Genomic DNA, 72,089 nt, shown 5'->3' with positions numbered 1-72,089 from the left:
ATGATTAAAGCAAAAGTGCAAAACTGTATGCTGAAGATGGAAATTGATTCGGGGTCAGCTGTTTCTGTGATCAGTGAGGCCGACTGTAGGAAATTTTTCATCGCTATTCCAATACGCAGCGCTAGCAGACAGCTGATTGTTGTTGATGGAGCACGCTTGAGGATTACAGGAGAAATTTCTGTACAGGTTGAATTGAACGGATCAATAGCAAAGCAAAAGCTTGTAGTTTTGCAGTGTAGCAACAGTTTTGTTCCTTTGATTGGAAGATCATGGCTTGATTGTTTCTTCCCTGGATGGAGATCGGGTTTCACGAGCACAGCGATGGTGAATAGTCTGAACGAGAAGAAAGATTTTTCAGAACCTATCGTAGGCTATGAGGGGGAACTGATCCTGAAGCATGAACAACCGATTTTCAAGAAGGCGTATACGGTACCCTACAAGTTAAGAGAAAAACTGGCGGAGCATTTGGAGATGCTGGAACAACAGAAGGACGACGATCATGGCCCACAGGAACCAATTAAAGCTGGCTCACCTTCCGGTTCGAAGCTCGATGTTGTTACTCATAGAAGTCAGTCGGAAGCGCGGTCGAGCGGAGTCGGAGGATTACCAAGGCTGTGCGGATTCCGAGGCCGAGGAAGAGCCATTCCTAGGGTTCCCGGATGTGGCGAGTGATCAGATCCCCAACAGGACGAAACGACAGAAAACGAGCGGTAGCCTGATGATGACCAGGAGTTTATAAAGTAAAGCGTTACGCTACAGGTAGTTGAAATTCAACAATGAAATTAGAGACTGCCGAAATAATAATCAAATCAAAAATAAATCAACGACGCGGGAGCCACGGCCCTGGGTGTTGTGTCAGTCCAAATGACTATGTATTGGGTATTTGACAAATGCAGAAACTGTCCTTATTGTGCCAACCTCGTTTTGATGTAGGCAAACTATTACAGTATAAAGGACTCTGACGCTACTAATAGTATCATTACCGCCAATCACCCGCCACCCTATACATGACCAGCAGTGCCTTCGATTGCCGTATACCGTGACGCCCGTAGGAATCCTGAATAAATTGCACGGTACATACCTTTAAACTTTTTTATTTCTATTCCCCTCGTGGCTACTGGTGCATAATATTGATACTCCGTGCATTCTCCGATGAAATTGGCTTATCGTTTAGTTTTGCAACGGAGTTCTCGTCGAGATTCCCCACAGGTGGATCGCTTTCCCATCCCGAATGCTGTATCCAATAAATATAAATGTATCTGAATAATAAATCAACCCTTAATCTTCTTGCTTTCTGCTAGAGTAAACATCAGCCTCGGGAAAAAATAAAACAACCAAGGAGAGCAAACCATCCATTTTTGCCCGTCTCCGGTGGTTATTCAGCTCGGGTTTCCACCCTTATGTTTGAACGGCTAGGAGTTATGCACGTTTGTTCAGCGAGAGATACCTACCTACACTCCCGTTCAAAAGTTTGGGGTCACCCCCTCAAAAACATGTCATTTTTTAAGGCCCATATCTCCGCCAATTTGCGTCCGATTTCAAAACCCTAGGTTTCATTCAAAAGATAATAAGTCAAAGAAACTTTGAACATGATTTAAAAGAAACTTTTTCAAAAAATTTTGTATGTTAACTTAACCTAAAGTTGCCAAATTTTCTAAAAAATGAATATAAACTTACGGCAGTGTCGCTGGAAGTTGGGTCGACCAAATTTTAAGATGAGAGCGGTAATATGACCCATTTTCTATTAGCTTGCAACTGCTTTTTACAGAACTTAGCTAAAAAATCTAGAAAAAAAGTTATTAAGTAAATTAATTCTTGATGTCATCGACCAAAAGTTTGGGGTCACCCCTCAAAATGCTGTATCGGCCAAAAGTTTGGGGTCACTATCGTAAAACATGGAAAAGTGATTTGTTGATATCTTTGTCATCTTTCACTCAATTTTAATTCTTCTTGGCTTATTTGAAACAAAATGAATGATACTTACTGCATAAACATTGAACCACACATATTTGTTGAAATTTACATACTAAAACTTAACGTAAAGTTGCCTCATTTTTTTAGGCGTGGTAAAATGTGCTAACTTTACATAACATTTTTATATACAAAAATCGTTAAATACGTTAAGTTGAAGATATCACACGTAAATTTAGTTAATTATCTTTGAAATGAGCCAAAAATAATTAAAATTGAACTATAGATGACGAAGATATCACCAAATCACTTTTCCATGTTTTACGAAAGTGACCCCAAACTTTTGGCCGATACAGCATTTTGAGGGGTGACCCCAAACTTTTGGTCGATGACATCAAGGATTAATTTACTTAATAACTTTTTTTCTAGATTTTTTAGCTAAGTTCTGTAAAAAGCAGTTGAAAGCTAATAGAAAATGCGTCATATTACCGCTCTCATCTTAAAATTTGGTCGACCCAACTCCCAGCGACACTGCCGTAAGTTTATATTCATTTTTTAGAAAATTTGCAACTTTGGGTTAAGTTAACATACAAAATTTTTTGAGAAAGTTTCTTTTAAATCATGTTCAAAGTTTCTTTGACTTATTATCTTTTGAATGAAACCTAGGGTTTTGAAATCGGACGCAAATTGGCGGAGATATGGGCCTTAAAAAATGACATGTTTTTGAGGGGGTGACCCCAAACTTTTGAACGGGAGTGTACGTACAATCTCAAGTCAATTATAAACTGGTTGTGATTTTTTCGACAGCGAAATCGGCAGGATGATTGCATTCCACGAATCCTTGGCTGCTTTCTGCCGAAGGGAAAGTTATGCCAAATGTAAGCATCATGATCCAGTCAATTTAAGGAGATATATACGATATATACAACATCTCTCATGGTATCGCAAATCCAATGTCAGTTCAACGTTGAGCCAATCAATCACTTAAGAAACCCATAGCTATGAGTTGATTTGAATTAAGTTTATATGTGCAATGCATATATTACTTTAATAGTAGATATTACAGAATATACCTATAACTCAGCTCATACATACTGATTTTGAACTCTTGTCGTAGATTGACCAAACGATGACTTGTTGAGTATTATGCGGAAATTTAAAAATTTGGATTTTGATGCGGAATTAACCCGCGAAGGGTTATCACCGCATAGAAGAAAACAGGCATAGTATGCGTGTTTAAATTTGTTTGTTTGGTGGAGATCTCAGGTGAATATTCAACTGTCACTGTTGGACGTAATGGCTGACAGCTGAATAGATGCATAATGATGGTTTTGAACTGGATCAAGGGATATTCACGTTACCGGTGGTCGATTCCGTCGATCGTTATTGTGGTGTGTGTCTCTCTAGCCAGCGCTTGAGAGACACGCCCTGAAATCGTTGAAAATAAAGCGATGTCTTGGCATCTGCTGGGGTTCATCCCGATCCAGGCACGATGAACTTATTTCCCAGCGTTTTTGAGGCCATTTTCGGAGCAGGACACCGTTTTATCTCATCAAGCTCCAGTAAAACGCGTCAGTATTGTATAACCTTTTTCAAGTATGGAAGCTGAAGAACTTCAGAGAATCCAGATAATAACCCGATTTCTTTATAGACTACGATAGAGCATCTGTCTCAGAACAACTGGACTGGACATAATTGTATTATGCATATATTTCAAGGTCTACGCTCCTACAAAAATGTCACATTTACACATGATGTATGTATCAATTCATGGCCCAAAAACCACTACCCATCTGCAACCCCCTCGCTCAAATTTAGGTACCCCAAGGTTGAGCATTTGATCGTCCAGTTATGATTCTGTCAAAAGACAAAACAACATTTTTTGGACATAAGTACCTGTGGTGACGAGTGCCTCACTCATTCATGTGCTTATGCTGAAATAACATTCTTCACTGCACTCGTATCCATGCGCACCTGAGTAGTGGTACGATCGCCCACATGCACTCTGCAACGTGGCAGTATAGCGACGCGATTACCACAGTACCTATGATGGTTGTGAAGGAAAATATTCCTTCGTGCGGGTTTGAATTTTCCAGGAATCAAAATTTTTCTTGCAACGCGTAATAACTTGGATAAAAATATACATGTACCCGGCAAACTTTGTCTTGCCTACTGCGTTTTTTGAGGTTTCAAGTTTCTAGCCAAGCCCAAGTCCCCGGTGGAAGAGCTAAATATAGAAAATCGATTTTCGAAAATTCTCAATTTGTCCATGTTTTAGGCCTCATAAACCTTCCTTGGGTGAAAACTAACAGAACAAAACTAATACGACCAAAATCGGACCTTGCGTTCGCAAGTTATGCGCGGTCCCACGAATGCCACTGCATTTATATATATATATATATATATATATATATATATATATATATATATATATATATATATATATATATATATATATATATATATATATATATATATATATATATATATATATATATATATATATATATATATATATATATATATATATATATATATATATATATATATATATATATATAGATAGATAGATAGATATAGATAGATATTAAAAATATCGTAACGTAATCCGGGGTCAAATTGATCTCTTTAAAACAACTTTTGCGGATAACATTTAATAGTTGTATTTCAAAAATTGCCAAACGAATTTCTGTAAAATCAGTACCCAGTAGATCTCCATGAAACCTCGCGGAAGAATTTTGTTCAACAAATTTTAACTTTAAGTTAAACAACTGCAAAAATCAAAAAACGAAAATGCCATTTTGGGGCGAAATTGATTAGCATACAACTAAGCATCACACTAGTGACCGCTGCCTAAAAGATACTCTCTCAATTTTTTGCCGCCGTCTATAATCGATTGCAATAAAGTTCGTGGGGTAATATCAGGCTGGATTTATGGGTGAACTCGCTACAACGAACCAGATGTTTGCCTTCCGCCAGGTGTTGCAGAAATGCCGCGAATACAACGTGCCCACACATCACTTGTTCATCGATTTCAAATCGGCGTATGATACAATCGATCGAGAACAGCTATGGTAGATTATGCACGAATACGGATTCCCGGATAAACTAATACGATTGATCAAGGCGACGATGGATCGAGTGATGTGCGTAGTTCGAGTATCAGGGACACTCTCGAGTCCCTTCGAATCTCGCAGAGGGTTACGGCAAGGTGATGGTCTTTCGTACGTGCTGTTCAACATTGATTTAGTGGGTGTTATTAGGAGAGCGGGGATTAACACGAGTGGAACGACTTTCACGAAGTCCGTTCAGCTGCTTGGTTTCGCTGATGATATTGATATTATTGCTCGTAAATTTGAGACGATGGCGGAAACGTACATCCAACTAAAGAGTGAAGCCAGGTGAATTGGATTAGTCATTAATGTGTCGAAGACAAAGTACATGATGGCAAAGGGCTCCAGGGAGGAATCATCGCGCCCGCCACCCCGAATTCATATCGACATGAAATCGAGGCGGTTGAAGAATTCGTGTACTTGGGCTCACTGATGACCGCCGACAACGACAACATCAGAGAAATTCAGAGGCACATTGTGGCAGGAAGTCGTTCTTACTTTGGACTCCGCAGAACTCTACGATCGAATAAAGTTCGCCGTAACACAAAGTTAACTATCTACAAAACGCTGATTAGACCGGTCGTCCTCTATGGGCACGAAACATGGATCCTACGTACAGAGGACCAGCGCCCTTGGAATTTTTGAACGGAAGGTGTTGCGTACCATCTACGGCTGAGTGCAGATGGAAGACGGGACTTGGAGAAGGCGAATGAACCACGAGCTGCTTCAGCTGCTGAGAGAACCAACCATGGTCCATACCGCGAAAATCGGGAGGTTACGGTGGGCGGGTCACGTTATCAGGATGTCGGATTGCAACCCGACTAAAATGGATCTCGAGAGTCATCCGACCGGCACAAGACGACGTGGAGCGCAGCGAGCTAGGTAGGTCGATCAAGTGGAGGGCGATCTGCGGACCCTACGCAGAGTGCGGAACTGGGGACAAACAGCCATGGACCGAGTAGACTGGAGAAGACTCTTACTTACAGCAGAGGACACTTAGGCCTTAGTCTGGCGGGTAAGATAAGTAACCTCATACCTTGTTACTGACGATGACTCTTGTTGATCATCTTGTTCAGCAACTCAGATAAACATGTACAAAAAAAAAATTAAAAATCAAAAATATCGTTCTGAGATTCTATAACGGATCTGAGACATCGCACAGTGGAGCACCTAGTACATCAAAACTGATCAAAATTATTTTGACGCAATTTCGCAACCCAAATGCAATCCAAATTAGTAATGAAACGTATTTCATAGTTTTCGTATTTTTTTATTTCGTCATTAGGGTGACCAATTTTATGATTGAAAAAGTCAAAAATTTTCGAAACTAAAATTTTTCAAAAAATCACAACTTTTGAACCAGTTGACCGATTTTAAACTTCTTTTTTTTTTTTTTTGCTTGAAAGCTGTTGAATTCTAGTTTCCAGCAAAAATACGTTTAAGGGGGGTTGAGGGGCCAAACAGTGTTTTAAGGCGAATAATATCATATAGTAATATAATTATCATGTTTTTTTTCAAAGTGTTGCAACTTTTGAAACCGGAAACATCCGGAAGGTTTTCTTTCTGCATTTGAAAGAGGAACAATAGTTTTATCATACACTAAAAGCAGATTTCCCGGAAAAGCCGGAAAATCAACTTATTTAATTTTGAATATACGGTAAAGGATTCCATTGAATATTTTTTTCAATATTTTCATATTTTATTTGTAAATTTAACGTCAATTTGTTTGGGTTTCTAATTAACAGAATAACAACATCAACCTTCTTTAACAAACTGCATCGTTGAATTGATTGACTATCAATTTCAATCACTTTATACGGTCAAAACTAGCACGCGCTGTAAGTCATATCAAAGAAAACGGCTAAACTTCAGCTTCACTTAACTGATAAGCGTAAACAAAACATTTGTACACTGCTTAGCTGTCAAACGATTACACGATAACTACACTTGGCAAAAACACAACGGAAAATCCAATTACTTCATTTTGAGTTTTTTCACTTATGATCTGTTTTAGATGTGATTTACTCCAATGTGCATCGGTTCGTGCCGACCAACACAGAAACCCTTTCGCTCGTAGAGGTTCTCTTACCTTGCCCTCTTGCTTCAACGGGACTACGGTTATACCGATTCCTGCTTCGCTTCACTGTTCCACTTCGTCAAATTGCCGAGATCCAACGCCACTCTCTGTGCATCGTGAAACTTAGAATGTAATCAATTCAAAATACTATTATTGTTTTGTACCTTCGATGCTTCGAGTGGATCCACGAAATGACGATTATTGAGTTCGACTACACAAATCACTGCTTGACTTTTGTTCCTTGATGACCGCTTCCAGCAACCTTGCTCCGACCATCATCACACCATCAACAGCTCTCGCTCGCACGAAATAGAGATGATCTTCAACCTTCGATCTTAGCTACACTAACGATCACACTGACACACTGACTGGCTGTGAATACACGGAAATAATCTGCTACACCAAACGCATCGTAACCGACGTTGACCTGCAGACAGACGTTGAACCTTGGAAGTTGTTCTCACATCCTCACATTTTTTATCTACGGCAGTCGTTGCTTTCGTTGCTTTCGTCGTTGGTCAGTTGATCTCGGTCATTGCCGCTACGTCACAGATCCTGGATAACAGTTTTCCCGTGTATTACGTATCCCGTGTATTACGTCGACGCTCGTCTGAGAAATACGGCACTAGGTCTTATCGAATTTTAAACACGAACGTGAGCTTGTTGCTATCTGGCACTGGCACTGTTGTCTTTCTGACTTCAGCTAGATTGGAGAGGTACGTCCCGAACGTCTGTTCACCAAGAAGGTGCGACTCAAACAGCGCCTGTTCTGGCATCCGGTGACTGAGTATGAAATGCTGTATCGCGTCAACTATACCTAAGGATGCAGCCTCTTCAACGTGATGTAGGTAGCGCGGCCCCGGTAAGGTAGCTTGCTGAAAACCTTCAAACATGAAGAAAAGCTACTTTTGCTTTTCTTCGTGTAAACTGTAAACGGACAGTTAACGGACGGTGAATCGACTCAACGACAACAGACGCGGAAACAGAGGATCGTACAGTTATCCAAATGTAACTTTAACGGGTACCGTAGCACATTGGCTCCCTTCTCAACATTTCAGGACGCGCGCTTGTTTGATCCTAAAACTGTACCGCGCTCACTCAGTGTACGACGAGCGAGGTTTTTGTTTTGTAGTGGTTTACTTTTTACAACGACTCGCGTCCTGATGGTTTGAAAACCGAATAGCGCTTTAAGACTATATATTTGGCTCTTCGTGTTTTTGCTAGCTGAATTGCGGCCTTGTTTCTATATTTTACTTCAGGTGTCATTGCTATGTTCGCTCTTCAGCCGAATGGCAGTGCACTCAAAAACATAAATATAGATGGAGTGACTTTAGGTATAATCGGCAGGTTTGTTCTCTTCGTCATGATTTCCGTTATGGTTTTCGTCGACCAAATTACTTGGTCGTATATTCAGCTTGATTGAAGAACATTTGAGGCCATCTTTGAGTTCCATAAAACTCCTCATGACGAAGAGAACAAAGCTGTCGAAAATACATAAGGTCCCCTATATAGGAATGATGAAGATGCATGATAGAGTAAAGTGGGGCAAAAGTTCGAGTGGGGCAAGAGTTTCTTTTGAAGTTTTTGAGCTCAATTTAAATTATTTCTTTCGGGTGTCAAGGTTGTTCGAAGCCTTTTTGAAAAAGAGTCTTTCACTCCAAAAATTATGAAAATTGAATAATATTTCGAAAAGTTATGATAAAATGTTGGTTTTCGATCAAAAAATTGTAATATGCGATGAACCTTCCAACGCTTGGAATGGAATTGTAATGAAATCGAATTCGATGTTTTATTTTGGGGCGTTACTAGGTATATTCTGAAGATGCTTAAGCATGTATAACTTTTTGCAAAAAAGATTTGGAAATCATATTTTACCCATAGTGGGGCAAAAGTTCGAATTGTGGGGCAAGAGTTCGAGTCATGTGGCAACTTTAGGTAAAAAACTCAAATTCTGCAAAATGTCTATATTATCTCTAAAAATGATGGAATTAGTGAGAAAATTCGATCAGAGTTGAAAAGAAAGTTGCTTTATCTGAATTTAGCGGAAAACTACTAATTTTTGGTGTAGTAAATTTAACCCTGATTTGGGTAAAATCCAGATCAAACTTTAAAGTGTATTCCAGTTCCAGCATCAAATATTAATTGGGTTCAGGTATTCCTATTATCAAAGTGTCAAAATAGTGTGCTACGGTTAGCGAAATTCCACAAACACTAGATTCGAACTTTTGCCCCAGTGGTGGGGCAAGAGTTCGAATAAGAGACACTTATACAAAAAGTATTGTAACTTAAAATTGAAAAGACATTTGGCGTAAGTTTGTTCAGCAAAGTTTTAGCTCATGGATGGTAGAATCACCAGACGCTATTCGTTTATTTATGTCTGCTTTGGTTTTTTAAAAAATATTGAATTTTCAACTAGGGTCGAACTTTTGCCCCACCTTACTCTATTGACAAATACTTGACCCGTATACAAAAGCCCAAACGTGAATGAAGGTTTCTTCCTGAAATCGTACGAATCGGGTAAACAATCAGATCATAAGTTCATAATCGGCCACTGGTGCCAAATGATTATCTAACGCGAAAATGGATTATCCCCAATCCCTCATCGCAATAGTTTTCCAGTTGGAAATCGCTCACATGTGACATAAACTTCTCCTAACTGTTTTTCTTCTCTTATGAATTGGATTGAAAAACTTTGTCTCGCCCGGCAGTCCCTTAAGCGGTTGCGGAAAGTTTACTGGAAGGCGCTTCCAGAGTTTCACAATAAGGAAAACAAGAGAAAGTGGCACCATGCAATCGCAATTCATCTCCGCAGGTGACGGTCGGGAATCCCGGCACAAGTTTTCCTCAATTACCCTCGAGATATGGTGTTTCACCCTTTTCTGCGATTTTCCTTTCTGCTTCCAACACATTTTTGGGGCGATCCAACCCAGAAGAACGAGATAAAGCATCCATGTTGTGACATTCTCGGAAGCAATGTTTCTGTCCATTTTATGCCAAAGAAAATGCTCTCCATTTGACATCAACCCATCCACTCGGTGTCTGGAGGGGAGGAACTCCATTCGGCTATGGTGAAGAGGAGATGAGATATCTTTTATAGTTTTAAAATCTTCTATTTGAGTTTTTTCCTCAAACGAGTTTTCTGGTTTTCCGGAGACCACCGAGGGATTTTCCCTTTTTTTGTTTTTTTTTTTTATCATTGTCGTCCGCAGACCGCCCACTACTGAGTGAGAGGCGTCCTCATCAGAAGTGGATGCATCAAAAAGAGCACTGATTATATTTCCACAGAATACGCAAAGTATTGTTTGATGCTTTGCTTAGCCTTCAATGAGAAATTGAGAGCTCAGGCGTTTTTTTTTTCATAACTGCATTTTATTTACTACTGCTGTTTGACTTAAATGCTAAAGATAAGGATCATTGTGTTACATCTAGGATGATTTACAAATCCTCAATTCCAATTCGAATAGATTGCTCTGCTTGAATGTTTCATACCCAGCAGCCTCGTGAAGATCAATCATGTACCAACGGCAATTAAAAACGAGTTTAACGACGTTAGTAGCACCGAACCTGACGAGCCCAATTCGATCAAAGCTTTACGGCAACACGAGAAGAATGGAAATTTTACCCGACATGGTGGTTTGGTCAGTCAAGAAAAAAAAACTTAATCTGCACATTTCATTTCCATTTGGTGAGTGCTACCGACATCTGACACAAGGATGTTTATGGTCGAATCAAAAGTGGCACACGGTTTGGCTATAAAATGTCAGGTGCAACATTTTGAGTCGATTTAAATTCGGTACTGTGTACGATGGTCCTGAGGCTATTTGCAAAATCTGCAGACATTTTGAAGACAAGAGAAAACTTAATTATGCATCGCATCGCCTTTGGGAATTTCCATTAAAGTTTACCTATTTCGCCGAACCGAGTACTTATTTCCATGTACGTTCGGGTGAACTAAATAGTAAACCAGATTAGCGCGTTCACCATTGAATCCAGATTGATATAGTTGTCAAACGTTATAATATGTTCTGGACCGATCTCCAAAACTTCCGATGTTATATCTCGATATTCACATTCTCGAAGTTCCACCAGCATCTGTGCAAACTGTAAGGGTTTCTGACGAACTACTCAGTTTATTTGAATCTTGCCAGAGACTGCGACAAAGTGAAGGACATTCATTTATTTAGTTAACATCAAATTCATGATAATACTGAATCAACAATTTGCCGCCATAATACTGGATTTGCAGCTGCAGCTCTCCAATGCTCCACCTGGTCCGCCCATCGTGCTCTCTGCGCTCCACGCCTTCTTGTACCAACCGGATGGTTAGTAAATACCAACTTTGCAGGGTTGTTGTCCGGAATTCTTGCAACATGCCCTGCCCACCGTATTTTTACGGCTTTGGCCACCTTCTGGATGCTGGGTTCGCCGTAAAGTGCAGCGAACTCGTGGTTCATCCTTCTCCGCCACACACCGTTCTCCTGCACACCGTCAAAGATCGTCTTAGCACGCGTCGCTTGAAAACTCCGAGTGCTGGAAGGTCCTCCTCGAGCATCGTCCATGTCTCGGGTCCGTAGAGGACCACCGGCCTTATTAGCGTCTTGTACATGGTACATTTGGTGCGGGGGTGAATCTTTTTTGACCGCAGTTTCTTCTGGAGCCCATAGTAGGCAACTTCCACTGATGATGCGCCTTCGTATTTCACGGCTCACGTTGTTGTCAGTCTTTAGCAAGGAACCTAGGTAGACGAACTCTTCTACCACCTCGAAAGTATCCCCGTCTATCGTAACATTGCTGCCAAGGCTTGTCCTGTCTCGCTCAGTCCCACCTACCAGCATGTACTTTGTCTTAGCCGCATTCACCACCAGTCCGACCTTTGCTGCTTCACGTTTCAGGCGGGTGAACAGTTCTGCCACCGTTCCAAATGTTCTAGCCCGGCTCGTCGCATAACACCTTCCAAGGCGATGTTGAATAGTAGGCAGGAAAGTCCATCACCTTATCGTAGACCCCGTCGAGATTCGAATGAACAGGATAGTTCACCCGAAATCCTTACGCTGTTCTGCACACCGTCCATCGTTGCTCTTATCAGTCTGGTAAGCTTCCCGGGAAAGCTGCTCTCGTTCATGATTTTCCATAGCTCTGTGCGGTCGATACTGTCGTATGCCGCCTTGAAGTCGATGAACAGGTGGTGCGTTGGGACCTGGTATTCTCGGCATTTCTGGAGGATTTGCCGTACGGTGAAGATCTGGTCCGTTGTCGACCGGCCGTCGATGAAACCGGCCTGGTAACTTCCCACAAACTCATTTACTTTAGGTGAAAGACGACGGAAGATGATCTGGGATAGCACTTTGTAGGCGGCATTCAAAATGGTGATCGCTCGAAAGTTCTCACACATTAACTTGTCGCCTTTCTTGTGGATAGGACAGATTATCCCTTCCTTCCACTCCTTCGGTAGCTTTTCGGTTTCCCAGATCTTGACTACTTACTGGTGCAGACAGGTGGCCAACTTTTCCGGGGTCATCTTGATGAGTTCTGCTGCGATACCGTTCTTACCAGCCGCTTTGATGTTTTTGATCTGGTGGATAGCATCCTTAACTTCCCTCAACGCGGGAGTTGGTTCGTTCCCGTCCTCTGCTGCATCAACATAGTCATTCCCTCCGCTGCCTTGGTTCTCCGCGCCTACATTCTCTTAGCCGTTCAGGTGCTCGTCGAAGTGCTGCTTCCATCCTTCGATCACCTCACGTTTGTCCGTCAGGAGGCTCCCGTCCTTATCCCTGCAGATTTCGGCTTGCGGCACGTAGCTTTTGCGGGATGCGTTGGTAGAACTTACGTGTTTCTTGTGAACGGCACAGCAGTTCCATTTCCTCGCACTCCGCTTCATCCAGGCGGCGCTTTTTCCCCCGGAAGAGACTGGTCTGCTGCTTCCGCTTCTGTCTGTATCGCTCCACATTCTGTCGGGTTCCATACTGCAGCATTACCGCCCGCGCTGCATCCTTCTCCACCAGAACCGCTCTGCGCTCCTCGTCGAACCAAACGTTTCGTCGACTCCGTTCTTTGTACCCGATAGTGCTCCCGGCTGCGTTGTTGATGGCTGCTTTGACTGTGCTCTAGCAGTCCTTTAGAGGGGCCATATCAAGCACACCCTCGTCCGGCAACGTTGCCTCGAGGTGCGCGTGTGCGGTGGCGACATCCGGTTGCTTCAGTCGCTCCAGATCGTACCGGGGCGGCCGCCGGTACTGTACATTGTTAATAACGGAGAGTTTTGGGCGCAGTTTAACCATCACCAGGTAGTGATCAGAGTCGATATTAGCGCCACGATAGGTCCTGACGTCGATAATGTCGGAGAAGTGCCGTCCATCAATCAGAACGTGGTCGATTTGCGATTCCGTTTGTTGTGGTGATCTCCAGGTGTAACGATACGGGAGGCTGTGCTAGAAGAAGGTGCTACGAATGGCCATGTTCTTGGAGGCGGCGAAATCGATGAGGCGGGCCATTTTCGTTCGTCAGCTGGTGGGCGCTGAACTTTCAAATCGTCGGTCTGAATTCCTCCTCCTGGCCTACCTGAGCGTTTAGATCCCCTATGATGATCTTGACGTCGTGGTTTGGGCAGCGGTCGTATTCGAGTTCGAGCTGCGCGTAAAATGCGTCTTTGTCATTATCAGTGCTTCCGGAGTGAGGGCTGAGCAGCATAATAAAGCTGATGTTGAAGAATCGGCCCTTGATCCTCAGCCTGCACATTCTTTCGTCGATCGGCCACCTCACCCAGATTGTACGGCTTACCTGCTTCACTTCCGTAGCGAACCGGCTTCGACCAAAACCCTAAAACAATTAATTAAACAAAATCACTTAAGCGCCAACGCACGCATCCGTGCGATGTGAAATTGTCTGTTGAAGCCTTTTCCCGGTTAGCTCACTCAGGGCAGGTCTAACGGACGCGATCCTCTCCCAATAACTCTACCGAAATAACAGAACTTCGAATGCGGAAAATGAATGATTAAACTGACCAACAACTTGATTGATGTTCACAGTATTGGATCCCATTATATTGCTCAAACATTTTGGACTACTATCTAATAACTTTTGATCTTGTGCGCGCACTTTATACTAGTACTAGTAAAAAAAAAGAAAAATCTAACCTGACCGGTGACCTGGGGTTACCTCCTGCAGTCTGATACGGCTGGAGGATCCACAACGGAACGCTGCTGGGCGGGATGCGGCTAGACTACGTCGACAGCTACCCGACGGGGATCACCGGCGGTTGCCGATGGTATCGAGATGGAACGCTGGATCACTTGGGCCGAACGTGACTGGAATGGCTCGTCAGTCGTCCGATGAAGATCGCCGGCGCGATCGATGGAATTGGCCGGGACCGAGGGAATGCTCAGTCCGACACGATCGCCGGTAGTTGACGGTGGCTTATTGGAGGTACTCACGGTTGAAATCAAACCTTCTCTGGGCTGGACCAAGTCGACAGTCGTCGCTCGTCGAGGATCACCGGTAGTTGACGGAGGCTTGAGGTATTCACGGTTGGAAACAAACCTGCTCTGGGCTGGACCAAGTCGACAGCCGTCCGATTGGACTCGCCAGCGGATGCTGATGGAAAAGAGCAAACGGCTTCCGGCTCGGATGTTCGCTAGCGTGGAAATATTCGGCTTAGAATCCCTCCTGACTGGAGCGAATCGACAGTCTGACTAAGGAGGCTCGTCGTACCGGAGAGTGTATCGTAATGGACGACGGAAAGCACCAGCGTGGGCTGGATGATGAAGGCTAGGCTTGGTCGAACGTTGACAGTCGAGACTTGCGAATCTCACCGGCTTGTGCCGATGGGCCCCGGAATGACCGTGGTGTTGGCAGGCTGCTTTTGGTTCTAGCAGTAACGGAACACGTGCACCACAGACCACCGATGTCACTTGTCGTGGTTTCTGACCTGACACAAACACCTTCGTTCGAAGGAAAACCTTATAACGAAAACTATTAATAGGTTGTCGAATCACTCGTGAAACACCACTTATTACCTGATAAACTCGATCTCGATTCGCACACCGAGTATTCTTTAATTTTCAGCTTTTCAGCTATCACTTTTGGGCACAGCCAATTTTTCTGAACTTTGCTATACAACGACCAAATTGCAAGAGGTCTGATCAGTTCACGTATGCTGACAAGAAAACTCCCCCAAGAGGGCGGCCCACATTGTTGGCCTTTGTTCGCAACTGATGAGGCAAATCAGTTGTTTCAGTTTTGATGAGTAAGTGCGAGTGAATTTAAATTATAAACAACAATTGCACCAACAAACGCTTCGCGAATTTGATCGGTTGCGGTCCTAGCTGAACGATCCGCAGTGTAACGCACGTAACTCCTGGCTTCATATTTCATCGATGATGCTGTGAGTTTTACTGCCAGCATCTTTTCCTATTGCAAACCGTTACAGTATATCGGCAAGTATGCGGGGGCTCCCGATGAAGTTGAGAGATCTGCAGTTCCACGTACCGAGCTTTCAATCGCAAGTTCCTTTTCGTCGCTGTGGTCGTCGTTATTGGTATCGGCTCGCATTCTTCTCTTGTTGATTTTTCGGCTAGTCTTTTTTATGGCTGGCTCGCAGGAACACCAAGGACTCCAACGTCTATTCTTTATCCATGTAATGCAATAAGAGCCGAGTTCAACAGCCGGGGTATGGTTTCCACGGAATCCAGCCAATTTGTGTGTTTTGCGGATGACATGAATATCGCCAGAACATTTGGAACGGTCAACAAAGATTCACCTCAGCACCAAATAAACCGATGTTACAAATTCTAATATGACCAGTGGTCCTCCAAGGATACGATACAAGGACCATACTTGAGAAGGGTCTACTAGCGATACATGCAAACGACAACCTTCGCAGGAGACTAAATATGTGATGACAAAGGATGAACATCCAGATGGTGGTCAAGGCCGGAAGGATGCTGTGGACAGTTTATGTTTCAAGAACGCCCGATAACAACCCTGCAAAGTTGGTGTTCGCCAAAGATCCAGATGGTCTATTTTTTCCATCAAATAAAGTTTGTAGTAGAAATAATGGTTACAGATATCTTCACGTCTCTGAAATAATGGTTTACAACAAAGTTGCTGTTCAAACATAAGCTGCTTGTCGTGAAACGTTCTTCTCGTTAACCGGTTGCAAGAAAGCAATAATATCTCATTTGTGTAACTGAAAGTTATTGTAATTAAAAACTTTGCTGAGAGCTTGCGGAAATTCCTCGTTTTTTTCACTTTTCAGTGCCACTATAAAATGAATAGATATGAAGAACGGGTGGATGGGTCCCAAATATTATCACGCTCCACAGCAACAGCCGCCTCACTGCGACAGCAAAGGAAGCAAAATGTCACGATTTATTATACCCATTTGGAAGGAATGGCAGCGAAACGGGGTCGGTCGGCGAACGGTGTCACTGCAATAGTTTCCGTTGGCTGTGTGAAAAAGAACAGTTAAACTTTCAACTCCCATCATCGCGGAAGCAGATTCTCGAGAGATAAGTTAAGGTTTGCTGGTTTCTGCGGGTTTTTAAACTTTCATGGGCGTGAGGTTAGTTTGGTTGTATTTTTGCCTTGATATTTCCGCTTTTGGAAGATATCTCTCCAGCTGATGGAACTATTTTTGAAATTGAAACCTGGTTTATGTGTACTACGAATACAAACGACGTTTGACTCGAATATAATAGATAGGGACAAATAGTTCCAGTTGTTGATTAAGTCATACCTTCAGTCAATCAACTTCACCCGAAATTATTAGAGGAAAGTTTCGAACACAAGGCCTAATTCGATGGTATTTATTTTATTTGAACAAACTGGAAATCATCGGCATAGTTAGGGTGGATGTTTTAAAGATAATACGCCGTTGTACATGGCATTCCATAGCGTTGGGCCGAGTATAGATTTTTGCGGAACGCCTGCCGTCTTTAGACCTCAGTTCTGCGTTGGTCTCAGCTGCCACAGTTAAACGCGTTTTTGACGTCTATCGTTACTGCAGGGGCCGAGTCGATCTCGGCACTGGTTTTTCTTTCACTTACAAATACCTACGGGTCACAAAATCACACTGTTCAATTGCTTTATTCACTAAAAACATATCACTCTAACTGACACGGTTACCGTACGGTAACATTTAATTTTATTTGCCATGTATGTGGTTCAGTAGGGACCGAAAATTGTTCAGCTGAAAAAAAAACGACCGATTCAAACGGCGGCTGACAAACAACCGCATGCAAGACACACAAATGAGTGGGCGGCAACGTGAAGATGGCGCCCATGATACGACGGATGCACCAAAACGCTACACTCGGGACGGTCAGAATGAGTGGCACAGGGGGATCGTGGATGAGAGTGATGAGTTAGCCGAGGCAGTACGTGGATACCATTCTATGAGTAATGGTCACCGAAAATAAGAAGTTTTGGTTTGCGCTATTTCAAGTGAAACCCAGTTATTAGATCGTCCTGGGTACGTGGGTTTGATCGGTCCCTGGACATTTTCAACGGAACTGGAGGACCATTTCCCGGCCATGGTCCCGAAGAAGTCCGATACGTGTGCCTCGGAGATTTTCCCAACCCGGCAATTACGGGGACTGTCGGCACAGTTAAGTGGCCAATATTCCGGCTTCTACCGGGCAAGACAACTATCAGCAGTGGCCACAAAACACTGTGTACTCGGGGACCATCTATCACGAAAGCCATCTTCGATGCCACCTGGGTTAGCCCTACATCCGAGTGCCCTTCCAAGGAACCACGTGGGCGTTGCCCTACCCACCCAGTGCCCCTAGGGAACCTCCGTAGGGACCAAGTCTCTACCAACGTTCGCCGGCCACCACAAGGCCACCCGGCGAGTTTCGGATCCCCGGGCGGTGAAATAATCGTCACAGTTGAGGATCCCGGCCGGCCATTGACCGCCCGCTCCGACTACGCCTACCCGCTGCAACGACGCCTTTGGTTGGTAATCTCGTTTGACAAGAAGCTCCTACCAACGATCGCCGGCTACCACAAGGCTGCCGGGCGAGTTTTTCGGATCCCTGGCAGTGAATCCATCGTCACGTTGTGGATCCCGGCACACCAGTGACCACCTACCCCAGCAACCCACGACAACGACGCCCTCGGCTGGTAATCCCGTTCAACACCAAGCTCCTACCGACGTTCGCCGGCTACCGCCAAGCCACCGGCGAGATTCGGATCTCTGGCGGTGAACCATACGTCACGGACGAGGATCCCTGCCAGCAATTGACCAACCCTATCGCCCACTCGGTCTACATCCACCGACCGCCAAGACGTCCTCGGTTGACAAGTGTGTTTCGTCGCCCATCGCCGAATAAATCACCGTAAGTCAAATTTACATTTTCTCATTAGGACTTCCACATCCGAAACACCCCCTACTATCTACGCCCTGGGACCCTGGAGACAAAAGACGGCCTTGAGTGCCCACCCCGGTAGCGGCCGTCGGCTGAAGACCATCTGCTTGGATTTTAGGCCACTTCACGTCTGGAACTGAGCAGCTTCTCCCGGGGACAAATCGTTTCAACTCTAAAACTAACACTCCATCCAGTGTGACTTCCCCGCTACGATGACGCAACACCAAGCAAAACGGACAAAACAACAACTAGCAACAACGACGAACAACTCGAGCCAACAAAACAGACAGACGTAAACAGGCAACGCAAAACCCTTTTACTCTCTCTATGTTTTGGTTCTTGCCACACTTTGCAAAACAGAAATGCAAGTGGGCATATTAAGTTAAGCAAGGTTCACGTCGGCTGTTTAGAAACATCGTGCGATCTTGCTGAGACTGACGGATGGGCTGAGCTACAGTGACGGCCGCAATAAGCGGTTCGTCACAATTACCACCACGCAGAATCGAACACCACTCCGCTTTTTCTTGGATGCCTTCTGGACATTCTCAATGACTGCCCGAATCGCATCCACCGTCGATTTTCCCCTCCCAAGTAACAATTTCAATTCCTTTTAGATTTGATTATTTTTATGGATGCTTTATCACAGCATGACCAATTCATGGAACATTTATAGTTGTTTTTATCAAGAGAAAACAATCTTCGTTCGTTTGCGGTTTTTAAGTTGTCTTCAAGTTAATTTTGAAATTCGCGCATAAAACAACTGAATTTACAGGAGCATTAAATCTTATAATAAGTTTTAAGGCGTATTTGAAGTTATTTCCAATACATAACATCAACATATTTTATTAAAAGTTTATGCTTCGTTTATTGAAGTGCATTTCATCTGGCTAATCCTCCTTTAAAAACTTCTTGAAGCCTTCTGTTCTTGAGCTAGAGCCTTTACTCTGGAACAAGAACTATGCGAAATAATGATAAAGACAACGAACTATTTTTCAATCCAAATAATGAATGTAACAAATTGGTTGAAAAACCGCGTTAGCATGCAAATATAAACACATAAACATGTTTGCTCACTGATAATTTAGCCATTCTTGTGCTAAAAAGTAATCATGTCAACGAAATAATGATTTTACGGCCAATCAAAAATGCGAGTAGCTGGCTGCTGTCGTCCCGCCTTCAACCAGTTTCTCACACAGGCCATAGCTATGCGAATCGAAAATGAAATGGGTACTTACTGTGACTCTGCTCAAGCTCATGCCAAATAGTGTATTTTGTAGCAAGTTGCACTGCATTATTAATAGCAAAAATACAGGGAAACAAAATAGAATTGGCACATCTTGACGCGAAACACCGCGAAATGTACAGATACAACTTTCTAGCATCGAAAACGTAAACAAACAATTGCCAAAGGCTGTTACTCTTGTATAAAACGAATAAGTTTCATATAAGACGAACAAATCTGCCTTAAGATCATAACTAGTAAAAACAATCTTCAATAAAGGCTGTAGCGTTCATGCAAGGTGACTTGGTTCCATCATTGTTTTGAGGGGGTTTGGTAATAAAAATTGATGGCGGCTGCATGAGTTTTGTTTGCTTGGAACGGCAGCCATGCTTAGAAAGAATTGAAAAAGTGGCGTAGCCTTTTGTTTTTAAAGGAAATTTATGTCTTCGTATATTAATGATTGATATTATTTTTGAAGCACTTTGTAATTTTCGTATGTTTTGGGTGGCATATCAACGAAAAAGTGGGTATGGCACGGAAAAATTCGATTCCCTGTCATCAATGATCTGTCAGGCAGTTTAAATGTTATAGCCATTTCAATTTGATGAAAATTAATTCGCAGTTTAATTATTGTTTCATCCATGAAACAAAACTTGTTTGCATCTGCATAATGCTTAGGTAAAAGATTTCATTTATTATGCACTGTTGACACTTTTGAGAAAGACAGCTAAAAGATCAACATGCCTCAAGATATTCTTGTTATAGTTTCATAAAGTTCTTATAATCAATCATCAGCGCATGTACATAAATACAACTAGTTTCAAAGCAGTCTTCAAAAGCAGCTTTGAAGATCTCCTGAAGAGAGGGCCAGATTAGTCTTATGAATGTTTTATACCTATTTTATCTCAGATTTGCAGAACAAAGAGCTTTATTGCTAAGTTTTATTATTCTATCTTAGAAATTACTTCAGGATTGCCACAAAAGTATAATTGTTACTTGGGCTGTGGAATCCGAACTGCATTGCTGACAGTCCACACTACCCCCCCCCCCCTCCCCAAGCTGTTAAGGATGACCTTCTCTAACAGTTTTCTTGGGGTATCCAGCAGGTAGATCGGTCTATACAATCCTGGGTCGCCCAGCGGTTTCCCTAGTTTCGGTAGCAGCACTAACTTTTGAACCTTCCATCTGTCTGGGAAGTAGCCTTCATCCAGGCATTTTTGGAGCACCTTCCTGATCATGTCCGGAAACGCCGAACACCTTCGGTGGCTTCTTCTTCATTCTCAGTGTATAGTGTAGGCGGCTAAAACGTTTGGTTATGGTGCGGAAAAAGTCCTTCCACGATCCTCTTTAGTTTGTCCGGGCACATTTGCACGGGTACTGCTGGACCTTTGAGCTTCGCTACCACGATTCGGTACGCGTTGTCCCAGGGGTTGGCGTCGGCTTCACGATACAACTCTTTGTAGCAGTTCGACTTACTCAGCCTTATCTCGCGGTTAAGAGCGGCTCGAGCTTCCCGAAAAACGGTTCGCCTTTCTTCTCTCTCAGCTTCATTTCTGGCTCAGTGGGTGTGTCTCATAGCATGGAGGCAAGCAGCGCAGAGGGTACTAAGCGTCGCTTTCCACCAATACGCTGGCCGTCTTCCATTTCTGGGCTCTATATCTTCATCGGAACTGCTATGGCGCATAGCGTAACTATCACTTTTGTTAGTTCCCCTGCATCAAGGCTTGCTCCACCGTATGACCGCAGCGCCTTGACAAAGACCTCCTAGTCGAAGTCTTTTGTCTTCCACCTTTGCTCGCATGTCCGCGTTCTCCTCGTCGAGGCTCGCCGGCCAATGCGGTAAAGGATCGCCTGGTGATCGTTGTGGAAGTACTTCTCGCTGACACGCCAGTTAATGTCTTCCGTTAGCGACGGACTGCAGAATGTAAGATCGATGATGGATTCATAGCCGTTTTTGCGGAACGTGCTGGCCATACCATCGTTGCAAAGCCTCACATTCAGCTTCACAAGAGCTTCCAGTGGGCTGTGCCCCTTTGCATTGGTAAGCCTACTACCCCATTCCACAGCCCAAGCGTTGAAAACGCCACCGATGATTATCGGCTTCCGCCCTACCAGCGTGTCGATGACTGCATCCAACATCCTGTTGTATTCTTCATCCGCCCACCTTGGAATTGCATCACAGCTGCACACGAAGATTCCATTGATTTTTGCTATCACAAAACCTTCAAAAAGTTCTCGATCACTTCTTGTATGGGGAATCGACCCACGGCCTGTATAGCCGCTATCTGGGCTCTATTCGTCACCCAGTTGACATTCTCGGGGAGCAGATTAATAAAACGCTCTGCTTAAGTTGCTATACCTATCAACCATAAATCAATGCTGTCCCTGAAGAATAAACTAGCTATAAGTACCTATACAATGAATTATACTTCCCGTCATTGAGTAGGTATTTCTGATCTGGGAGAGTTGCGCCCGAACCGATCCTCTGAAACTCCAACGAGTTCAGAACAAATTCCTGAGCAAGATTGTGAACAGCCCTTCAAGAATGGGAACATTCGACGTCCACCGTTGGACCGGAATCAAAACATTAGATGAAATATTTGGTGAGTCTATCATTAGGTACAAGTCGAGTTGCCGCAGTTCAGACCAACAGGTCATCCGGGACAAATTTTGTAAATAGTAGATTTGTAATAAAGTAGTTAGGTTAGGTCAAATTCTTTTTTTTCTTTTTTAAATAACATAGCTCTCAAACTAGTACAAATTGAAACAATCTTCGAAAATAATAATTAAGAAAAACTTAAGTTGCAGAGTCATAAAGTGTAAACCACTTATATAGTATGCTGATAATATTGTAAAATCAAAGGTGTTATCATCAAATAAATTTATTTTTTTACTAATAAACTATCCAAATGCACCATGCATAACACGTTTATAAGACCAGTGGTCCTCTACGGACATGGACCATGCTCGAAGAGGACCTGCAAGAACTCACAGTTTTCAAACGATGTGTGCCTTGGACGATATTCGGTGTTGTGCTAGACAACAGTGTGTGGGGGCGTTGAACTGCAAGCTTATTACATTCAAAAGGTGGCCAAAGCCACGACGAACAGGTCATGCAGCAAGCATGCCGAACAACAACTTTGCAATATTTCTATTCTCTATTGGCTGATTGGCACTGAGAGCACGATAAGTGGACCGGGTGCAGTGTGTCCTGGCGAGCATTGGCCATGAAGGGTGGAGATTGGAGAACAGCAGCCAGAAACCTTAGTTGTGATGAGTAACGTGTCATTGTTCTTTGAATCTCCCACTCGTACTTCTTGTAAATGAGGAATTTTTTTTCCTGATAAATAAAGCAAAATTAGCGGCGTCTATATTTGTCCCACAATAATATTTTGTCCAGTCTGGTTTCAACGGCTTTGAATCTTTGCCTTTCGATCAGTGAATGTTTGCTTTTTCGCGTTTTGATACGAAAACACACTTAACTCCCGCTCTGTTTGCGGTCAGCATTTTACCATCAGATTAAAACCGCACAATAAACGAAAAAGGAGCAACACATTGAATTCCCCTTTTAACCGTTGTTTATCTCATAAATAAAATAAGAGAAAACATTACACCGACCCCAGCACCAGCCAGCAGCAAGTTGGCCCGGGCCCGAGTAACGAACAATTTTATTTGCACACAAATTTTGCGGAGTCCAATTTTCAGCGGCGGGAAGCATTTTCCAGCGAAATCCCCGACGACGACGCCAACGACGCATCGCGAATTGTAGTTTTTACACGTGGGAGCTGACCAGCAGCAAACGGTGAGAATTCCACATGAAAGCCTTGCGTGTTAAATAAATATTATTCTTCATTAAGGGTGAAAACGGTTGCGGTTAGGTCGTTTTTATCAAAGAGGGAATTCACAGAAATGTGGGAATTTTTATCGTCACTCCTGTAACGGCTCTCGTCACCCGTCAGTGGCAACAATTGCATTCACTTCCGACGATGAATCATTCTTAATCGGCTGTTATAGCATGACACGCGTGAAAATTATAATAATGTGGCGAACGTAAAAACTGTAATTAATTACTTGAAACTGAATACGAACTCATCAATTTAATGCCGTAGTAAAGCAAACGAACAGGCCGGATCCTTTGAATATCGTAGCCCGATTGCTGCAATCCGGCTCTACTCACGACACCTTCTAGTGCGATGTTGAACAGTCTAGGTACGTTTAAGTAAACTTCATCGAAATTCGAACTAACTAGAGTACTCGCCCAGTTCGAATATTGTCTATCACTGCTTACATCAATAGTGTTAGATCTCCGGGAACGCCGATCTTGATTTGCGCCCTTTTCCTCCTCAAGAGCTTTGGACGTGGATGCACAGCAGCCCAATTCCATCATTGACTTCTCGAAATCGAACATCAGCAGGTCCATGAGGTCCTGAGGGCTTGCTGGACCATGATAAACTAATAGCAACTGAAGCTGCAGCAGAGTCCCAGACACTGAATGTGCCGAATTCTACCCAGAGGGAGGCCTTCGCACACACAGGTGGCCCGAAATATGCGCTAGATACAATCGCTTATGGCACGACATTAATCGCAGAAGCGCCCATGGAAGACATCAGGGGATGAGCTAGTAGCATGTGCCTTGTTTTTGAGGCATTCACCACCAGTTCGAACTTTGCTGCTTCGCATTTCAGGCGCGTGTACAGCTCTGCCACCGTTCCAAATGTTCTGGCGATAATGTCCATGTCGCCCGCAAAGCACACAAATTGACTGGATTTAGTGATAATCGTACCCCGGCTCATCGCATCACACCATCCAGAGCGCGGTCGAAGAGTAGGCATGAGAGTTCACAGTCACAGTCCCCGGTGAGATGCGAATGAACTGGATAGTTCACCCGAAACCCTTACGCAGTTTTGCACACCGTCCATCGTTGCTTTATTTAGTCTAGTCAGATTCCCAGGAAAGCTGTTTTCGTCTATGACTCTCCATAGATCTGCGCGGTCGATACTGTTGTATGCCGCTTTGAAGTCGATGAACAGGTGATGCGTTGGGACCTGGTATTCACGGCATTTTTGGAGGATTTGCCGTACGGTAAAGATCTGGTCCGTTGTCGACCGGCTGCCAATGATGCCGGCTTGATAACTTCCCACGAACTGATTTGTGGAAGACAGAAGATGATCTGGGATAGCACTTTGTAGGTAGCAGTGAGAATGGTAATCTCTCTGAAGCAGGGGCGTACAATTTCGTTTCAATGATACACTTTCATGCAACATTTGAATGAGTCAGACGTAAAAACTTGAAGTATTTTTAGGCAAAGTACGTTTAATTGGCAAATTGAGAGATAAATTTGTTAAAAAATTACCACTTGTTTTGGTGGGATTCGAACCCACGAATCCGTTATCGCTAGTCCGGCGCTTTAACCAACTAAGCTACAGAACAAGTTACAACTCTGCAGAATAGAAAGTCAAACTCGATTCGAAGCACCACCCTAAACCGGGTCCGTCTTCCACAACTTTATCTCTCTTTCGGCTCTTAGTCACTTCAAGTGTTTCATAATAGTGTTTTTAGCATGTTGAAGTATTTCAATGACTCATAAATGAAACGAAAATCCAAGTGTATCATCCCATGTTTCATACACACTTGTTTCTGTAGCAGCAACGAACGAGTGTGTTGCTGGGTGAGAGATGAAGCATCACAGCAGTCCGTTCGCATGGGAAATGATTTGCTACAGTCGTCGTACGTCATGTTTTCCTTTCGAAATTGCACGACCCTGCTCTGAAGTTCTCACATTCCAAATGGTCGCCTTTCTTGTGAATGGGGCAGATTTCCCCTTCCTTCCACTCCTCCGGTAGCTGTTCGGTTTCCCAGATCCTGACTAACAACCGGTGCAGACAGGCGGCCAACTTTTCTGGGCCCACCTCGATGAGTTCAGCTGCGATACCATCCTTTCCAGCTGCTTTGTTGGTTTTTAGCTGGCGAATAGCATCCTTAACTTCCCTCAGCGTGGGAGTTGGTCCATTGCCATTCTCCGCTGCTCTGGCGTCATTTTTTCTTCATTGCCGTGGTCTACCGTGCCTACGTTCTTCACGCCATTCAGGTGCTGATCGAAGTGCTGCTTCCACCTTTCGATAACCTCACGGCCGTCTGTCAAGAGGTCTCCGTTCCTATCCCTGCATATCGCGGCACGAAGCCGTTGCGGGATGCGTTGAGCTTCTGGTAGAACTTCCGTGATTCTTGCACGCAAAAAAAAAAATCTGTTCCGATATACGTGCACTCTCAGTCACGGCAACGGGAACAAACGGGAACTATGCATAGCAACGATAACAACAATAAGAAATGTACACCGTGCACTAGTTGTCACGGTTTCTAGAACGCCCATATTAACAGCTGGAACTAGTTCCAGTTGACGGTATATATTTGCTTGTTCTCATATTTGCGTTTGTTTGTTCATGTTTATCAGAACGGATTTTTTTCGCGTTTGGGAACCGCAAAGCAGTTCAATTTCTTCGCACTACACTTCTTCCTGCCGGCGCTTTTTCTCCCGAAAGAGGCGGGTCTGCTGTTTCCGCTTCTGTTTGTAACGCTCCACGTTCTGTCGGGTCACTTGCTGCAACATTACCGCCCTCGCTGCGTTCTTCTCCTCCAAAACCGTTCTGCACTCTTCGTCGAACCATTCGTCCCGTCGATTCCGTTCCACGTACCCGATGGTGCTCTCGGCTTCGTCGTTGATGGCTGCTTTCAGTCCAGCAGTCCTCTAGAGGGGCCTCATGGAGCTCACCGTCATCTGGCAACGCGGCCTTGAGATTCTGCGCTTACGCTGAGGCGACATCCAGATTGTTGCCGATACTGGCAGCACTGCACCTCGCAGCCTAGTGGTGTTCCTAATCGAGGTATACCCTTTGTACGCGAGTGACATGCGAGTGTCATCTATAACCGTCAGTCTGAACTGTTTATAGTTTGAGGTGTCAGTTGTCAGTAAGTGATGTAAATGAAGATCAAATTCTGCAAGTCAGCACTTAGTACAAGCTACACGACCAAGTTTGGATTTTTTCGGAATTAGTTAGATAAAAATATTTGGATTTAACGTACATATATACCAGCTACGTTGAGTGTAAATTAAGTATTCTGGAAATAGTAAGTAGCGTTAAAATAACTTCGATATCTTCCGGCAAAATATAGAATACGTTATTTAGTCTCCAGGTCAGCAATATTAATTGGATTGCGTGTGATTGAACACAGTTTGTTGGATTTATCGATCTAAGAAAGACTAAATTGTGAGTATTAATCGTCATTGAACTAGTGTACATTATTTAATAAAATTTCCCCAGCTTCAAGAATTGCGACACGATCAATAAAGTGCGTTTCTCTGGAGAGGTCCGAAAACGATAACCAACAAAACTTGAAGAATTTACTTCTCGGAATCTGTGGACAGAAGGATGCCGGAGACGGAGAGAAACGACTGCAGAGTCTGCCGGCGATCGAACAACCTGGACAACATGGTGTTCTGTCCACGGTGTGAAGAATGGTATCATTACCAATGCGCTGGGGTGAATGAATCTGTTGCGGACCGAAGCTGGGTGTGTGGTAATTGCTCGATTCTGCCACCCATCGATCCACCTGGGCAAACAAGCACTCCGGTGAGTATGGTGAGTAGTGTTCCGTATGTAACGACGACATCTTCTGCCGGTCTACAGTCAATCGCGGCCAGTGCACCACCCGGGTTGCCACCAGCAGGAATGTCGACTGCTGCACAGGGTCTGGAAAACCCAAGACAGTCGATCTTAACAGACCAGGCAAGAGCTAGCCTTCAGTGGATCCAGGAACAGCGTGAAAACTTGGAGAAGGAGATGGAAGAAAACCATAGACAAGAAATGGAACGGAAGCGGCAGGAATTGAGGAAGCTTGCCAGTAAAGCTATGTTAGGCATAGTTGAGAGCACGAATGAAGGCATTGTGAACAGCTGGAATGGACAGTCTGCAGCGGCGGGAGTCAATAAAGTGCAGAACTGGATGCAACAGATGGTCGGCGAAATGAGGAACCTTTCGATTGCTCAGCCGAGCGGAAGGGCAGAGGAAATTATTTCGGGTGCACCAACGTTTGATATCAGTTCCTTTCTGACCACTTCAGGTACGCCTGTACACGGACTTGACCCGACCCCGTCGTCAACTATCCACGGATCGCAAGGTAGGTCAGTGGTCATTCCGACAACTATTCCTTCGGTTCATTCGATGCCAGTCGGACCATCACAGTTAAGCTCTGGAAGTTGGCTAGGTGCAAACATGCAGACTGAAATTAATCGTTATCAGCACCTAGGGACGATGCCAAGAGGGTTAGTTAGTCGAGTGCCACCAGGGTTGGGAATCAATACACAAACAAATGTTGTGACAGCCTGCTCTACGGTTCCAACCGTGGGTCCTACTTCGAATCATTCGGGCCTTTCGGTTGTAACCGGTCCATCGGTTGCTGGTAATCCGTTGATAAATACTCTATCACAACCACAATTTTATGCCAGGATAGCAACAAACACGAGTGCACCCTTCGTGCAATCAGCAACATCTTTTCCTAACTTTGTTCCTGGGCAGGCTTTCAACACCGCGATGAATGGGAGTAGCCAGGCCATCCAGCAGTTTCCAGATACAGGATATGCAAACGTTGTTGGTGCAAATGGAGGAGTTCCCCTTAGTCAGAGTAACTTCCAAAGTCTTCCAAGGATGCCTAATCCGCTAGCTCAGCTTCAAATCGTTCCTTCGCAACACCAGCTACTGGCGAGGCAGGTTATGCCCAAGGACCTTCCTCCATTTCGGGGGGACCCAGAAGACTGGCCATTGTTTTATAGTGCGTATGTCAACTCGACGACGGCCTGTGGATACTCCGATGTCGAAAATCTGGCCAGGCTTCAGAAAGCATTGCAAGGCAGGGCCTTCGACGCTGTTAAGAGTCGGTTGTTACTTCCGGCGTGTGTGCCACAAGTGCTAAACACACTATACATGTTGTTTGGCAGACCGGAACTGAAAATTCAAACGCTGTTGAACAAGATACGCGAGGTACCGGCACCAAGATCAGACCGATTAGATACATTGATCTCATTTGGTATGGCCGTCCAGAATCTGTGTGACCATTTGGAGGCAGCAGGACAGATAGCACACTTGTGCAATCCGACTCTACTGCAGGAGCTGGTGGAAAAGTTTCCAGCACAGCAACGGTTGGATTGGGCACTCTATAAACGGCAGTTTATGGCGGTCGACTTACGTACATTCTCGACGTACATGTCAATCTTAGTAGCTGCAGCCTCTGATGTCACAGTCATCGCGGATATTAGGCAGTCGCAAGCAGGAAGAAGTGATCGAGGAAAAGAGAAAAACTTTCTCAATGCGCATTCTGCGGCGGAACCATTCAAGAAGGAAAATTTGGAGGAAAACATTTCCGGAGTGGTGTGTTTGGCCTGCAACGGACCCAACCACAAAGTTAGGGATTGCGTTATCTTCAAGAAATGGGGTCCTGAGAATCGTTGGGAGATTGTTAAACACTATCACCTCTGCAAGTTGTGCTTGGGAAAACATGGGCAGCGACCTTGCAAGCAACAAGAGAATTGCGGAGTGGATGGTTGTCAGCTACGACATCACCCGTTGTTGCATGCTGAAATGCAAAAGCAGCAAGTTTCTCCCGATTTGGAATCGAATGCAGCATTTCAAAATGTGAGTTCCGGAGAAGGAGTAAATGCTCATCATTCTACAGGAAACGCTACAATGTTTCGTATAATTCCCGTAAAACTTTTCTGGAACGGAAAATCAGTCGAGACCTTCGCGTTTTTAGACGATGGTTCATCGATGACGCTGATCGAACAGTCAATTGCCGATCGTTTAGGCATAGATGATGGTGAATTTCTTCCTCTGGGCCTAACTTGGACGGGCAACATAAATCGGCAAATCAAAAACTCTAAGCGGGGTTCCGTTGATGTCTCTGGTCTAGGTGCCAGTAAAAGTTTTGCTCTGAATCATACTAGAACTGTTCCGAACCTAGAACTTCCGAGGCAAACACTGAAGTACGAAGAATTGGCACGTCAATATGCTCATTTGAAAGGGCTGCCGATCAGCAGTTACGAAGCAGTTTCGCCTGGTATATTGATAGGTTCCAACAATGCTAGTTTGATCGCAACATTAAAGTTACGTGAAGGAGAGCTTGGCGACCCGTTGGCGGCGAAGACTCGACTGGGTTGGTCTATTTACGGACATGTAGCTAACATGCGAGAAGCACAGAACTTTAGCTTTCATATTCGTGAGAATGAATTTGAAAACAATGAAGACGAAGGAAAATTGGAAAGCTGTCGTCCCAAATCTGGAGGTGACGGCACAAGCGCTTCAAAAGGTTCAACGAAGCAGAAATCAAGAAAGATCAACCTCGATAAGCTGAAGTGTGACAAGGATTATGCATCGAGTGGAATAGAAACAGGAAAGGATGGCGACAAAGCAGTAAGGTCTAGAACATGGTTGACTAAACGAAACAAAGGATGGGACCACATGCCTAGGCATACAGACATCTTTGGAAAGGACAATCTGTTGCTGCCGATAGCATCACGATCTCAACGGTCATTGGATCTACCATCATCAACGTTAGCAGTGCTGAAGCGGCATAGTGTTAGTAACGCGTTCAATAACGGATACGGGAATGCGTTACGGGTTGGGGAATGTTGCCGATACTGGCAGCACTGCACCTCGCAGCCTAGTGGTGTTCCTGATCGAGGTATACCCTTTGTACGCGAGTGACATGCGAGTGTCATCTATAACCGTCAGTCTGAACTGTTTATAGTTTGAGGTGTCAGTTGTCAGTAAGTGATGTAAATGAAGATCAAATTCTGCAAGTCAGCACTTAGTACAAGCTACACGACCAAGTTTGGATTTTTTCGGAATTAGTTAGATAAAAATAGTTGGATTTAACGTACATACAGTACTGGTCAAAATTATAGGCAATGCTCATGATACTATGTTTAGGTTGATAAATCTCCCTTTGAGATAACTTTATTCAAATGCAATTATTTTAGTATTATTGTCTATTGACTACATATTAACAATACAACGTTTTTTACTCCAAACGATTATCAACATAGAAAAACTAATTAAAATCTTGAAATTGGTCAAAAACTGTCTGGCCAAAATTATAGGCACTATGTTGACCTACTAAAGAAGGTATGATGTCCTATCTCAGAAACTTTTTATCATCGAGGTTATAATACTTTCACGAGCCTTAAATATTCTTTTAACACGGTTTGGAATGGGGATCATAAGTTTATGCCATTGGCGTTTGGTGAAATTTGAACAAATATCCATGAAAGCTACAACGAATACCTGGCGATTTTTAGTTTGATAGTTTTACAACTGCTGATCAATATACTTCAAGTGTTCTCAATACGATTGTTGTCTAGGTTAGTTGACGATCAAGCTAGGACAGAAATTCCATGGCTTTGAAACCAATCAATTGATATTTCACTTTGTGATATGAAGCATTCTCTTCATGGAAATACCAGTTATCATCATTATAACTGAAGTTCTCATCAAAGTGTTTATCCTAGACAACAGATATAGTTTTGATATATTGTTTGGCATTCAGATGATATCAGGGCATACCCCCAGATGATATCAGGGGATCAATATCTTTAAAAAAAATCATCCCCACAGACTGTTACTACCCCAGCCCCTTGCAGTCGTGTTTGGATGCTGAATAGCATATTGCGTTATTCTACTCTCCACCTTACAGACACCCCATATTCCAGTAAATTTCTTCAAAAAGGATAAAATCACTGAATACAGCATGGTACCATTGTATTTGGCTCCAATGGGCATGTTTTTGGCACCCTTCGAGGCGTTCTTAATTTACTTGTTATCTTAGACTGAAAACCGCTTTTTTGAGTAGCTGTATAACTAATAACGGAAAGTGGGACTGGATACTAACAGTGTGTGAGTTTGCATTTCTTCAATAGAAACTGGACTGCCGGTTTCATAGAAAGATAGATTGAATTCCATTAGGTATATCAGAAACATTTCCAATGTCCACGAGACATATCTCAATAAGAACTTTAGTCATAATGATGGTTACAGGTATTTTGAACAAGCCACCGCTTCATTTCACAATTCAAAATTAATCAATTTCAATGCCATGCAACAAAATTTACTCATTACAATACCTGGGAGATCATATTTTGGATCGATTGCCCACTAACCTACACTTAAAACCTTTTGGAAACGTATGGAGGACATTTATTATTAACTGCAAATTTATAAACTAGAAATCACAAGTATCTCGAGATAGCTATCATTGACATTTGATAAAATACACCCAAAATCAAACTTACAAAGCAATGATCTCGATTCTAAACAATACTAACACCTCTGCTAAAGGATCCTGGTGATGTTATTACTAATGTCTGAGATAGAACATCAAACTTTCTTAGGAAGGTCGATAAAGTGCCTATAATTTTGGCCAGACAATTTTCGACCAAATTCAAGATTTGAATTCTTTCTCCTTCGTTAAGTTTTGCTTGATGTTTGAAACAATGCAATTTTATTTCGTGATCAATAAACACTTATATTCGAATAATGGCATTTGAGTTAAGCTAACCCGAAGAAAGGTATATCGAACTATGCATCGTATCATCATCACTGCCTATAATTTTGGCCAGTACTGTATATACCAGCTACGTTGAGTTTAAATTAAGTATTCTGGAAATAGTAAGTAGCGTTAAAATAACTTCGATATCTTCCGGCAAAATATAGAATACGTTATTTAGTCTCCAGGTCAGCAATATTAATTGGATTGCGTGTGATTGAACACAGTTTGTTGGATTTATCGATCTAAGAAAGACTAAATTGTGAGTATTAATCGTCATTGAACTAGTGTACATTATTTAATAAAATTTCCCCAGCTTCAAGAATTGCGACACGATCAATAAAGTGCGTTTCTCTGGAGAGGTCCGAAAACGATAACCAACACAGATGCTTCAGTCGCTCTAGGTTGTACCGTGACAATCGCCGGTACCGTATATTGTTCATGACGAAGAGTTTTGGGTGCAGTTTGACCATCACTGGGTAGTGATCGGAGTCGATGTTGGTGCCACGATAGGTTCTGACGTTGATAATGTCGGAAAAGTGCCGTCCATCAATCAGAACGTGGTCGATTTGATATTACGACTGCTGTGGTGATTTTCAGGTGTAACGATAAGGGAGGCCGTTTCCGTTTGCATGCTGGTGATCACACACCTCTGCATGTCGACCATCACGATGAAAGCTGTTTCCAGCTCGCGTTCTTTAGCATACATAAGGCCCCAGTTCCAGACGTGGAACCTGGCCTTAAAAATAGCTATTACAGAGGCTCCCAGGATGTTCAGATCTGCTATGCCTGGACGAGGGAGTCTTTCCGCACGTTTGGAAGCGGTAGAGCACAAGAGAAGAAAAAATGGCTCGGAACCTATTGCCAGCCATCGCCTTGACCTGTGGCCAGGTCAAATTTCTGTCGACTTCCTTTATTTCCTTGTTGAGGCTGCGCCGCCATGAGCCTCTGGGCCTGTCTCCTCTGTGAGGTCCTGCTTGGTTCTAATTTTACGCTTGTTTGCAGATTTTGTGGGCTTCGTGGCCGAGCGGTTAGCGGCGTCAGTCGTTTAGGTGTCTCGTAAGCCTCGGAGTGTGGGTTCGATTCCCGCTCCAGTCGGGGAAAACTTTTTGTCAAATAGAAAATTCTTCACTGGGCCACTGGGTGTTATATGTGTTGTCCGTTGTCTAATGTTGTAATGTTCAGTCTGTAGTGGCCACAAGGTCGAAGACGGTGTAATTGTCTTTTGTTCGCGCCCCTACAGTGGGTCTGCGCCACCTCCACTTTCGCTCCCGCAGAGATGTCCATTAGTATGGTACACGCTTGTATGGAAAAAGTAAATCCTCGCTCCAGTCGACTTTTTAGATCCCATTTAGGTCCCATATGAACTGTACAAAATTTCAGCGCAATCGGTGAAACTATAATTTAGCGCAAGCGGTTCAAAGTTTTCATAGGATTTACTATGGGAAAAGTTACACTTTCAGATAAAAAATCCCAGAGGTCGTCCCTTGTCTCCTTAATTCAAATCGATCAATGTTTCTTGTAGAAAAATCAATTATGAAACTTTCCTTCGAAGACCGCAAAACAATTGGATGCTTGTGGAAAAAGTTATTGATTTATTACCGATTAGTGATCCAACGAACGGCTTTTTATTTCGTTTTATCAGCAGCACTGCTGCTGCCGTTGTTGCATGGGGTGGCGGGAGGCATCACCACCCCCAGAAACAGCAGCAGCCAAGGCAGCAACTACAGTGCTGCTAATAAAACAAAACAAAAAGCCGTTCATTGGATCACTAATCGGTAATAAATCAATAACTTTTTCCACAAGCATCCAATTGTTTTGCGGTCTTCGAAGAAAAGTTTCATAATTGATTTTTCTACAAGAAACATTGATCGATTTGAACTAAGGAGGCAAGGGACGATCTCTGGGATTTTTTATCTGAAAGTGTAACTTTTCCCATAGTAAATCCTATGAAAACTTTGAACCGCTTGCGCTAAATTATAGTTTCACCGATTGCGCTGAAATTTTGCACAGTTCATATGGGACCTTAATGGGATCTAAAAATTCGACTGGAGCGAGGATTTGATATTTGTCCCATACTAATGTCCATATCCTCAGTGTGGGAAAGAGAAATAGAAAATACACCACTCACGCTGTGCATCTGAATAGGAGCCCTTCTCTTATATGTGGATCCACCACTGCGATTCGGATGCGCGCAAGCTTGTTGGGTAGAAATAAATCTCTTAGCTCCCTGAGCACTAGACCACACAACAGTGCGGCGAGAGCGATTTAAAATTCTCTTCGGTGAAAGTGTAAAAAATCACCCGGGTGCGCGCTCCAGTGAGGTTTTTGCGCCAGAGTGCGCGCTGCGGTGAAACGCCGGAGAGTTCTCGCCCCGGCGACACCATGGTGATAATTCGGTGACTGCTGGGTGAAAACACGGGAGAGCGCCGGAGAGCGATGCGCGCGAAAGAGTGAGCCACACTCGATCCAAGGCGGACGAGCAAGAGCACGCACTAGCGCTTGGTCTACCTACCACCCAAAACAAGAGAAACTGGCTTCTTGGTGTGGTGAAAAATGTTCCTATCCCCAGTGTGGTCGATAAACTGACGCCGCAGTGAATCGCTACGGTGAAATGCCATCTCTGCGCTCCCGAATATTTGTCGCTATCGGCTTTTCATGACATCGACGATGGAGCTCCACATTGGAGTCAATTGTGTGGCCACCATGCACGAATTTAATACCGCAGGCATTAATTGATGAAGACCTGCACTGCCGGTGGACGCATAAATGTCCCATGTGCAATAACAGACAATCGAGAAAATCGCGTCCAAAGTTCGAAAAAAGTAAATTGTCTCAACTATGAAGTATAAGTGCTGAATCGTGTTCTTACATCAACCAATTTTTAATTTGAGCACTATTTTTTGTTTTAGAGCGATTTCATAGTTCCATAGGATTTCCAATGAAACGTGACGCTTATGCGTCCACTTTTTAGAATGTTACAAATCGGCCATGCATTTTCTCCCCATATGATAGTACCCCACGATACATGGTCATGGGCTGCCAAATCTCAATATTGCCAAAATGCACATGGGACAATTATGCTTCCACCGGCAGTGCAGCCATTGCGTGTTCTCCACTGATACACACCAAGTTTCACTGGCGTGAGCGTGTTAGTATTGAGGCGTATTCTGTTCGAGTTTGAGGCGCCTGCTCCCTCTTTGGGTCTCTTTGGCTTCTGTCGGATGCTAGAGCGTAACTATTTTTCGCATATCCCAATTTCTCAATTTGTGAGTTGCTAGTTGTTCAAGGTTAACATGCAGCGAGTTTTTGATTTAAGGGCTTTTACTACTATTATAAGAATAATTAATGAAGAAAATGTCAATTAGTTCCGCGGTCGAGAGATAAATCGTCGTGCAAGGTTGCATCGTGCCATGGCTCTGGCTCCACCGAACTAAAATCGGATACCGGTAACGAAATCTGCCGAAAGTGTGCTTCGCAACCGCACGTCCGGGAAGTGTTTCACAGTGATTCAACCGTCTGTGACAAAATGAAGAGTGCTTCTGGACCAATTCTGGACATCCACTGCTCTTGGTCTACCTGTGTGCCTGAACGTTGCCCAATCGCATCCTATGGAGTACCCTTCCACTAACTACACCTAGAACAACACCCATATCCCCTTGACACCTAGGCCTGAGAGGTCGTAGAACTTTCTACATCTTTCTTAGGTGTCTAACTAATCATCCTTCCATATTCCTCAGCAGTCGCAAGGACGGGGTCAGGACAACTCTCGACTGTTGGAGAATTGTGTCAGTCTTGTCTAGAAGTAAGTCTCCAATCTTTGTTTTTTTGGTATCCGACGGGAAGGAGGCAATCCTCATAACTGTGGTCTAGGGCTGTACTACCTACGAAACTAGTGCGACTTGCTTAATGCTAATGTTTACTTTTTCAGTGGTATCCAGGTAAATGATTAAACCATAACAATTTCTTATACGCTTTTTCGCCAAGGAAAGCACCCCATTAAACCCTATCCAATTTCCAACTCCAGATATCTATGAAGTGGGCCAAGTTCTTGGACACATTCTGAGTAGATATCTAATCAACATTTCCTCCCCGTCCCCGCTGATCGTAAGGACCTGGCCAGGTGTCGAGAGTTCGTTAAATGAAAGGTTTGTCGAGTCCCAGGCAACTTTTCTGGCGCATTAAACGTCTCTATCGACAGCCACCCCAGGATGTCTACGGTCGGCTATGCTATGCTATGCTATGCTATGCTATGCTATGCTAGTTGTTCAAGGTTAACAGGTCATTGCAGAAAATTAATCGCAGGCAATGTGTCGCTCGTAAGTATAAACCTTTATTATAAATTATAATCCAAAGGAAAGCCTTTTCCAACCAACACGACAGTCATTTGCTCTGCGAACAGAAATTATCGTAGAGAGGCATTATATTTTTAATTATTTATTCAGGTACAATAAACTACGAGAAACTCAAATTGTTCTAGAGCCTTCCAGCTACAAATAAGACCAACTCCGATCGCCTGCACAAATGAAAAATATCTGCGACAATTGCATACATTAATCCTGAGCGGTCAGATAGAACTACATAAAAGAGGCAGTCTGATACTGATGTTCCAAATCTGTGGCTGGTGTTTGGTCATATACTATGGTGCTTCCGGTTCCTGCTGCTACAGTTACAGTTGCTGAACCCACTCCAAAGTGGTTGGCCAACCGACCAGCAGAAGCGTGTGTCCTTCATGTTTCGTCGTCGTCGAATAGAAATACAAGTTTCGTTCCGAGTTCCGAGGCAGGCTCTGACACTACTCTTCCTCTGGGCTGGCTGATGCAGGTTTTCCAAATGAGTTCCAGTTTTATCAGGATATTTCACATGCAGATTTACAAACAGGAATGTGGCATTGTTGGATTGTTCATGAAAATGAAATGCGTGCATCACAGGCGACTCCCTTCCGGGCTATGTTGGTGGTTGTGTGTGTGTGTGCAAGTGTATGTGGTGCCAACGCCAGACCAGGGCTCTGAAATGTGGAAAGTGTCACTAAAATATGCATGCTTTTTATTAACCCCATCTTTCGACTGTGACCAAATGTGGTGCATATATTTGATTTAGTTGGAGCATGTGCCAGGCAAAGATATCGCTTCCGACTAGATGAATGGCTGGGTTTTGAAGTTCAGCTTTTGTGCGTTTTTAGCTCTGCTGTGTTAGTTGAGCTTCTAAATGTGTTTGCTTGAATGCGAAATGATACAAGCCTTTGCGGAATTTACATTTGAATGCATAATTTCTGGTGAGACAGAACATTTGTCCATTTTTTTTATGCCGGACGTTTGTGTTGATGCGTATATCATTCTTTGCTAGATAAAACATTTCTTATAAGGTTGTTATTTTTACAGTTGATGGAGATCTTATATCAGCAAACAAAAACTGAAGACTAGACGCAGCTTCATCATTGCTGCGAAACATTTTCATACAAATTGAAATTTATGTGGGTATCGACTACCAGATTTTTTCTCACAATTCTCAACCCATAGCATTTATTGTCATGCTAATCAGATAAATGGATCATGATTTGTTTCTTGTTGGAGAATCTTTGTGATACCAGTTTAAGGTGAAACGGGACGCCGTGTTATTTTTCCTATCTTGCCTCTCTTTCTAACAATTTGCCTCGCGATTTTGAAGATGGTAATCTCGAGTTCTATCGCACTGAAGATGCTGAAAAACAATCAGCATATGCACTGCAAGTGAGCATACACAGTGATAGGTTTTTGTTGCAAAATATGAAGTAGAATCTGAGATTACCATCTTAGTAGCAACAGAGCAATGGCGGATATTTCCCCGACCGTCCCGTCCGCCCTTAAGCAGCAAATGTTCTTGCTATTTTTTTTGGTGGCAATTGAAGCTCTTCGCTTTTGTACCACCCGTTTCTAGCTCGACAGAAAAAGATCATAGCTTCAACCTTAGGCTTGAGCCTTGCTATCATTGAGCACCCTGTCCTATTATGCTTATCTACATACATTACATACATAAATTTAGTTGTCCTACATCACATTTATGGCGAAACTGGAAGCATTTCCTCACTTTTTAGTTTTTGATTTTTTATTAAATAACGAAGCAATATTTTCAAAATCGGCTTTCGTACACATGTAGAGGATGGATCAAGGTATCTTCTGATTTTTTTTTCGTAGTGGAAAATGTTTTTCGTTTTTGAAGAAACCGTTTTTGAAAAAGTTTAAAAAGTGTGACAAGCATTGTATTAAATACAGTCATGACCCGCTGGTTGGTGGTTTAATAGTTGGGCGGCTTTTAGTTGGGGCTCCGTTAGTTGAGCTGTCAGCCAACTAAAAAGCACCTGGATGTCATAATTCAACGTCAAACTGAAAATGACAATCAATCTGTAATTCCGAGGGGCGAGCTAATGAGTTTTTGGTTTCTTCAATTTTACTGATAATCGAGAAGAATTTCTATTTCATATTTCTTAAAAAAAAAACAATATGTACAATTCTTCGAAACGAATGCAAAACATCGGTAATTTTTATTTTGTCGATCATTGAAAGCGTTTTGTGCTTGCACTTTGGTAGTTTCATAAACATCTATATACATTTTCACTTCACCGACTAAAAATGGGTGAAAATAATTATTTCCCGCATTAGCCATATATGTGTCTTGCAAAACGTATCTGTTTTGCTCTAAATGTAAAACAAATTGAAAAAAAAAAATACTTTTTAATTCCAACCTAAACATGATTTGAAAAAAAAACAATGCGCACGCCCCTTGTGCTGCTGTCACTTCACCCAACTAGCGAATCGAATTCGTTGGTTGGGTGGAGGTTGTGGCTCAACGAGCGGGTTCCGACTGTATAGGAAAATCCCGTACGCAAGAGGAGGGGAAGGTTGAAAATTTCCATTTTTAGCGTGACGTACTAAATGGATGCCCCTCCCCCCCCCCCTATATGGTGTCGTATTATGCGATTTACACAGTGTATTCTGTGTATCCTCGCCTTTGGCGTTTTTTAACTGTTTTTTTTTTTTGCTGCTGTTCTTTGTTGTACGGTGATTGCATAGAGTTTAATCTTGCCTAGTTTGGGTAGTGGCTACTGTTAGGATAGCTCAGATCAATCTTCAACATAAAAGAACAGCAATGACCAATCTTTGCAGACTTATGCAAAAATGGTATACCCCAAGTGGCCTTAGTCCAAGAACCTTACTTTCATAAGGGGAATTTCTATCTAGGAAACCTTGTGAACGCCTTGTTGTTACTTTCAGTAAAAATGAAATGGCAAACTCGCGTGTCATGTCGAATATTCTTCCAATCACCTCAAAACTTGTGTATTGAAGTTAATTAGAATGCTAATCAACTGCTATATTTGTCCAATGAGTCGGATTGTGCGACTGTTAACAGAAAATGATTATAGTTTGAGTGAAGTCAGTCGGTTAACCAAAATCCTTGCAAACTTTAAGAATACTCCAATTCATGTGAATACCATCGCCTGGACTGAGAGTAATATGAACATCTATACACATATGGAATCACAATACAATGTACTACTTACAAAACTGTTTTTCATACAAAATAATTATGTTTAGGGATCAAAATCTCTTTTTCTAGCGATCCGATTGTTATGGAATTTTGGCTGCAACCTTAAAATAACTAGAATTTTGGCTTGAAATATAAATCTTCTTCTTCTTCTTCTTGGCGTAACGTCCTCACTGGGACAAAGCCTGCTTCTCAGCTTAGTGTTCTATGAGCACTTCCACAGTTTTTAACTGAGAGCTTCCTCTGCCAATGACCATTTAGCATGTGTATATCGTGTGGCAGGCACGAAGATACTCTATGCCCAAGGAAGTCAAGGAAATTTCCTTTACAAAAAGATCCTGTACCGACCGGGAATCGAACCCGTCACCCTCAGCATGGTCATGCTGAATACCAGTGCGTTTACCGCCTCGGCTATATGGGCCCTATAAATATAAATCATCATCCATAAAAACGTTCATCTCAACTTTTCAGATTCAAATAAGTATAAAGACACTATTTCCATATAAAAATACTGGAATAGTTTGCAGTCATGTCGTCAAACAAAATTGTAATGTACTGAGCCATCTCTAGGGGTGGAAAAGTATCCTACAAATTTGTCAAATCAGAATTGCAGCATGTTGGTCAAAGCATTTGACTGGCCACTGCCGAATCAGCTTTCACATGGCGAAGATTCGCTTACTTCCTCCGGATAACGGTCTGTCGTTTTACCGATTGTTGAAAACTCGGTGGAAGAAAGAAGATACATTATTCGAAGAAAGAAGATACATTATTCAAAAGTAAATGTTAAAATTTATGCTTCACAGTCAATCGTATTCTAAACATAACGTTTATAACACATGCTTATAATATATGAATATGAATCAAATAAAAAAAAATGCGTTTTGAACTGAAATGATCATTATATTTTGTTTAAATCTAACACACTAGTAAGATCAATAATGTATCACTGAGACCCTTTGTATTACAAAATTGTATCTTCTTCTAGTAGAACAACTCACGTCATTTCATTTATCGGATGCATGCAAAACTAGACATGAAATTAAGCCGGTTATGCCCAAGAATGACTAGAACAGTCGAAGGAAAAGCGTAAAAGACGATGATTTTCCACATTTGGAAAGATCGTCTCGCAAACTAACGGGTGGCCACTAAATAACGGGAATGCTTTGAATGTGCTCTTAAAAATATATGATCTTTAAAAATGGCAATCTGAATTTAACTATCATAAAGGTTTAACAATGTACGTCCATGGAAAATATAAAATTTAAGAAAGTTGAACGTAGTAATTTGTACAGTATTTTTTTGCAGTGATGTTGGAGCAACTGCTTTGTACGACTTTTCAGAGTTTACTTTCACGCATTTTCTGCGTCTGTGAAATCGTTGGTCAAAATAAATGGTTTCTCAGCTACCTTTAGCATCTACATACTCAAACAGTAATAAGAAAAAATGGGGATACTGACTTGTTTTTTTTTTTTGCTTTGGTTGTAGCCTTTTCCCGTAAATGACATTTATAGAAATTTCCAAAAAATGTTATTTTTCTGTATCACCAAAACGTGTCGATGTAATTTGTGCACTGCGGTTCATTGTTGAACTTTTTTTGTGCTATTTTTTATAACGAACCATTTACATGTTGTTCAATGTGTAAATGTGATTTGATGTAAATATTTGTTATTTAACAAGGCATTCTATTGATTTATCCAGCCCATGTCACAAAAGAAGAATTTATTATGTGAAATGATATCATGCTTATTGGTTTTGCTAGTTTTCCTCTATTTCCTTCAGGATCTGTTTCTTGGGATGCCGAAATGTGGAATTCATTCAAAACCGGGCGGGTTCTAGTTTTATAATAGTTTACTATTAACTTTTTTTACGGTTGTTTTGAGCAATCAGTAGAGCCGTCCAAGGCGTTTTGGTAGTGCTTCCTGTTTCAATGTCGTTTTCTGCAGAACAGAATAAGTTGACACAAAATAAAAAATACGCTGACTTTGTGGATAGATAGACGATGGTTTTGTCTAAAAAATTTTTACTCTATGGACGCTTCTATTGTTTTTAATCAGCTGCTAAATGCTTGGTTGGGATGCGACTGGGATGATTTTGCTTCGGAATGTTGGCTTTGCAGTCTTTTGGGGAATCGAAAACACTAGTTTATGATTTTTCCCGACGTTTCGGTCCGTATGGGACCTTTTTCAAGGGTTCTAAAATATAATTATTCAACTATCAATACAAAATTTTAAACATTTAATTAGTTTTACAATTTACCAATCGGTCAAGGTTTCCTAGTCAAGATGGCTTTGCTAAACTCAAAAATGTCATGCGGAAGTTTTGGTCTAAATGGAAGATTCAAAGGTCAATTTTCATTTTATACATATTTGTTGTCCTGCACTGTACTCACATAGATTGAGTCCGTTCGGTTTTCAACCGTCGTGATGCGGACAATCTCCTACCTATCGGGCGGTCTAGAATTCGGTCCCTGTTTTTGGAATCTTCCACCATTGCTTTTCGCATGATATTCTTTTTGTTTGTGTGAGTCACTTTCTCTCTGTTTAGTTTAGTGTGTGTCTTAACTATCTAACCCTGAGAATATTCTCTCATCTATCTATTTTGTTTTGATCGTCATCTTCTATTCGTCGTCTCGTTTTTCAGTAAATGTAATAGTCCGGCATAAGCTACATGGAGATTGTCAGTGTCTGTGCGTTTGTTTACAGTATTGTTAGTGTTGTATATGTGGCAACTTTCAAGAATGTGTAGATTGTTTGTTTTGAATGTCCTATCTATGATGTTTGTTTCGTCTAGCTTAAAATTATGGTCCATCGTTGCTGCATGGTTAACAAGTGCCGTTTTATCCCTCACCCAGCTAACCTCCGCGTCTTCGTTTGTATACCCTTTGTCTAGTAGTGTTTTTAGCTTTTTCAAGTTTGATCTATGTCCAGATATTCTTTGTTTTAGTTTTGTACTGGTCATTCCTACATAGCATGCCTCACAATCTGCGCAGTCTATTTTGTAAACAACGTTGCTTTGTTCGGTGTTGGGTGTTTTGTCTTTTACCGACGGAAGAAGAGACCCAATTGTTTTGTGTTGTCTGTTTGCTATTTTTATCCCAGGGTAGTCCCTTTTTAGTGTTTTGGTTATTTGTTGTGTTAATCCGTCAATGTTTGTGAGCGAGTAGAATTTCATTTCGTCTTGGTGTGTTTCTGTCTCGGTTTCTGTTCTACTCACGTCCATAGCTGTATTGTTGTTTACCGTTTGATGTTTTGCACGGTTGATTAGTCTGTTGATGAGGCATTTCGGGTAGTCGTTTGCTTTCAGGTGGCGGTGTACGATTTCTCTTTTCCTTTTTAGGTCCAAGTTCGTGGAGAAAACCATCACCCGCTTGACGAAGTTTTGGGCTACATTCATCTTTTGGTGCATTGGATGACCGGAATGAAAATTGAGGAAACGTCCCGACGCGATGCTCTTGCAGTACCATTCCGTTTTTACCGTGTCGTCCTCCTGTCGGATGAGTGCCATATCCAGGAAGGGGAGCCTTCTACCTTCCTCCATCTCCAGAGTGAACTGGATGTTTTGGTTGACTTCGTTGAACGTGTTTACGACGTCTTGTACTTTGTCGGGTGGAAGTACCAGAAATAGATCATCCACATACTTTTTTATGAATGGGATGACACAGCTTGTTTTAGAGATCGCTTCGTCCAGTATGTCTTCCATCACCAAGTCAGCGATGATTGGGGACAGGGGGTTTCCCATGGCGGTTCCAAATTTTTGTATATAGTAAGCTCCTTCGAATGAGAAGTAACTACAATCAATACAAAATTCGGTAATTTCCCAGAAGAGGTCGAGACATATCGGTGTGTGGTTCTTTATGTCATTCCAGCGGCGAAAGATGCTGTGTCGAACTAACTCTTTTGGAATCGACGTGAAAAGCGAAACCACGTCAAAGGAAACCAAAATGTGTCCCGTCGGAAGGCAGATGTTGTTGACATATTGGCAGAACTCGAACGAATCCTTGATGTTGTACTTGCTAGTTAGTGATTTTCGTAGAATCGATCCGACAAACTTCGATAGTTCGTAGGATGGAGCTGTCATACATGGTACAACAGGACGGAGCGGTAATCCTGCTTTGTGTGCTTTAGGCTGACCATATATTTTCGGGCAAACAGCTTTATAGGTCCTTAGCTTCATCGCCGTGCGTGTGTCTATGAGCTTTAGGTCCTGCAGGCGTCGTACGATGCTGTTGTTCTTCGTTTGGAAAGAGGACGTTGGATCTTTATCGACGGTTACGTAGGTTTTGTCGCTAGTTAGCAACTGCTTCATCTTGGTTGCGTACTCATTTTTGTCCATGATGACGGTTTTATTGCCTTTATCAGCTTTTGCAATGACTATATTGGGATGTTCTTTCAGAAACTGTCTGGTTTCCTTTTCCGCTTCTTTGTAGAACTTCCTGGTAGAGTCGCATCTGGCATTTCTTCGCTTTTGATGTACGTAGTTTTGGAAGTTGTTTGCCACAGCACATCGTGTTCTGTCCTGCACCTGTACATCGTCATTGCTTCGGATGACTGCTTCGACATCAGCAAGGAGGTGGTAAAAGGGGGTTTCCTTTGTACTGTTGTACGGAAGGGCGAACGGGTCCCAAGTTCGCCCTTCCGTACAACAGTACAAAGGAAACCCCCTTTTACCACCTCCTTGCTGATGTCGAAGCAGTCATCCGAAGCAATGACGATGTACAGGTGCAGGACAGAACACGATGTGCTGTGGCAAACAACTTCCAAAACTACGTACATCAAAAGCGAAGAAATGCCAGATGCGACTCTACCAGGAAGTTCTACAAAGAAGCGGAAAAGGAAACCAGACAGTTTCTGAAAGAACATCCCAATATAGTCATTGCAAAAGCTGATAAAGGCAATAAAACCGTCATCATGGACAAAAATGAGTACGCAACCAAGATGAAGCAGTTGCTAACTAGCGACAAAACCTACGTAACCGTCGATAAAGATCCAACGTCCTCTTTCCAAACGAAGAACAACAGCATCGTACGACGCCTGCAGGACCTAAAGCTCATAGACACACGCACGGCGATGAAGCTAAGGACCTATAAAGCTGTTTGCCCGAAAATATATGGTCAGCCTAAAGCACACAAAGCAGGATTACCGCTCCGTCCTGTTGTACCATGTATGACAGCTCCATCCTACGAACTATCGAAGTTTGTCGGATCGATTCTACGAAAATCACTAACTAGCAAGTACAACATCAAGGATTCGTTCGAGTTCTGCCAATATGTCAACAACATCTGCCTTCCGACGGGACACATTTTGGTTTCCTTTGACGTGGTTTCGCTTTTCACGTCGATTCCAAAAGAGTTAGTTCGACACAGCATCTTTCGCCGCTGGAATGACATAGAGAACCACACACCGATATGTCTCGACCTCTTCTGGGAAATTACCGAATTTTGTATTGATTGTAGTTACTTCTCATTCGAAGGAGCTTACTATATACAAAAATTTGGAACCGCCATGGGAAACCCCCTGTCCCCAATCATCGCTGACTTGGTGATGGAAGACATACTGGACGAAGCGATCTCTAAAACAAGCTGTGTCATCCCATTCATAAAAAAGTATGTGGATGATCTATTTCTGGTACTTCCACCCGACAAAGTACAAGACGTCGTAAACACGTTCAACGAAGTCAACCAAAACATCCAGTTCACTCTGGAGATAAAGGAAGGTAGAAGGCTCCCCTTCCTGGATATGGCACTCATCCGACAGGAGGACGACACGGTAAAAACGGAATGGTACTGCAAGAGCATCGCGTCGGGACGTTTCCTCAATTTTCATTCCGGTCATCCAATGCACCAAAAGATGAATGTAGCCCAAAACTTCGTCAAGCGGGTGATGGTTTTCTCCACGAACTTGGACCTAAAAAGGAAAAGAGAAATCGTACACCGCCACCTGAAAGCAAACGACTACCCGAAATGCCTCATCAACAGACTAATCAACCGTGCAAAACATCAAACGGTAAACAACAATACAGCTATGGACGTGAGTAGAACAGAAACCGAGACAGAAACACACCAAGACGAAATGAAATTCTACTCGCTCACAAACATTGACGGATTAACACAACAAATAACCAAAACACTAAAAAGGGACTACCCAGGGATAAAAATAGCAAACAGACAACACAAAACAATTGGGTCTCTTCTTCCGTCGGTAAAAGACAAAACACCCAACACCGAACAAAGCAACGTTGTTTACAAAATAGACTGCGCAGATTGTGAGGCATGCTATGTAGGAATGACCAGTACAAAACTAAAACAAAGAATATCTGGACATAGATCAAACTTGAAAAAGCTAAAAACACTACTAGACAAAGGGTATACAAACGAAGACGCGGAGGTTAGCTGGGTGAGGGAAAAAACGGCACTTGTTAACCATGCAGCAACGATGGACCATAATTTTAAGCTAGACGAAACAAACATCATAGATAGGACATTCAAAACAAACAATCTACACATTCTTGAAAGTTGCCACATATACAACACTAACAATACTGTAAACAAACGCACAGACACTGACAATCTCCATGTAGCTTATGCCGGACTATTACATTTACTGAAAAACGAGACGACGAATAGAAGATGACGATCAAAACAAAATAGATAGATGAGAGAATATTCTCAGGGTTAGATAGTTAAGACACACACTAAACTAAACAGAGAGAAAGTGACTCACACAAACAAAAAGAATATCATGCGAAAAGCAATGGTGGAAGATTCCAAAAACAGGGACCGAATTCTAGACCGCCCGATAGGTAGGAGATTGTCCGCATCACGACGGTTGAAAACCGAACGGACTCAATCTATGTGAGTACAGTGCAGGACAACAAATATGTATAAAATGAAAATTGACCTTTGAATCTTCCATTTAGACCAAAACTTCCGCATGACATTTTTGAGTTTAGCAAAGCCATCTTGACTAGGAAACCTTGACCGATTGGTAAATTGTAAAACTAATTAAATGTTTAAAATTTTGTATTGATAGTTGAATAATTATATTTTAGAACCCTTGAAAAAGGTCCCATACGGACCGAAACGTCGGGAAAAATCATAAACTAGTGTTTTCGATTCCCCAAAAGACTGCAAAGCCAACATTCCGAAGCAAAATCAGCTGCTAAAAGCATTCCCGTTATTTAGTGGCCACCCGTTATATGCCGTCATAAATAATTAAATGGATCCCCCTGGTATTTTATTACAAATCAAGCGACAAATTCCAGAGGTAGTTTTGTCCCACCTAAAAGTGAGAAATTGCCCTCAACAAATTTTTAAACACGTAAAACGTAATATGTACTTTTTCAAATTGTTTATCAGATTTGATAAATTTAATATCCCACGGGCCAAAAATTGGCGTATCATATAGCCAAAGTATCATACTGTCTTATTAAATGCAAGACATCCATGAAATCGTCTTAATCTTAGTAAATAAATTGGCTGAGTTTGAATAAGGGCGAAAGAACCTTGATCGATTTATCTTGTCATCGACTTTCCCTTCTTCAAATTACACACTGAAAAATATTTAAACCCAAAGAATGAGTTCTAAAAACTCAAATTTGGCTAAACAGCTTATAGTTTTTACTCAGCATTGGGTTGTTTTCTCCCTCACCCCACACGAATGTTGTCAAAAACGAAGAGAGAATCACCGACATATCCGTGCGGCTCCGTGGAAGAAGCCAAATTTGGGTTATCTTGACTAAACCCAAAATTGCGTCAAATAAGGCCTCCGCTGGGTGAAAATAACTTATCACTGGGTGAAAATTTTGGCAGCGATCAAATGAGATTTACCTAGTGACCACTATCGCTGTTTGACGCAAATTTGAGTAATTCCACGGAGGTGCGGGATTGCGTCAAAAGAACTTAAATTTGGGTTGATTTGTAGTTCCGTGCAGTTACTGCAAGTATGGCTGCACTTTTTGACCACAAAAAGCTAGGCTGCGATGCAATCTTGTGTACAAGTGTAAAAAGTACAATCGAACTTGCATCTTTTCGTTACAACTTGAAGAGAGAGTCAATGAAGAGAAAACAATCATGTTACTTTCGCCTTTATTCAAACTCAATCTAGATTTGACAACGTTTGGTAAGATGGTGCATATTACCACACCTTCCCAATACAAGAAAAACAAAACGAAATCGTTATCAACAACAATGACCTCCGGCAGCAACAGAAGGCAGACATCTGATAATTTACCAATGCAAGTAATATAAACCGTAACAAATTGATAAATTGGATACCATCTATTTTTACAAAGAAGTATCATGGCCGGTAAACTTAAACATTGATACATTTTCCAACAAAACGGTACAATATGCTTTGAATTGTTTCATGTTTTTGTACCTGTGAGTCCAGCTCATTACTGACTGATATTGAGTATTTATGCAAAATAGTATGTATTAACTCTGTATCTGTAAACCAGTTATAACGCGCAAAGCCAACCTAACGAAGTCATGCAATTAAATTTAAATACGTTTCGAATTAATAACGAACGAATCACGGAAATCAACCCCCAACCCCATGCTCGATAAACGCTTACTGCACAGCCCCATCATCGTGTGACATCGCGTTCGCAGGGCGGCAGTTTCAACAAACCAAGTGACATAAATTGAGATATCAGCACGCATTTTGTGTTTTGGTGGTAGCTTTCGATTTGCATTATTCATGGCCGCACAACCGGATTCAGGAAGATATGGAGACAGAGAGCGAGTGCACCCTGATATTATATACGTTTGGTTATAATTATGCAGAGGAAGTAGACTGTCATGAATAAAACACTTGCAATTGTGTTTGGCAGGCGGGCCGTCATCTGATGATACAATTTCCTATTTGTTGTATGAAAGGTACCTGCTATATTGCCTTAAAAGGTCACGTACAATTTAAAAAGCAGTGAAAGATTGCATGGACGCATCTGTTTAATTAATGCTGCCTCCGATAAAGATAGATCAACTATCAGTTCAAACATGGCCGTCTTGAGAATGTTTTTCCAGATGTTCTTCCTTATGCAGCTCCTCAAAAAAAGCAAACGCTGGACCTGGAGAAGAATATTTTTTTGATTTGCTAGGTAATCTTTGACAAGATAATGTTTCAGTAAATGCGTTTAATGTATGTTCGCTGTAGATTGAAAAAGAGTTCAGATATTTTTTCTTCTCATTTGCAAAAATTGGGATGGGTATCCCCATCCTTTTTTAGAAAAATCTCAAAAACTCAATTTATACTACATATTTCCATATAAGACAAAGGGCCCATATAGTCACGTTACAGTTGCAAAGGCAAAGATATTCAACATGACCATGCTGAGGGTGACAGGAACTTTTCGTCATGGAAACCTGAGAAGTAGGCTTAGCCGAAGTGAGGATGTTACGCCAAGATATAGAAGGAGGCTAATCATTTCATGTATTTTACCAAAGAAGGATGACAGTTCATAACTACACATAAATTGAAGTCGTCTACCTCGGTTCCTTGCTAACGGCTGACAATAACGTGAGCCGTGAAATACGAAGGCGCATCATCAGTGGAAGTCGTGCCTACTATGGGCTTCAGAACCCAAGTAACCACAGTGCTGAAGCCTTATTGCATGCAGATATACGGTGTATTTAGTGCAATCATTACTTTACATGCAAACTTAAGGTTGATTCAAAGTGGAAGTGGGCAATTATAGAATCAAATTAGGATTATACTGGTATAATCTTGAAGCAGTCGCATAATTGCTCATTTCCACTTTAAATCAACTTTAAGTTTGCATGTAAAGTAGTGATTGCTCTAAGTACACCGTATATCTGCATGCAATGAGGCTTCTACACCGTTGTTACTTGGGAAGAAACTGCGGTCAAAAAAGATTCACCCCCGCACCAAATGTACCATGTACAAGACGTTAATAAGACTGGTGGTTCTCTACGGACACGAGACATGGACCATGCTCGAGGAGGACCTTCAAGCACTCGGAGTTTTTGAGCGACGGGTGCTAAGAACGATCTTCGGCGGCGTGCAGGAGAACGGTGTGTGGCGGAGAAGGATGAATCACCCAGACAATGAGTACAGGTATGTTCCGTTTTTATCAACACGGTCCGCGATTTTCAGTTGACAAAAACGGAATAGTGATAAAAACGGAATAGTTTTCTTTGACAAAATATTTTGCAACATTTTAATATGAATTGGAAGTTTTACTGTGGAACACATTCCAAAAGTAAAAATATGCTGTTTACTATGAAATTTAATTATTAAAGACATTAATTTTAGCACATCTGCAACCAGTTCAAATTCAAAAAAATTCTGACTGTGACGCCGACAAGAGGTTTTCACCACATTTGTGACCACATTTTTGGAAATTTATTTTCGTTGAACGCAAGAATGACACAAAATACAGTTCCAGTATCCGGATCGACGTTTTAAAATATGACATACTTCCAGGAATTATTAATCTCCAGGAACAATATGTCGATATCCTAACAAAAAAGAATATGTTTATTTCCTTCCGGAAGGCATTCCTCCACGAGTATCATCTTCACAGATTCCTATAAAAGTTTCGCCTAGGATACTTTTAGGAAATCTCCAGGAATTTTTCTAAGCAAGCACTTGAAACTTCTCTAGACTATTGGATTTCCCAAGAAGTTCCTCCAGAATTCTTCTAGGTTACCTTGTACCCTGCCGCTTGGTAATCTTTTGGAATTCGGTAAGAACTTTTAGAGAAAAGAAGTTTTGCCCCTCATGATTTTTTCAGAATTTCCTTCTCGGATCAACCTAGATGTCTTTTTTTCTCCTGGAGTTTCTTTGGGGATCGCTTCAAATACTCCACCAGGAAAGGGAATTTATTAACCTTCCTTATGCATTATGATGGGAACTGCTCGCTGACGTAGTGTACAGTTTGGGTCTTGAATGGCCCTAATGCAAAAGGTGGGCTAAGAAAATCATTTTGGGATTTAAACTAGACATCCTATTGAAATTAATCCATAATTGCTTTGGAGATTCACCATGATTTTACTTTTGAAATATAGGAGTATCTCCGTTCCTTCAGAATTTCCTGCGGGAATTCTTCCAAGATTACTTTTTGAAATCCCTCCAAAACATTTTTTTGATATTTCTCCAAGGATTCATTCTTTGGTTTCTCCAAAATTTATTTCTGGGATTGCTTTAACATTTTTTCTAGAATTTCATCAGAAGTTCTTTCTTGGATTCTTTAAAGAGTTTCTTATGATATTATTCCCTACAATGACCTCCATCCAAAAATTTCTTATAAGGATTCCTACAGGACTTTGTTTTGGTATTTATGCGCAGTAGAAACACCTACACCTACTAGAACTTTTATTATGAATACTTCCAAGAGGATTCTATCTTTCATCTTGGTTATTTTCCCATGATTAGTAGATAAACCAGCCTTGGGCTGACAATCTCGTTTAAAAGATAATATTATAATAATTCTCCCCCACTTCTTACTGCATTTCCTGAGAATATCCCAGTAGTTTAGTCTAGTAATCTTCCAGGAATTCTTTCCTCACACCCTCCAGAAATTTCGTCAGGGAGTCCTCCTGATGTTCTGTGTAGAAATCTCCGGGGAGTTATTCCTGAGAATCCTCCAGAATTTCCTGGTGTGAAACCTTGAGAAATTCCTTATAGCAATCCTGTATAAGTACAGAATTGATGGGATTTCTTTATGATTTTTTGGGAATCCTCAGATTCCTTTGGGAACCCTTCAGTAGTTTCTGGAGAAATCCCCAGATCGTTTGTCAAGTTCCTAGACTCATCTTTCCTAGGGAAACTTATTACTGGAAGACTTAAATCCTAATTCACCTAAAGAAACTTCTGAATTATTTCCTAACGATATCTCAGAAGATATCCATGAAATAATCTGGAGGAATACAAGGTAGAATCGCCAGTAGAAATTATTGAAGGAAACCAAGATTGCATTTTTAGAGCAATCTAAAGGTGAAATCTCGGATAAAATTGTATAGGAATCTCCAGTTTACATCTCCAGTTTACCTATATGTATAATATAGCAGTTTCGGACGGGAAAATCTGGACAGGGTATCAAGGATGACAAGAGAAGTCTCTGGTTGAAATTTGAGCCTCGTCGAAAAGAAATAGCGACCAGAAGAGAAGAATTCAGCACATCGCGTGATTTTAAGAAAATCGTGTAAAAAAACGCGTGGAATTTATTGCACTTAAAAAAGTCTTGTAAAAAAGATTGTAGTGTGAAAATTCAGGCAATGACGGGCAAAACCCCGAACTGTTCAAGTTTTCGAAGAACACTTGAAGAGGCAGGCCAAGTTCCAGTTGGTACGTAGAGCTAGAGTAATTTTTCTATCGGACTATTGGTCTTATTTTTCTCATGTTCAAATAAGAAGTAAAATTATGCATGAGAGAAAGCATGAATTAACATTATCTACAGTTGAATTTGAACTGTGTAGCTATTGTAGCGTATACGTCTTCTATGTCATCATTGGTGGTTGCTTCAAATTACTCATGGATGCATTGCCTCAAACTATTAATAACTCGTGTTCGAGGGAACAAATTTGACAAAAACTTTAGTGTTGACAAAAACGGAATGAAATGTTGACGAAATCGGATAGTGACAAAAACGGATAGTGATAATAACGGATAGTGACAAAAACGGAACATACCTGTAATTGTATAAGATGTTGCATAAGATGACAAAGTAGAGGCCATATGCGTCCATGCCTCCATTTAGGCGCATGTAAAAGGCACGCATATCGCCTCCACTTTAACATCTTATCCAACATCTTATACGAACACTGGTTGACACTGGGCACGAGCTCGCTGCATTTTACGGCGAACCCAACATCCAGAAAGTGGCCAAAGCCTTAAGGATACGATGGGCAAGGCATGTTGCAAGAATGCCGGACAACAACCCTGCAAAGTTGGTGTTTGCTAACCATCCGGTTGGTACAAGAAGGCGTGGAGCGCAGAGAGCACGATGGGCGGACCAGGTGGAGTGTTGGAGTGTTGGACCAGGGCGAGTGTTGGACGTGACCGACGTTGGAGAGCTGCAGCTGCAAATCGAGTATTATGGCGGCAAATTGTTGATTCAGTATTATCATGAATTTGATGTTAACTAAATAAATGAATGAGATCTAAGTGAATTATGTTATACTTGAATGAGATGTTAGATTATAGGAAATGCAAAAAAGCAAGAATACAATTACAAGCACTTTTGCTTAGAAAATACCACACAAATTTCATTTTGACTTTTTGTCCCCTCCCCTTCCAATTTTTTTTGCAGGATTTTGCATTTTGAGGGGCAAATGAAAAAATATTTATCAATTCTTCCATAATACCACTGCCGGACAGTGGGAGTTGAATTGAATACAAACAGATGAAAAAATATTTATCAAAATATCGGGTCTTGCTAAAAACTCTCTAACAAATCCGATGAGTTTTTAATATTTTTCAGATAAAATGCTTTATTATTTTTATCCCCCCCCCTCGACCAACCATCAAGCGGTGGTACAAAAAGTGAAATAAATATTTGTAACGACCTTTTTGTAAACATCTTCAAAAGCCTGCAAAATCCCTAATCAACATAGACAAAGTTGTCCAGAATGGGCATGCAACACAATTGTCATTTTACCCATCTTGCTGAGAATCTTCAAATATCCCAAAGCTAATATTGTTCTAATAAATATTGAAAGTATAATCTCCCGTTTCAACGTGACAACCACTCACAAAAAAAATGTCTCGATAGAGAAATGATCACCACTGACTGGTTTCGCACCTTGTCGACCACATTGAGACACCCTCGTTGGTTGGTGTAAGATTGGTGTTGTAGGCGATTTGTTATATTTTGACAATTTCCTCGCTGGTAATGCTTCGCGGAATGATTTATGGTGCTTGTTGGAAAAGCGCGCCTCTCAGTGTGCCCCATCGAACTGAATACTGAAGTGGAAAATCGTAAAAAATGGAAGACATAATTCTGCTTATTACTCAGTGCAAAATGTTCTCGCGCCTAGTGTCTGTGGGCCATAAAGAAGATACATATTTATAACCCTCCATTAAAACGCGAAGTGTATGATGGGAAAACCGGTTCGATGGTAAAATTTATGACGCGAAAAGCACGGTTCGTTGTGGATGTGAAGAATGGATTATGAAATCCGGGTTGATGCTGCAGGTACAGACGGACGAATCTGATCAAAATGCATTTTTGTTGGTTTTGTGAAAATAAATGAATTCCGGCTCCGGCAGCTTAAAGCAAGCCGTGGTATTATGCTGCAAATATACTATATGGTAAATTGGCATAGTGAAGATCAGGTGAAGCGTATCAGCAAATACTATAACCTCTACCCAGAAACTAAAACCCCACGTGCAACCGGTCGATCTACAAAGAGCCTGGCGCAGACCATAACATCCCGGGAGCCTCTACAATACCTACCTCGTCCGGACCTGGGGCCTTACGATCATGACGCGGAAAAAGCATCTCGATGATCCCCTCCAACATCTCTGAAGACTGCTCTCTAGGAGTCATTACACCTTTTGTCTTGGCCAACATGATCCTGTAGTGTAACCAACCGTTTACCGTCTGGTTACAATAGAAACTATGGTTTTAGTGTTTTCAACTTGATTTTGTTAATTTTTTAATTTTATTATTATTATTACTAATGTCAGTAAATGTTTAAATATGAAACTATTGTCTATGCTCTGTTTGTGAACGTTTGAGTGACACTTATTTTATGTTCATCGCATAAACCGAATGGCTTCGCCCACTAATTATCTCGACGTTGAAGTGTGACATTTTCCACCTTTGAGAGCTTGACTTTGGCCTATCCGCCTCTTCTTCTACCCGCTGCTTGCTGTTGTTTTAGTGGATACTGTAGCGAACCACCAGGTACTCGCAGTGAGTGTTGCAATCGTCTTCTCTCCAGTTCGAACTACTTGTTAGGCCAGGGCTACAAAGGGTAAAGTCGATAATCGACTCCGTATTGGTACTTTTGGTACCGACATTAGGCAGATTGATATCTAACAAATTCAATCTAGCAGGATCTGACCCCGCTGATTCGTAAAACGGCTTCCCTATTCCACGGCCCAGGCACTGGTCGTCATATAGCCCAGTATCTGCGTAAACTACTCGATCAACCACTGCGGAGGCGCACTGCTTGGCGCATAGCAGCTACAGAAGAAGACCCCGTTTACTTTGGTGACCACGAGGCCCTTGTAGGTAGTAGACACCAACTCATGGACGGGGTATTTACCCGTCATCCATATCACCGCCATTTTTTTACACCTATCTGCGACCCAATGGTCGTTGATGGCGGGTACTCGGTATGGTTCCGCCTTGTTGGCGATATCTGTCCCTCATTCAAAAACTGCCTGACAATGCAGCTGCTGGTTGCTGGGGCCCGTAGCGTAGTAGCTACACGTTCACCTCATAAGTGGATAGTCATGGGTTCAACCCCAGCCCCGGCACTTGCAATTTTTCGTCAGTTGTTCTTTCCCCCGAGAGCAGCTGGCAGCTGACCCTCTTCAGAGCATATGCTCCAACGGACGCGGAAACCTGGATAACGGCAACTCATAATGGATCCCCAATCGGACTAGAAAATAAGCAAGAGCCACACATCAACATCCTCGTGCTCATCATTCTATCATGGACAGGGTAGAAAAGTGACAGCAGCGCAAAGGAAACCAGCTCGTTATAGTAGAATAAGATTAGAATACATTTAGGCACTGTACAAAGTGTAAGTACAGCATCCAATAGGAATCGCAGCGTCCTAGTGGACAAAAGAGATGTAAATTAGGTTAAGTGATTGAGGAATACAAAAAAAAGCAGCTGCTGAGCTCCGTCGCAGTGATTCAGGTTCTGTTGCGTTGGTCGTGGATTTCCCGGAACTAAACAAACACGTGGGTGGATTCGTGCAGCCTTGTGCTTTGGCTTTCGCCACCGCATCGCATGCACAGCTTACTCCAGGGCCTTTACAGTCCTATGACTTGTGTCCTGGTTCCAGACACCAGTAACAAATCTCCGGTGGCTTGTGCAAGGTCAGTCATGACCGGCGACGCAGAAGAAATAAAGCTGATATTGGACGATCAACAAACAACCGGCCGCCCAGTAGCGGATGCGTTTAACAAGTTCTTCAGCACTATTGGGCCCCAGCTTGCCTCAACGATCAACAGCCGTCGTTAATACGCTTACGCCTCTCAACACTTCAATCTTCTTACGACCGGCAAGTGAGCAAGAGGTCGTGGTCGAGATAAGAAACATGGACGCCAAAAAAAGCAGTGGTCCTGATGGAATACCGGCAAAATTCGTCAAGGAACACCATCGGACATTCTCAATATTGATTCGGGACGTCTTCAACGAAGCTATTAGCACGGGAGTATTCCCTGGGCCCATATAGCCGAGGCGGTAAACTCACGGGTATTCAGCATGACCATGCTGAGGGTGACGGGTTCGATTCCCGGTCGGTCCAGGATCTTTTCGTAAAGGAAATTTCCTTGACTTCCTTGGGCATAGAGTATCTTCGTGCCTGCCACACGATATACGCATGCAAAATGGTCATTGGCAGAGGAAGCTCTCAGTTAATAACTGTGGAAGTGCTCATAGAACACTAAGCTGAGAAGCAGGCTTTGTCCCAGTGAGGACGTTACGCCAAGAAGAAGAAGAAGATTCCCTGATTGTTTGAAGGTTGCACGTGTGACGCCTATTCATAAATCAGGATCTAAAACTGATATCAACAACTACCGACCAATATCTGTACTGTCTGTCCTGAGCAAAATAATTGAGAAATTACTCGTAACTAGACTACAATGCTTCCTACGAATAAACAACGTCATGTACAGTCACCAATACGGTTTTAGGACCGGTTCCAGCACACTTACTGCAACCAGTGAGTTAGTTGATGAAATCTATGATGCCATGGATTCTCGGAAGCTAACTGGAGTACTCTACCTTGACTTAAAGAAGGCATTCGACACTATAGACCATGACATATTACTCCAGAAATTAGATCACTATGGAATTCGAGGAACTCCAAATAACTTGATACGTAGTTATCTCACCGGAAGAAGTCAGTTTGTGTATGTAAACGGAGCAAATAGTTCTCAGCGCGGAGTAACGGTGGGTGTTCCACAAGGTAGCAACCTCGGACCCCTATTATTTCTCCTATATGTAAACGATCTACCGAATCTAAACTTGCATGGGAAGCCACGATTATTTGCGGATGATACATCGCTGTCGTATAAAAGCACCAATCCAAATGACATCGTGCGTCAGATGAAGGAAGACTTGATAAAGCTTCAGGACTATTTCAATGAAAGCCTGTTGTCCTTGAATCTATCGAAGACGAAATACATGATACTCCACTCCCACCGCCGGAACATTTTGCCACACTTGGATTTAACAGTTCAAGCAACTACGATAGAAAAAGTAACCAGTTTCAAGCACCTTGGTTTAATAATTGATTCTACGCTTACATGGAGTGATCATCTTAATGCACTGCAAAAAACCGTCAGCTCAACGTGTGGATTACTATGGAAGGTTAGAAAGTTTTTGCCACAGAAAGCACTGTTGACAATGTACCATGCCTTTGTTCAATCCAAATTGCAATATCTTGTTTCGCTCTGGGGTGCTGCAGCAAAATCGCGATTGAAACCGTTGCAAACGCTCCAAAACCGTTGTCTGAAAGCCATTTTCAAGTTACCAAGACTACACTCGACTGTGGATTTATTCAGAAACTGCCCTCCGTCCATACTGCCAACACTTGCCTTGCGAAAACTACAGTGCACAGTGGCTGATTTCGTCATTTTAGCGCGCTTAATTAATAACTTTTTTGCTATTAAGTTTAGCGTCATGGTGTTTTCGAGAAAGTTTTTCACTATGATAAGGAGCTTCTTTTGAATTTCTGTGAAAAATGATCAATCCCCCTAAAAGTGAGATAGAAAATTTATTTTTTGAATTATTCAAGATACGAGGTTGGTGTCTTTACAAAAGTTATAGAAAATGCTGTTTGGAGCAACTTTGCCGAAGTTTGTAACTCCGTTACTTTTCAAAATACGTTACGTTTTCTATCATCAGCCCCTTGAAAAAGGTTTTTGCTCAATAAATTTCTAAAAATTGATTCTACATTTTTCTCATGTTCTAAAAAGTTATAGATAATGGTAAAACACACAACTTTGCTGAACATGACATTCCGCTAATTCCAAAATTAAAATAGTTATAAAGGTTTTTATAGTTTTGTGGGCCATATTTCAAGCATTTATAACTTAGCTATAGGCAATTATATGCAAATATACTTTAATGCATGTGAAAGTACAAGTAATTGTCTCTCTTAGAAAGCCAAAATCATCAAACTGTAAGAGACTGTAAGATGGTTTTTGTATAGAAACTTACATCCATTTATGTTACTCTTATATGGGATTTATTTATATTTTCAACATATTTATTTGACAGTTCATGTCAGCTTACATTTTTATTGTTATTGTAAGTGTGTGTTAACATAAAAAACGTTTGTGGTGTATTATGGGTCATTCGTGAAGTACGTTACATAAAAACTTACCATCTACTTCTATTTTCTTACTAACTCACAGTGCTCCACATATACCACGAAAAGAGCGAATGAAGCGCCATTTCTTATAAAATTCCAAACATGCGCGTGACATATTCTGTGAACGCTCTCACCAGCACATGTCTACACATGTCTACATTGCTTAAGGTACACCGGGGCAAGATGGAACACGAAGTTTTAAAATAGATTTCAATACAATTAGGAAATTTTTCCTTCGCTAAAAGATTGTTTGAATCAAAAACTATGTGTTATGGCGATCAAACTGTTTATCATCATTACAAAACATCATGTTAACCCGCTGTTTCATCTTGCCCTGGTGTACCTTATAGTAAAATATAAATCTTATTGCACTTCAAAGAAAGTTGCTGTCAAATCGCGATCAGACGAAAGAACTACGTGGAGCATTGTGAGTTAGTAAGAGAATAGAAGTAGATGGTAAGTTTTTATGTAACGTACTTCACGTATGATCCAGAATACACCACAAACCTTTCTTTATATTAACACACACTTACAATAACAATAAAAATGCAAGCTGACATGAACTGTCAAATAAATATGTTGAAAATATAAATAAATCCCATATAAGAGTAACATAAATGGATGTAATTTTCTATACAAAAACCATCTTACAGTCTCTTACAGTTTGATGATTTTGGCTTTCTAAGAGAGACAATTACTTGTACTTTCACATGCATAAAAGGAAATTTGCATATAATTGCCTATAGCTAAGTTATAAATGCTTGAAATATGGCCCAAAAAACTATAAAAACCTTTATAACTATTTTGATTTTGGAATTAGCGGAATGTCATGTTCATCAAAGTTGTGTGTTTTACCATTATCTATAACTTTGTAGAACATGAGAAAAACTTAGAATCAATTTTTAGAAAGTTATTGAGCAAAAACCTTTTTCAAGGGGCTGATGATAGAAAACGTAACGTATTTTGAAAAGTAACGGAGTTACAAACTTGGTGTCTTCGGCAAAGTTGCTCCAAACAACATTTTCTATAACTTTTGTAAAGACACCAACCTCGTATCTTGAATAATTCAAAAAATAAATTTTCTATCTCACTTTTAGGGGGATTGATCATTTTTCACAGAAATTCAAAAGAAGCTCCTTATCATAGTGAAAAACTTTCTCGAAGACACCATGACGCTAAACTTAATAGCAAAAAAGTTATTAATTAAGCGCGCTAAAATGACGAAATCAGCCAGGTAAGAAGCTGGTATATGTCTGGCCGAAGTTAGTGATGCTGCGCGCCTAATTAGACCGAAAAACTGTTCCAGAACTTGCAAAAAAACACTGCTACCGACTTCTACAACGTGCAAAAAGTACAACCGAAGCTAGAACTCCATTGCGCTGCGCTGCTGGACAACCGTCCATAGTTCGCTCGTTCGTCGGCCGAGAGGATAGTCCAGCTCTTCCAGAACTTGCGAAAACACTGCTACTGGCTTCCACAAAGTGCTGAAAGTACCACCGAAACTGGCTTCCATCATGCTGCAACTCCATTGCGCTGCGCTGTTGGACAACCGTCCACGGTCCGCTCATCCGCCGGCCGAGAGGATAGTTCAGCTCTTCCAGGTAAGATGCTGGTATATGTCTGGCCGAAGTTGGTGATGCTGCGCGTCTAATTAGACCGAAAAACTGTTCCAGAACTTTCAAAAAAAAAAAAAAAAACACTGCTACCGACTTCCACAACGTGCAAAAAGTACAACCGAAGCTAGAACTCCATTGCGCTGCGCTGTTGGACAACCGTCCATGGTCCGCTCATCCGTCGGCCGAGAGGACAGTTCAGCTCTTCCAGGTAAGAAGCTGGTATATGTCTGGCCGAAGTTAGTGATGCTGCGCGCCTAATTAGACCGAAAAACTGTTCCAGAACTTGCGAAAAAACATTGCCACTGGCTTCCACAATGTGCTGAAAGTACCACCGAAACTGGCTTCCATCATGCTGCAACTCCATTGCGCTGCGCTGTTGGATAACCGTCCATGGTCCGCTCATCCGTCGGCCGAGAGGATAGTTCAGCTCTTCCAGGTAAGAAGCTGGTATATGTCTGGCCGAAGTTAGTGATGCTGCGCGCCTAATTAGACCGAAAAACTGTTCCAGAACTTGCAAAAAAAAAACACTGCCACCGACTTCCACAACGTGCGAAAAGTACAACCGAAGCAAGAACTCCATTGTGCTGCGCTGTTGGACAACCGTCCATGGTCCACTCATCCGTCGGCCGAGAGGATAGTTCAGCTCTTCCAGGTAAGATGCTGGTATATGTCTGGCCGAAGTTGGTGATGCTGCGCGCCTAATTAGACCGAAAAACTGTTCCAGAACTTTCAAAAAAAAAAAAAAAAACACTGCTACCGACTTCCACAACGTGCGAAAAGTACAACCGAAGCTAGAACTCCATTGCGCTGCGCTGTTGGACAACCGTCCATGGTCCGCTCATCCGTCGGCCGAGAGGATAGTTCAGCTCTTCCAGGTAAGAAGCTGGTATATGTCTGGCCGAAGTTAGTGATGCTGCGCGCCTAATTAGACCGAAAAACTGTTCCAGAACTTGCGAAAAAAATTGCCACTGGCTTCCACAACGTGCTGAAAGTACCACCGAAACTGGCTTCCATCATGCTGCAACTCCATTGCGCTGCGCTGTTGGACAACCGTCCATGGTCCGCTCATCCGTCGGCCGAGATCCATCTTGCTGCTACTCTATTGCGACGTGCTGCGGACAACCGTCCACGGGCCGCTCTTCCGCCGGCCTAGAGGAAAATCCAGCTCTTCCATAACGTGCGTATAATACCATCGAAATTGACTTCCGTATTGCTGCAACTGCGATGTACTATTGTCCATAAACCACGTGGTCATGAGGGGGGGGGGGGGGTTCGGCCAATGATCATTTTGTAAGGACGAAAAAAATTTTTTGTATGGACTAATGACCACGCGGGGGGGGGGGGGGGGGTTGAGGAGTCCCAAAAAAAATGACCACGTGGTTTATGGACAGCCCCAAGGTCCGCTCATCCGTCGGCCGAGAGGATAGTTCAGCTCTTCCAGGTAAGATGCTGGTGTATGTCTGGCCGAAGTTAGTGATGCTGCGCGCCTAATAAAATTAATGAATTGTTCCAGACCACACGCGCGTCCGAAAGGGGCTCATCTGCCAACCGAAGAGATTGCAAAACCCGTCAGCTCCTTCACCACCGTTCCCACCAGTCATCGTCACCTCACAAATGAATTTGATATATTTTTCTAAAATTAAATTGTAACAGCTTATGCACTTCCTTCAAAGAGATATAATTCTCACTGGAAGTGCCATTGTAATGTATTTTGAAAAGAAGAGGAGGTTTTATGCCTTTGGGGAAAGGGATTCAAATGGACATTCCACTCCCAGGGGCTTTTCCCTGCTCCTAATAAAGAAGATAAAGATAAAGAAAAAAATGTTTGATCCCACGAGTAGCATGAAAAAAAAGGTTTTGAACATAGGTATTACACGATACACGACTTTGTTGAATCGATTTATGGGGCCTCCATCGCTAGTAAGTAAGAATGGTTATTAAAGAGCTGAAGAATAGTACGGATGCTGAATCTATCAAACAGAGGAGTACGTCGTTGCACGAAATGCTTCTCCAAATAGTGATTTGCAACTTTTGGTATTTTCAAGAATTCTATGATCTAGGCTAATAATACTTTTTATCTATCCGATACAGCATGATTCCCACATTCCATACAACAACCTAACGCTATGGTGCATTTCTAGTGTGAAAAGAAAAAAAAATATTCAAATACAAATACGATTCAATCAGCAGCATGAAACCACAAAAGTGTCACTTAGCTGCACAGTTTCCCGAAAAACCACTTTACTGGTCTCGGTCTGGCGCGGTAAAGATAATGGTGATGAGAAAAGCCAAAATGGGGCTAAAACTGTCAACACACCTTGACAGACAGAATCAGGGCCGGGCCAAAGTTGCTCTTTCGCGTAAGCCCTTTCGGTGTGCCGGTTTATTTTATATATCTGTCACAACATAATTATTCCTAACTGTAAATAAAGCCTCGGCAAACATTTGGCCGCAAACGAACGAAACGACCATCACGACGCCGTTAGCGAACAGGGATAGGGTGAGGTAACGAGCACACGAGGGAGCAGCGAGCGCAGGCCGGAAAAGCGGAAGCGTAAAATCATGGAGATTGGTGGAAAAACTTTTATCTTTGCTACCCACGAATGCCTGGATGTTGGGAAGCTCCGTTCAGCCATATGACAGCTTTTCGGGGAATTCCGTGTTGAAGGAAATTTAGCATGTGTATCATAAAATCTCGGTGTGAAAAATTCAAGCACGTACGCGAAGAATAATTCAACTGATTACCTATACAAATAGAATAGATCGAACTTTTTTTTTTAAATAGAGCCGCTTCAATTAGTACTCTCAAAGTTTGCTCGGTCTTCTTTTTTTCATTGGATATAATTTTCTTTCGTGTTCCTATGCCCAAGTTTTCTTCCATTTCCAGTCTGCAGAAAGTTAAATGTATAATTTTTAATTTTAGAAACACTTGTTTGATATGCTGATATCCTTAGAAACTCACAACAGACACACGCAATGGCACAGCCGGATGAAGTTTGAGTGACTTTTGAACATTTTCCAATTTGGATTAAATTGGGTTAGGAAAGCGCCGTAGGCATATTGCCATTCAAACGAATAAAAAATACATCTTTTCGGGAACTCTGGTATAAAGGTAGAAAACTTTTCTCCTCTGTGTAGAGGAACCTATGCCAACTTTTGTTCTGCCAGCCAGCCAGTAAACTCCGGTGAGAAGTTGATTAGGCACTGCTGCACATTGGCACGGAAACAAAAATAAAACTCACCGAACCAGAAGGAACCGATTGTCACGGTACGTTTGAAGCTTTTCCGTTCGGTAACGATAACTTTTTCGGGAAATCATCATTTGAACTGCGATTGGGAGCACAGCAAAATAGTCTTAGCATTTAGAATGGATTTCTAAGAATATACATACAAACATTTCATTTGATGAAAGTATGTTTCCCTTGGTATAGCTTTGTGATGCATTCGCAACAGTGGTAGGGTATTTGTTCCCTCATTAAACATGTGGCTCCCATTTTCATCCTACGAAATACAAAGGATTGAAGCACTGTTTGTTTTGTTTCTTATTTTTCTATCATTTGTTAGAAGTGAGTACGCATGAAAACAAAAAGAACGGAATCAATCGGTGCCGTAATCGCTTATTTTCGAATAGGATGAAATTGGGAGCGTGAGATTACTGATGTCACACAAACCCTATATTGTGTGCCTTATGGATATTCTCTGAGTTTCATCATTTGGTACAGGTTGGCTGGACGTCCACAATAATAAATGACAATTGCAGTAGTAATCTCTCAGCAAAGAAAAAAAAATATAAACAATTGTAAGCTGCAGGAGAACGTGCCTCTGGAGCCGACCTACTGATACCTGAAGCTGCTGGTATACCGTTGTCTTCTTAAGGTTTATGTTTGATTGAGTTATTTGATATCTAGTAGAGCCCAAGATTCTGAAATATTAAACCTCACTTCCTAATAAAGGGTGGCAACTGGGATGGAAACTCATGTAAAATATTATCGCCTGCGCGACCTTTCAACATTTCATCCCCTGCGGATCAAGACTATATGTTTCCGCGTGTCCATATGCACAACAAGACTCCCTAGACAGTCAAGACAACATACGATAGTATGGATTCACTACCGATATACTTGTCAAAATCAAGTAACAGCTTCGAATGAGTGTAATCAGTTTCGTATCTTTTAATTCCGCCCTAATTGGTTATCCTTTGACAGATACGCGTATTTCGACTACCACTTGTAATTTTCCTCAGTGTCAGTTAGTGGATAACTGACACTGAGGAAGATTACAAGTGGTAGTCGAAATACGCGTATCTGTCAAAGGATAAGCAATTAGGGCGGAATCAAAAGGTACGAAACTGAGTATAAGAAGTAATCAGTACAAGAGTACTGAGAGTACAAGAAGTAACAGCTACTTGTTTACCTTTTTCTTTGTGAAGTTTAGGGTAACCAATATATTTTGGACCCCCTTGGTCATATTATCATAATTTACACAGCTTTAATGAAGATTGTTCTGCTTAGTGCGCTTACTAAGATTGTTCTGCAAGAGCAGCAATCATTTCCTCACTGGAAATATCATTATTTGCCTGAAATTATTTTTTTTAATCTCGTCATCCGTGCGAGTGTCGCGGCATGTTTACGAAAAGAGAAAGTGGTGCTGGGGAAACTTGCAGATGTAAACCAAAATTTTTATCATTCTAGCGCATTAAATTCACAAAGTTCGTACAATAATCCTTTGTCAATCAAGTAATTAGGATGTGATCCAGCATATCCAAGTGGCAGATTCTTCGAAAATAGTTTCAAGTGGGTTTAAATACCGGGTGTCCAAAAGATATACTTAAGAGGGTCCAAAATAAATTGGGGTGTCCAAAAGAGTGAAAACTGATTCTTCAAAAATCAGTTATTTTCATCAAATTTTCAGTCAAAATTGACCTTGTGGGTATTTTTGACGGACAGTGGAGGCCTTTACAGTCATACCAACATCATCATTATGTGTAACACCCTCTGAATCTGTTTGATTTTAGTTTAAATTCAAACTAATGTCCTCAAGGGGTCGAAAATTCGACTGTTACCCTAGTTACTTATTGGTGAATGTAAAGTGATTATTGCGAAAATCTGAAAACACGTTCCACGGTTGGGCGCATAGTCTTATTTCCACAGAAGGCATTAGCATCTGCTTTCAATCGGCAAGAGTCTCCAGAATGATGAAGGAATTTTAGGGTCACAACGAAATAAGTAAGGTCTCTCTCTCTCTCTCTTCTTGGCGTAACGTCCTCACTGGGACAAAGCCTGCTTCTCAGCTTAGTGTTCTATGAGCACTTCCACAGTTATTAACTGAGAGCTTCCTCTGCCAATGACCATTTTGAATGTGTATATCGTGTGGCAGGCACGAAGATACTCTATGACCAAGGAAGTCAAGGAAATTTCCTTTACGAAAAGATCCTGGACCGACCGGGAATCGAACCCGTCACCCTCAGCATGGTCATGCTGAATACCCGTGCGTTTACCGCCTCGACTATATGGGCCCTCAAATAAGTAAGGTACACCGGGGCAAAACGGGTGGGACAAGATGAAACAGCGGGTTAACATGATGCTTTCTTATAATGATAAACAGTTTGATCGCCATAACACATTAGGGGTACTCACTAAACAGATTAAATTGCTGCGTAATTGGTAGTACGCTGATCGCAAGAAATTTCTTGGCCTATCTCGATGCGTGGAAAATTCATGCAAGGAATCGCTCAAGAAATAATAAAGCGTCGCTTTATTCCGGATCCTAGTACGGAGCTGAAACGAAACGTCAAATCAAATGGGGCTTGCTGTGTTAAATTTCTTGACCATTCCGGTCACGGAAAAATAATGCACTGAACGAAAATTACTTGAGCGATTCCGTCTGAAGTACATACCTCGCATAAGCCATGATTTTCTGCTTATTTGAAATGTTTCATGATTTTGCGAATGAAATAATCAAAGATTGCCTTGGTGATCGCGACCTTTAATCAGTTTACGATGTTAAGTGAATCCCCCTATTGTTTTGGATTCAAACAATCTTTTAGCGAAGGACAAATTTCCAAATTGTATTGAAATCTTTTTTAAAACTTCGTGTTTCATCTTGCCCCACCCGTTTCAACTTGCCCCGGTGCATAGACCTAAATATCCCACACACTCCGATATTAAAATTTAATTCAAATGATAAAAGTGCATTTCACCCCACACTCCCCTAAGAACGGCTGCCCGGGTGCTTGAATTTTAATTTACGCCAATATCAATGCCCATCGCAACTAACGCGCAAAATTTCGGCAGCTAGAAAAATCGCACCATACATTACTGACCTGGTTTTATGAATCATCGCTCATGTGACGACGGACGGATGGTCGGCCGGGGCAACGATCGCGCAACGATACGTTGTTCATGATCGTACACGTTGGGTCCGGTCGGTGTGATGCAATTTCAATTACGCTTGGGACAACGATGGGTAATGAACCCGAAAGAATGATTGGCGGCATACGGCGCCGGACTTGTTTTGCACTCGATTTGTTTTGACTTCGAGTAAACTGAAAGAAAAGAATGTGGGGGTATAATTTCAACCAACATCCGCGGCCGGGGTTCGGCTAGGGTTCACTGTGCCCAAGTAAGGTACACTTCAATAACAAAGCGGGTGCTTTGTTTTGGAGAATTTGGTGCCAAATTCCAAAGACGATGAGGATGATGATGGTGACGATGATGATGATGGGGAGAATGATAATGACGTCGATGGTGGGGTTCAATTCTTTCACACACCCAAGCCTTGTATACGCTCAAGTGAGGCGGGGCTAGAAGATGTAGGCCTTGGTGTAAAGATTCTCAGTAGGTTTTGTGCGAACACGCCCAAGTCAGGCGTGGTTAGGAGATTTAAGGTTTTCGTTGGCATTAATATTCTTGGTAGGGCTTGGGATACGCCCAAGATAGAAGAGTCGTGATGTTTTCAAGAAGAGAAGGATTTTAATCACGATGAGGACAAGTAGGATAGGCAGAGGTCTAGGTTTTGGACTTATTAGTATTTTCATTAGGTAGGATTTTGGATACGCCCAAGTTGGTTCGGGCATTGTTAGGAATTATCATGACATCTTCGGCAAGACGAGAATGATCGTAGGAATTTTAGACACGCCCAAGCTGGTTCGGGTATTGCTAGGAAATTTAGGCTATAAATACGGAGGCTTTGGCTTCAGTCGGGGCCAGTAGTCGGGGAGTTCGGTGACAACGTTAACGCAGGCAGCACATCGGATAAGTCTTGAGCTCCCATGTGGGACACCTTTAGATACTGTCCTAAGGCTGTAGGTAGGACTTAGTAGTCGGGTCAAGAAGAAGCTAGAAGTGTCTCTAGATTGTTAAACTTAGTAGTTCGGTGAAGAAATACAGAAAGGTGATATAAGAAAAAGTGAATCGTTGTAATATAAGTTAAGTGATGGTTTGTGATACTTCAATATAGTTTATTAAAAAGATATCGTCGGACTGTTATGAAATGAAAGATATCACATTCCGTGTTGTGTTTAATGCAGCCCCTGGACGGTACAGGGCGCTTCACCGGTATACCTTACCAAATTTCCAGGCAGCCAGGGGCATGGGGGCAGCAGGGACGGATGTCCTGGGGCCTGACGCACCCCCCCGCTTGCGAGTCAGCCGCGTAGTTGCCGGCTAAGAATAGGACTACTAACCCCAATTCAAGGTGTCAAGCGACCCGTGCCGAGGAATGAGTGATCGAGGGGGTGAAAAAGATGCTCGATCTTTAACGGAGCCTGTGGGGCACCTGGGCACCCCCCACAGTAAGCTGTCCCTTACCGCGTTAATGCAGAGCTCTGACGTGGTGGACATTCTTTCTCGTGCGACTCGTGGGAACAAAATATGAGTAATAAACAATCTTCAAAAACAAGTGTAACAGGTAGTAGTGGTGCGATCAACCCCTTCGCAAGAAGCGGGTTGATGCGGTCTCCAACAAGGAGAAGCGAGGAGTCAGGTGCTGGAAGCTGCTTACGCAGCTCAAGCGTGGGAGCTCCTGTTCACTCCACGGCAAGCCAGCCGGCGGAGGTCATGGACGGAGCATGGTTGCTGAGGGCCATCAGCCAAGTAGCAGGAAAAGGACGGCCCGCATTGGAGGTAGCTGAGCAGCAGCTTGGCAAAATTATCGACTTTGCGACAACTAAGTCGAATATAAGCAAGGACCTGAAAACGGCCTTGCTTCGGCTTAGAGCGTCAGTTGATGAGGCCAAGCAGGAGCACGCGGTCGCGTTGCGGGCTGCGGCAGCGGCGGAACCCGCAAAGGAGAAAGCGTCTAAGCTTACGCAAACGGAGGCCTTCTCCTTCGCGGGTAGTCCTAAGAGTGTGGAAGCGAATGCACGTGACAAACGTGACAAGCATTCGCAGAAGCGGGCGAGGCAGCCGTCAGGTGAGGAGCTGTCTGGCGGTGCCCGCAAGGCCAGGCGTATAATAACCCCTAAAGTCGGTATTATGGCCGGAAAGTCGGACCCCAGCCAGGGTTCCCGGAAAGCTGGGAAGGGTGGGCCTGAAAAGGCCGGCCCGTCCCGGAATGATGGGAACAAGGGGTTGCGACCAATGGTGGGCCCTCGGCAGCCACAGAGCAGGGCGATCCAAGGAGATGACCCTTTTTGGACAAAGGTAGAGCGGAAGAGGAAGAAGAAGGTGAATCCGCAGGCAGAAGTGCAGGTCGCCAAGCCAAGGCGTAGGAAGGCAGGTGCCAGGCGCGAAAAAGGTGACGCTATCGTCATCAAGACCGAACAGTCGAAATACTCGGACGTCTTGAAGGCGATGAGGTGCGACGCCAAGCTCGAGGGTCTTGGAGCCGACGTACGCAGTATCAGACGTACTCGTACGGGCGAAATGATCCTGGAGCTTAAGCGCGAGAAGGATCACAAGGGCGCCGCCTACAAGAGGCTGGCAGAAGAGGTCCTTGGTGATGGAGTGGAGGTGAGGGCTCTTACGCATGAGGCGACTCTGAAGGTCAAAGACCTAGACGAGATCACCGAAGCGGAAGAGCTCGTCACGGCACTGCGGCAACAGTGCGATGTTCAGGTGGCCGCCACAGCCGTCAGGCTGCGGAAGGGGCCAGCAGGGACACAGATAGCTCTGGTTCAGCTACCTGTGGCGGACGTTAAAAAGTCCGTTAAAGTAGGGCGGATAAAGGTGGGCTGGTGCGTATGTCCTTTGACATTCCACGAGCCACCAGAGGTTTGCTTTAGGTGTCTGGAACCAGGACACAAGTCATGGGACTGCAAAGGCCCCGACAGGCGCAAACTGTGCAGGCGATGCGGCGCTGAAGGTCATAAGGCCCAAAGCTGCACGAGTCCGCCCATCTGCATGATCTGTACCGGGAAATCCTCGAACAACAGACATCCGATGGGTGGTCCAAGGTGCCCGGCCTTCAAGAAAGCCGCAGTGAACAACAAATCACAGTGCAGGTAACGCAGCTGAACCTGAACCACTGTGATGCGGCTCAGCAACTGCTTTGTCAGGCAGTTTCTGAGTGGGAGACGGATATCGCCATCATATCGGACCCATACCGAGTACCCGCCGGCAACGGCAACTGGGTCGCGGATGGGACCAGAAAAATGGCGGCGATATGGACGACGGGTAAATACCCCGTTCAGGAGTTGGTGTCTACTACCTATGAGGGCTTCGTGGTCGCCAAAGTAAACGGGGTCTTCTTCTGTAGCTGTTATGCGCCTCCGCGGTGGCCGATCGAGCAGTTCACGCAAATGCTGGACCGCTTAACGACCGTGCTAACAGGGCGAAGGCCGGTGGTAATAGCGGGCGACTTTAATGCCTGGGCCGTGGAATGGGGAAGCCGTTTCACGAACCAGCGGGGTCAGATCCTGCTAGAAACACTGGCCATCTTAGATGTCGACTTGGCTAATGTCGGTACCAAGAGTACCTTTAGTCGAAACGGAGCGGAGTCAATTATTGACGTGACCTTTTGTAGTCCTGGCCTAACAAGTAGTTCGAACTGGAGAGTAGATGATGGCTACACTCACAGCGACCACCTGGCGGTTCGCTACAGTATCGACTACAATAACAGCAGACAGCGGATAGAAGAAGAGGCGGCTAGGCCAAGGCCAAGCCCTCGTAGGTGGAAGACATCATACTTCGACGAAGGGGTATTTAGGGAGGCGCTCCGCCGTGAGCGAAACTTAATCGGTTTAGACGGCGACGAGCTGGTAGCGGTGCTCTCACGTGCGTGTGATGCGACCATGCCTAGGCGAGTCCACCCTAGAAATGGGAGGCCACCGGCTTACTGGTGGACCGACGCGATTGCGGACCTGCGCCGCGCCTGCCTACGGGCTAGGCGGCGGATGCAGCGAGCACGATCAGAGGAAGAGCGAAACGAACGGCGGGTGGTGTTCGCCGCTGCAAAAGCCGCGCTTAAGACCGAGATAAGAGCAAGCAAAAAGGCCTGCTTTGAGGGTCTCTGTCAGAGTGCCAATACGAACCCGTGGGGTGACGCCTACAGGATCGTTATGGCCAAGACGAGAGGTGTGATGGCTCCTACAGAGCAATCTCCAGAGATGTTGGAGGGGATCATTGGAGGACTTTTTCCGCGTCATGATCCTAGTCCTTGGCCTCCTTTTGTAGGACAGCCGGGGACTGGGGCTGGCGATGAGGAGAGGGTCACCGATGTGGAACTTGCGGGGATAGCTAAGTCCCTTAGCGTAGGTAAGGCCCCAGGTCCGGACGGAGTTCCGAACCTGGCCTTAAAAGTAGCTATTGCAGATGCTCCCGAGATGTTCAGGTCTGCTATGCAGAAATGCCTGGACGAGGGAGTTTTCCCAGAAGCTTGGAAGAGGCAGAGCCTGGTACTATTGCCAAAGGCGGGGAAACCACCCGGAGACCCGTCGGCATATAGACCAATATGCTTGATTGACACGGCGGGGAAGGTGCTCGAAAAGATCATCCTCAATAGAATGTTGCGGTTCACCGAGGGCGAAAATGGTCTTTCGAGTAACCAGTACGGCTTCCGGAAGGGGAGGTCCACCGTAGACGCTATCTTGTCGGTTACAAAAACCGCCGAGAAAGCACTCGAGCCTAAGAGGAGGGGAATTCGTTTTTGCGCGGTAGTGACTCTGAATGTAAGGAATGCGTTTAATAGCGCCAGCTGGTCTGCTATTGCCGATGCGCTCTTGATCTTTTTTTTTTTTTTTTCCTTCTAAACCATAGGGGGATAAATCTGCTCATCAGACACCCTAACAGGAAGGTTAGGGTAGTGTGGGGATGAGGCCGTCTTCTACAATGCCGGTAGAAGCCAGGACTACTCTCTCCTCGACCCACTAAAACACATTCCTATGGTCGCCAAACCCTACGTCTCTCCGGAACCACCAAGAAGGTATTGCTTCAGAGAGGGGCTAGTGCATATCGCACCCTCAAGGTTAGCTGCCGTAGCCTAGCAGCAACGAACATCGATGACTCGCACTGGAGAGTCCATCACGATAGCATGCTGGCGCTTAGCCAGTTTCCCGAGTGGTCCTCGCCACTCCCTTTGTCCACGGAAGGCGGGCAGGGTCAACCCCGCCCGCGCCCTACTGCTGAGCGGACATCAAGAACTGATGCCCACATGCAACCCGATCTGACCTGCTGAAGGCAAGGGTATCACTACCCTTCAGGCCTTATCAGCTGCATCCGTAGGTTGCAGACAGCAGGGTCTCACCTACCCCGACCCTTGCCGGGGACCCCTTTCCAACCGCGGGCTCAGATCCAACCCAGTAGACCGACGCCACGACAGCACCGCTACCGGGACTTCCTCTCCGCGGCCACTTAATCGCTGTAAGGGTCTTGCGCTCTTGCGTCTGGGGATACCGGAGTACCTGTACAAGATTCTCGGAAGTTACTTTCAGAATCGTGTACTAGTCTACGACACGGAGGTGGGTCGGAAGTGCTTTCACATAACCTCAGGAGTCCCGCAAGGTTCCATCCTGGGTCCGGTGTTATGAAATGTCATGTACGACGAGGTGTTGAGGTTAGAGTATCCAGTGGGAGTGGTGATTGTCGGATTTGCCGACGACATTACGCTCGAAGTCTACGGTGAAACGATCGAGGAGGTAAAGTTGACTACCAACCACTCGATCAAGGTTGTGGAGGCGTGGATGCGGTCCAGAAAACTGGAGCTGGCTCACCACA

The 72,089-nt window shown here is 43.0% G+C and overlaps 3 protein-coding genes and 1 long non-coding RNA gene across 6 annotated transcripts; 2 read left to right on the top strand and 2 right to left on the bottom strand.

The window, feature by feature from the left end:
* Nucleotides 1–26,521: 26,521 nt before the first annotated feature.
* LOC134284218 (uncharacterized) lies at nucleotides 26,522–30,616 on the top strand. Its single transcript, XM_062842846.1, has 2 exons — nucleotides 26,522–26,814; nucleotides 26,874–30,616. The coding sequence occupies exon 2, from the start codon at nucleotides 27,117–27,119 to the stop codon at nucleotides 30,441–30,443; it is 3,327 nt and encodes a 1,108-aa protein (XP_062698830.1). The 5' UTR covers nucleotides 26,522–26,814; nucleotides 26,874–27,116; the 3' UTR covers nucleotides 30,444–30,616.
* Nucleotides 30,617–41,942: 11,326 nt separating this feature from the next.
* Nucleotides 41,943–42,631, bottom strand: LOC134284217 (uncharacterized). The gene is made up of 2 exons (XR_009995703.1): nucleotides 42,058–42,631; nucleotides 41,943–41,993 (listed from the first exon to the last, which is right to left on the bottom strand). It is a non-coding gene; the product is annotated as an uncharacterized LOC134284217 (long non-coding RNA).
* A 130-nt stretch (nucleotides 42,632–42,761) lies between these two features.
* On the bottom strand, nucleotides 42,762–44,133 carry LOC134290533 (uncharacterized). Its single transcript, XM_062857690.1, has 3 exons — nucleotides 43,694–44,133; nucleotides 43,015–43,588; nucleotides 42,762–42,791 (listed from the first exon to the last, which is right to left on the bottom strand). Exons 1-3 carry the CDS (start codon nucleotides 44,131–44,133, stop codon nucleotides 42,762–42,764), a joined length of 1,044 nt encoding a protein of 347 aa, XP_062713674.1.
* Nucleotides 44,134–44,490: 357 nt separating this feature from the next.
* On the top strand, nucleotides 44,491–46,899 carry LOC134284216 (uncharacterized). 3 transcript variants are annotated; one of them, XM_062842843.1, is made up of 3 exons: nucleotides 44,491–46,651; nucleotides 46,717–46,784; nucleotides 46,849–46,899. In XM_062842843.1, the coding sequence occupies exon 1, from the start codon at nucleotides 44,709–44,711 to the stop codon at nucleotides 46,428–46,430; it is 1,722 nt and encodes a 573-aa protein (XP_062698827.1). In that variant the 5' UTR covers nucleotides 44,491–44,708; the 3' UTR covers nucleotides 46,431–46,651; nucleotides 46,717–46,784; nucleotides 46,849–46,899. The 3 variants fall into 3 exon arrangements, with proteins under 3 accessions (XP_062698827.1, XP_062698826.1, XP_062698825.1); XM_062842842.1 differs by having other exon boundaries at nucleotides 46,717–46,899; XM_062842841.1 differs by having other exon boundaries at nucleotides 44,491–46,784.
* Nucleotides 46,900–72,089: the final 25,190 nt, after the last annotated feature.

The sequence above is a fragment of the Aedes albopictus genome, chromosome 3, assembly GCF_035046485.1.
Source record: "Aedes albopictus strain Foshan chromosome 3, AalbF5, whole genome shotgun sequence".
Classification (NCBI taxonomy): domain Eukaryota; kingdom Metazoa; phylum Arthropoda; class Insecta; order Diptera; family Culicidae; genus Aedes; species Aedes albopictus.
This window is presented reverse-complemented; position numbering and strand designations above follow the sequence as displayed.

What these genes read in the sequence shown, in the direction of transcription:
- LOC134284216 (XM_062842843.1), top strand. Translation starts at nt 44,709, where the DNA reads ATGGACAAAAATGAGTACGCAACCAAGATGAAGCAGTTGCTAACTAGC.
- LOC134284218 (XM_062842846.1), top strand. Translation starts at nt 27,117, where the DNA reads ATGCCGGAGACGGAGAGAAACGACTGCAGAGTCTGCCGGCGATCGAAC.
- LOC134290533 (XM_062857690.1), bottom strand. Translation starts at nt 44,133, where the DNA reads ATGGACAAAAATGAGTACGCAACCAAGATGAAGCAGTTGCTAACTAGC. An exon ending in TTCACGTCGATTCCAAAAGA is followed by an intron (nt 43,589 to 43,693) that starts GTTAGTTCGACA and finishes TATTGATTGTAG; the next exon opens with TTACTTCTCATTCGAAGGAG. An exon ending in ACAACAATACAGCTATGGAC is followed by an intron (nt 42,792 to 43,014) that starts GTGAGTAGAACA and finishes TTTACAAAATAG; the next exon opens with ACTGCGCAGATTGTGAGGCA.